Raw genomic sequence first — 72,089 nt, 5'->3', positions numbered from 1 at the left:
GCGTGCAAAATTTATGGGAAAGCATATAGTATAGAATAAAGGAAGTAGATCAAAAGTAAAAGTAAAGCATAACAAAAACAATGCATAAAGAGAAGTTACTCGCAAAACATAATTATACTTTTAACACGTAAATGACTAATAAATTACACGTAATTAAAACACGAGAAAAAAAGTACCGCATAAAATATAAAACCTAAAAGCAAGCGCGTAAGGCAACGCAAAACAAAAATAAAAGTAATACGCAAAATGTATTTAAGCGTTAAAATACGCGTTGCTTAAATGTTACGCATCAAGAAAAATACGGCTTAAAATATATCGTGTAAAAGAAACACATAAAAAAAACACCTTTTAGAAAATTAACGGATATAATATAAAGTAAAAGAAACTGTGAAGAATAGAGCAGAGCAGTACAATAAAAATAAAATGTAAGAAAAGTAAACTTTTAAAAGTAACTCATAAATAAGAGTGATGGGAAAATGTAATGCGCGTAACGATTACAAGTAAATCACAAGAAAAGAAAGCGTGAAAAAGTACATAAGTAAAATACATATAATGCCTAATATTAAAGTAATGCATAAAAAATTATAAACAAGTTAAAGTTACGCATAAAAGATTAAACGCGTAAACACAACGGAACACACATAAAGTAAAATGTAAGTACATTAAAATATAAATGAACCGTAAAAGTGATGCATAAAACTAAACACGCAAAAGAAACTTATAGGAAAAGAAAAAAGTAAAATTATAAAAAGTGACGAGTAAAAATAAATTTTCTATGACGCCTAAAATAAGTTATCTAACACATTAAAGTAAAAATAGCGCTTAAAAGTAACGAATTAAAAAAAATGAACGCATTAAACGGGTAGAAGAAACACATATCGAAAGTATTACGTAAAATTTACTAAGCGCAAAAAAAAAAAATAATAAATGCGTAAAAGTACGTGTTGGATTTTTATCCTTCGTCTTTTCATTTATTTTAATGTATTTTTTTTCTTTCATTGATCTTGTTTTACAGTGTTTAATTTATTATAAGCGTTTTTACTATAGTGTTTTTCTTCTCATTTTCTTCCTATCGTTTGTTTTTGCATGCTTCTATTTTAAATTTAAAACTTAATTTTGCTTTCAATCTCTTACGAAATGAATGTTATTTAACAATCTATGCTATTTTTTTAATACATGTTTTTGTTTTTTAGGATTATTTTGCATTGTACTACGATAAATATAGGCCCGTTTGGATGATTCAAACTAATTGAATGTAGAAATGCCAGACTTATTTGGATGCCGTTCTATGAAACAATTTCTGAGATTTGAAGATTTTGCTGTAAGTAAAGTATATTTTGTTTCTTCTCATTTTTTGATAACTGCAGATATATATAAATCTAACAATGCATTGGGTATATATACAATTAATTTTTAACAAAAAGTGTTGAAAAGTTAGCCCTTCAAAGGAAGAAAAAATCTTAATCGGTTTCAAAGATAAATAAGGTAAACCAACTAGTGAAGGTACATTTCATAGATACTTTTTAAAAATAAGATTTTAAACGTTTTAATTTTGATTGATAGGTAACAGTAGCTTACTACCTAACAATAGGAAGTCATCTAACAATGCATTGGGTTGCCTGGTGATATTGTCTTCTCTGGAAAAAGTTTCGAATTTGTTAGTATCTGTTCAACGCCTCGTTTCTTTGACAAAATTATAAGGTCAGTGTTTGCAGTTAGCCGTTTAAAGTACAATTAATTGCATATAATAATGCTGTTTTCTCATAGTGAAAAAGAGAATTCAAAATATGGTTATTGAAGTTACGTTTTATTTATTTTAAGCATCATAGCATAACCAAATACTGAGATAAGGGGGAGTTTATTAACTGGATTACCAAACGATGAGAAACCAATGAATGAACAAGTGTTCCTTTACTGGGATTTTTTCAAGTTAATGAAAATAAAAGAAATTTTATATATTATACATCAAAATTATGTTAAAAATACAAGAAACTTCTAACCAGTGAATGAACAGTATGTGTGAAATGTGATTTTACATGGATAATTAGTATTTCTGAGAATTCAGTTAAATGTTGTATGAATAGTTCCTATAACAATTTCACTTCAAAATGCTAATTTAATTGCTAAATTCATTTAAAGAATTATAATAATAATTTATTTATTATTTATCTTTATAAATGTAGTGATTAGTTACATCATACGTTAGACACTTTTATAAGCTATTTTTACAGGTCGATAAATTACTAAATATAATAATAAAAGCTTGAATAGAAAATTTCTTTGCTGACTTTTGTGCCAATAACTATCTAAATTATTATCCTATTACGGTTTTTAACGTCATGACGGAAACTGGTACATTTAAAGACAATCATCCGGGTGAAAAATGGGTGAAGTTTTTTTTAAGACCACATCTACCGATAACTCAGAGCAGTGCGAAGATAATTTCGAAAGGCAAAACTTCCCTTACAGAGAATAATATTCGGAAGACTGGTTTGAAGAACTTTAAATGAATCTCTTTAGGAGGGAAGTAGCCCTGGCGTCCTTTTAGAAAGTGATTGCATTTACAATGCGAACGAAACGGCAGTTGAATACTGCCCTTAAACGGGAAATTTCTTTGGCCCAAAAAATTATAAGGATTTATAATCAATTGTTCTTAGGCAAGAAAAAGAAAGAAGTACCTTCATTGGTAGTTTTTCCTTACTGAAGAATTTCTTGAGGTAATACAGAATCAGTTCCTGCTATATATTGCATTGGAAAAAGCTATTCATGAAGTGAAACGATGACAGCAGCAACATTTAACAAATGTTTCTACTTATCGCTAATTGAAAATGCTCTCAAATTCCCTATTTTGCTCCTTCTGAATAGATATAAATCTCATATCATTTTAAAACTGAGCAAGTTTTGTTCATCAAAACATATTCTCTGGTTTAGCTTTCTACCTAAGTCAGGGAAATCGCCCGTTAGATGTTGAAAACAAAAGAATTGTGAAACAATATATCGAGAGAATTTTACATCCATTTTTAAATAGGCTTTTGAGGCATCAACTGAGGAAATTAAGGTGCTTTTATGAAATGTGGTATTTTTTCCATTCGATGTAGAAAACGTTGACTTCAACAAATGCATGCAAAACAGACACCAAGAGTTAATTACCAAGACAGCTTATCAACAAAACACATGCTTCGAGAGTAACGATGCACTATTTCTTCAGAAGCTTGAGAAGGAAATCTCTCAAGTTATGTTGCAAATTTTTAAAGGAACATTGACGACAGAAAAGTTTAATCTCCCAAATATCCAATGGCCTGTGCTTTTCTCAACATCGAAGAATTTATTTCAAAAAGAACATTTGGTTAAGTCAAATTTTGGCACTGAAGCTGATACAACTAACATTGATAATGAAAATATCTTGAAAACTGATTTTGAGATAAGTCCTCTTGAGGCATTGTTAGTTGCAAAAACAATTGGTTCCATAAGTAAATTGCAAGTACTGCTGAAGACCCACTAGATATAAGTCAATGAGAGATGGATTATACTCAAACTTCGAAACTCCTTTTTCTTATTTATTATCCAGTGAGGAATTCTAGAAACGGTACTGGAAAATAAAAAGAAATTTCGAAGATACATTTGCATTGGCCAATAATTTGGAAAAAAGAGTATGGTCAAATCAAAAGAAAAAGAAATAAATTACTTTTTTGCATTAACTTCAGAAAAAGAACGCAAATTTAAAGAGACTGAAAAAGCTGGAAAAAAAAGTTAAAGCAGAAAGTATGACGAAGAGAAAAAAAAATAATTATAAAATTAAAAAAAAAAAAATTCAACATATATGGAGGGAAAGTGTAAACAATAAAGTTATCTGACTATAATAATAATAAAAACATCATCGGATTACACAATGATAAACATTCATGATTAAGAACGGACTATTAAATTGGGAGAAAAAAAAGAAACAAATATCTTAAAATTTTGTATTCAACCATATTTTACTTCTCATTCCATGACTGAAAAAAAAGTAAAATTTTCCACGTTAACTGTGTTTATATGTTGTAATTCCAAGAAAAATCTTGTTTTTAGACATTTGTGTGGCCTATGGATTCCTAACGAGCATCAAGCATTCTCAAAATTAATTGTTCATTCACTGGATAATTTAGTGTTTATTCACTGGTAAGAACTGTTCCTTCACTTGGTTATCTTACTACTTATTATTTGAGCTACCAAAAGCTTAAAACTATATTATGTAAGTTTTACATAATTTGCATTTAATATCAAATATGTCGACACCGTCATTTAGCTAAAATTACAAATTTTGAAATTTTTATGACTTTTTTAAAGGCAAGCTAAGCTTAAGCGTTCCTTCACTGGTTAGTTTACCCTACTATATTCCAAAAATGTTTACAAACATAGATGTGTTTTTTTCGCTGTTTTTTTATGTTGAGAAAGTGAGCAATAAAGTAGTTAGAACGTAGAACTTCTGATTTATTTTTCAAGGTAACGTGATTCCGAAAAATACAGAACAGCTTAAAATATTAACTATGAGATCGTACAATAAGCAAATCCCATCCTCTGTTAACGTAAGAAAGTAACGACGCAAACATATCAAGTAAAACGTAAAATAAGAAATTAGAGAAGTAAAAAAGAAATGTAAAGCATAAAATACGAAGTGAAGCATGAAGTGAAAAGTGGTAAAATGCAAAATATAAAAAAGTATTAAGTAAAGTCGAAAGTATAATCAAATGTAAAATGCAGTAAAAAAGAAAAGTGTGTAGTAAAAAAATATCTAAATATATCAGTTGTTTGAAATAAAGTAGAATATTAAGTATAAACTAAAGGGTAAAATGTTAATTAAACAAAAAGCACCTAAAATAAAACGTAACGTAAGAAATGTAAACTAAGAAACTAAAGAATATAGTAAAATATGAAGTAAAAGCGTAAAAAAGGCGCAAAATATAAAGTAATATGCATATAAAGTGGAAAGTATAAAGTGAAACATATTAGAGAACAATTTTTAGAGAACATTAATGAACAATTTTTAATATTAGAGAACAATCATTAAGAGAACAATTTTAATTTAAGTAAATTCGTGAACTAAGCTTTAAAGAAATGCGTAAAATATAAAGTGCCAAGTAAAGTATAAAACATAAAGTAAAGAAAATAAAGCAAAAAGTAAGTAGTTAAAGTAAAACTTATAATAATTTAATTGCAGCGTAAGATAAAATGTGTAACGTACAAAAATGTAAAACAAGAAGTATAAAATTTAAAATAAAGCGGAAAATGAAAAGTAAAGAGTAAAATATAAGAATACGGTAAAATAGTAATGTGTAAAGTTAAAAGGGTAAAATACAAGGTCCGGCTATTAATTTCCAGGACTGACGTAACTGTAGGAGAAAGAAAAGCCGGAAGATGGCGCTAATGATTGCATATTGAAGAGTGTTCTCTTGCGCATGTGCAGTGCAATCGGCGCCATTCTGAAGTGAATGGTTCTCGTGGAAAAGCGCATTAAAACGGAGCTCTTAAATTCCTGTTGTCGAAGTGAAATGGAGCAAAGAATTAACATTAAATTTTGCTTCAAATTGGGCAAGACAGCTGCAGAAACCTACAAATTGTTAAAACAAGTTTACGGCAAGGAAGCATTATCTCGCTCAAGAACTTTTGAATGGTTTAAACGCTTTCGAACGCGAAAGCGTGGAAGATGATCCGCACACAGTTCGTACGCAAGCCGAAAGCAATTGAAAAAGTTCGCGTCCATGCATTGCGTTTGCCTGTGAGGCGATTCTTAGCTCAGCAAGGTGTCGTTGAGTCGCAGCATCCACCATACTCGCCAGAACTAGCACATACTTTTTCCTGTTTCTTAAGCAGAAAAATTCACTGTAACGTTACAGTTACAGAAAACTGTAACGTTACAGTTTTCGTGAAGGCTTTGACATCCTGAAATCTTGTTCCCTTCAGTGAATTTTTCTGCTTAAGAAACAGGAAAAAGTATGTGCTAGGTCTGGCGAGTATGGTGGATGCTGCGACTCAACGACACCTTGCTGAGCTAAGAATCGCCTCATAGGCAAACGCAATGCATGGACGCGAACTTTTTCAATTGCTTTCGGCTTGCGTACGAACTGTGTGCGGATCATCTTCCACGCTTTCGCGTTCGAAAGCGTTTAAACCATTCAAAAGTTCTTGAGCGAGATAATGCTTCCTTGCCGTAAACTTGTTTTAACAATTTGTAGGTTTCTGCAGCTGTCTTGCCCAATTTGAAGCAAAATTTAATGTTAATTCTTTGCTCCATTTCACTTCGACAACAGGAATTTAAGAGCTCCGTTTTAATGCGCTTTTCCACGAGAATCATTCACTTCAGAATGGCGCCGATTGCACTGCACATGCGCAAGAGAACACTCTTCAATATGCAATCATTAGCGCCATCTTCCGGCTTTTCTTTCTCCTACAGTTACGTCAGTCCTGGAAATTAATAGCCGGACCTTGTAGTAATGTGTAAAATTAAAAGGGTAAAATAGTAATGTGTAAAGTTATAGTAAAGCGTGAATATCCAGAGTAAAGTCAAATGTGAATAAAATAAGGTAAAAAGTATGATAATTAAAGCCTAAAATAAGAAAAAGAGAGTGAATTATGCAGTAAAATAACAAGTTAAGCTATAAGAGATGCATATAAAAATGAATAAATTTAAGATTAAAGTAAAGTTTAAAATAAAGCCTAAATTAAATGTCAAATTTTAATGTCATTTGAAGAGTGAAGTATAAAGAAAACTAAAGCGCGAAATATAAAATAAAAATATAGCTTATAATGTTTAGTAGAAAGAAAAAGTAAATAGCATGTAAAGTAGAAAGCAAAGAAAAGCGGAAAATAAAAATCATGCAATTCAAAGCTTAAGCAGAATTTAAAACGTAATATAAATCGGGGAATATAAGATTAAAGCAGAATAAAAAGTAAAGCATAAAGTAAAGTAAACTGTAGGATAAAGTGAAGCACGGCAAATAAAAAGAAAATTATGGAGCATAAAAATAAAGTAAGGAGGGAAATATAAAGTGAAGTGTAAAACATAATCCCTTAACAAAAGTATAAAAAATGTAAAGTGTGAAACAAAGTACCATAAAAAATTTGTTAATTAAAGCATAACAATAGTACGAAAAAGTAAGAAATAAAAAAAAAATGTGTGAAAGTAACTTTTTGGAAAAGTAACGCATAAAGAAAAACAAAGTATTAAATATAACATTAAGTAAAAAAAAAAAGTGTAAATTAAAGCATTAAGAAAAGTAAGGCGTAACGAGCAGAGCATTACGAGTAAAAGTAAGTAGAAGTAACGCGTAAAAAAGCAAATGTGTAGAAAAAAATTAGATAAAAAAGTAAAAGGTAAAAAAAGTGAGTAAATTAAAGCATAATATAACTAAGTAAATTAAAGCATAATAGTAACTAAGTAAACTAAGGTAAAAGTAACAAGTAAAAGTAACAAGTGAAGTATGGAGTAGAGAAAGTAGAGCAACGCGTAATAGTAACGTTTAACAAGAATTACGCGTAGAAAAAAATAACTCGTAAAATACGATTATATTTAGTAAATGAAACGCATGAGAAAAGTATTGCAAAAAACATAACACCTAAAGTAAATGTTAGGCAAAAAAGATTAAACGCGCAAACGCAGCCCATATTTTAAAAAAAATTGTGTAAATTGAAACAAATGAATCGAAAATAAAACGTCAATGCGACGCTCAAAAGTGAACGCGTCAAAGAAACGCCTAATTGAGGAAAGGGAATTGTTTAATGTGTAAAAAGCTTAAGATAAATAAATAATTTCGCTTAAGATAAATAAATGCGAAAAAGTAATGCATAAAAAAAATGAATTTAAAGCATAAGAATAAAAACACAGAAAAATAAAGCGTAAGGAAAAGTAGAGAATAAAAATAAAAATTAAACGTGTAAAAAAATCGAGTAAATGTAAACTTGTAAAAACGCATAAAGGAAAGCAATACGTTAAAACTGTGTTTCCCAAAGTGTGGTACGCGTACCCCAAGAGGTACTGGAACAGTTTAACGGGGGTACGCGTTTTTATGCGAAATATCTTTTAACAAACGAAAATTTCAAAAACAAAGCTAGCCATGAAAATTTACGATTACGTATTTTCCTATTGGTTATTTTTTGCAGAGTTAACAGTTAATAATTAATGGTGTCAACAGCTAGTTGTGATTTTTTACTTTTGTGCAATTTTTTATAGTAAAAAATACATTCAGTTTTTATTAGTGGTACACAGCGTTACGAAAAATTTAGAAAGGGTACACAAAAGTCATAAGTTTGAGAAACACTGCGTTAAAATATAAAAAAAGAGCAACTCGTAAAAGTATTACACAACAAAAGAAGCGTCTATTGTAAATTGTTAAAGGCAACGCTTTAAGAAAAGTAACGCCTAAAATATGTGTTATAATAATGCCTGCAAAAAAACGCGTAAAAGTAACGCTGAAGAGTAGTAAATAGGTGTAAAACACAAAAGAGTAATTCATAAGAAAAGTAATGTAAAATGAACATTAAAACAAATATAATCCAGAAAAGTAAATTATAAAGGAAAAAACTCGAAAGAAAAAAAAAATAACGTTTATACAAAAATTGAGATGTTTAAAATGGTAAGGGCTCTATAAAGGTAAAATGTTTAAAGTAAGATGTGTATAAAATAAAGCATCGAAAGAGTAACACGCATACGTAAAATTGAGGCTTAAAATTAGAAATTGCACTTGAAATGTAAACGTTTTATTGCATGAAGAAAAGTATCACGTAAAATATAATTAACTGTAAATCTAATGCATAAAGTAAGGTGTCGTATAAAATCTAAAGTTAAATGTAGATAAATCAAATAAGAAAAGGAAGTTAATATTAAAAATGAGGCATAGACACATTCGCATAAAACTAACTCGAAGAATACACACAGAAAAATAATACATAAATTAAAAATACGCGTTAAAAATTTAAGGGAAGTTTGATGGGAAGAATTAAATTGCTGCATAAAAAAAGTAATACAAGAGAAAATTGAATTCTGAATGGTAACGTTTTAAGAAAAGTAAAGCATAAAGTATAATAACGCTTTAAAGTAACAGTAAAGAAAGAAAAATAATTAAGAAAATCAATTAAGTGAAAGTAAAGCATAAAATATATTGTTCAAGTCTAAAAAATAACGCATATAGTAAGTAAGAGAAAAAAGGAATGCGTACAAAAAAAACGTGTAAAAATAGAAAAAGGAAAGCAACGCGTAAATACATACAAATACTCAAAACTAATGTATATAATTCGTGATAGTTAAAAGAAAAACGCAGAAGAAAAGTAAAATTAACGCATAAAGTGTAACTCGCAAGAAATAAAGTACCGAAAAGTAACGAGGTAAAAAGTTAAGTCTGGAAAGTAATGTAAAAATTGTGCAATTCAAAACATAAGAAATCATAATGTGATCCGAAAAAACATAATGCGAAAAATAAAGAATAAAAAGTAAAACGTAATGTATGTTAAAGCTTAAAAAGTAACGAGTAAATTGAGCTAATACGTGAAAGTAACAAGTAAAAATAAAGAGCATATAAGCAAAATAAATGCTTAAAATTGCTACATGGCAAAAGTAACAAATTAGAAAACTAAACAAGAAAATGTAACGCATAAAAAATATAACTCTTATTGCACAATGACAGGTAAAAAGAGCTCCCTCCAAATGTGATTCATAAAAAAAGGAATAAAATACAATTACAAAGTACTTTTTCCTTCATAAAACAAATTTTTGTTCTTAAATGTGTAAAATGTAATATCACATGGAAGAAAAAAAACCGTACGAAAAAACTTGTAAAAGCAATACATAAGAAAATAAATGAATAAAATATAGTAATACATTAAATTAAAAATATCGCAAAAGAAAAATAAACTTGTAAAAGTAAAGAATAAAAACATTAAAAAGTAAAATATAAATTTTAAAATTCATAAAGAAAAGCAACAAGAAAAATTAACACACAAGAAAAGCGTACGCCTTAAAGTAACGTATAACAAAAGTAAGCCGTTTGTATAATAACGCGTAAATGTAACGATAAATAGGACTAATCCGTGAATGTAACAAGTAAAGGAAAAAACTCTTAGACAACACTTATACACTACACCTATGCCTAATTCGCGAACGCGTACGTCTGAAATGAAAGCGTATGCCGCGCTAATGTAAATAGTAGGAGTAAAGCGTAAATTTAATATCGCAGGGGGAAAAGTTAGAGGTGAGAAAACTTGTGAAAATAATGCATACGAAAAGTTAAAGAATATAAAAGTGATAACTCATTAAAGTAAAAATATAGCTTAAAAAAAGTAACGTATAAAGAAAAATAGATTTTTTAAAGTTATCCATAAGTAAAAGAAACACAGAAATAAAAATTTCAGATAAAATGTCATAACTTTCAAAAATGGCTTAAAACCTGTTTAAATAATGTCTGTAAGTTAAAGAACACATAAAATAAGTAAAAAAAGAAAAGAAATGACGCAATAAAATAAAGCGCAAAAGTACCGCACCCAGAAAATTAAAGTGTTAGAAATAAAGTAAATTAATGTATGTAAATTAAAGCAGAAAAAAAGTAACGCTTAAAAAACTGACATAAGGTATGTAAAGCAAATATAAAATTTGTAAATTACCAGAAAGAGAACACATAAGAAAAGGGTACGCGTAAAAGTAACGCATAAGGAAAGTAAAGCGAATGTTTAATAACGCGTAAATAGGACTAATGTGTGAAAGCGACAAGTAAAATAAATATTTTATAAATAAATGCTTAAAATTACTGCATAACAAAAAAAAAAAACGTAAAAGTGACAAATAACAAGACTAAACGCGAAAATATAACGCATAAAGAAATTGTACTCGTAATTTACTAAAACCGGTAAAATTAGCGCGTATGCAATGCAAATGTAAGCAATAATAAGGGTTAAGCGTAAACTAATATCGCGTGGAAGAAAAAGTTGCTTAACTATAAAAAACTTGTTAACTATAATAGCATATTAAATTAAAAATATCAAAAGAATTGTAAACGTGTGACACATAATAACTCTTTAAAATAAAATATCGCAAAAAAAAGTATTAAATTAAAAGTAACGCAAAAACTATTGTAGAGTGTAAAATTAGCAAATTAGCCATAAGGAAAAATAACGTGTAAAAGTAATGGATAAAAAATGTACGAGTAAGCGAAACGCGTTAAAATAAAGCATAAATGGTCATCGCGGATATTGTTAAGAATAGAAAAATAATAATGCATAAATAGAACTAACGCGTAAAATAATAACGTAAAATTATTAAGAGAAGAGAAAAAACATGATAAAAATAAATACATAAAATGACCCATTATAGAAAAATCGTGTAAAGGTTACGTAAAAAGAATGTAACGTATAAGAACTAGTAATTCATAAATATTTAGCAACTTGAATAACGCTTGAAATAAAATACAACGCGTAAAAGCTATATTCGCGCATATGGAAAGTAAAACTACGTGATAAGAAAAGAAAGGGGAAAAGATAGCAACTTGGAGAACAAGAGTAACACGAAAAAGTAAGTAATAAAGAAATTGTGTTAACTAAAGTTAAAGTAACGCATAAAAATTTAACCGTGTAAAAGAAACATATAAAGAAATGTGTAAAATATAAAATATACTTAAAACATAAAGAAAAGTAACGCTTAAATGTAGAAGTAACACGTATGAAAAGAAAACGCGTAAAATATACCAAAGACTAAAGTAAAGGTGTACAGCAACAGTAAAAATACGACAAAGTAAATGTAAGATATAACGAAAAGCTACGTGTATAAAGAGCAAAAGCCCAAGGTCAAGAAAACTGAGATAGACACAGTAGGCCTTGGCCCTCCATGGGCTGTCGCGCCACTGAATTTGGTATAAAGCGCAAAAGTACCTCGTAATTAAAAAGTAAAACATAAGAAGAATAAGATGTATAATTTAAGAAAATAACGCACAAACGTAAAGCATAAGGAAAAAAACATTTAAAAGTAACGCGTAAAAGTAGAATAAGAAAAGTAACTCATAAGAAAAGTAAAAGATAAAGTAACGCATACAAAAGTGATTGCTTAAAAGTAATGAAAAAGAAAAGTTAATCATAAAGGAAAATAACGCATAACATATATTAACGCGTAGAAGTAACCCATGAATAGAACGGACGCGTAAAATTTAACAAGCGTAAAAGTAACAGAAAAAAGATAAAGTAATTAATCATAAAAATAACCGCAAAATAAAAGTAAATACGTAAAAGTAACGAATAACGAAATTCGTGAGGAAAAGAAAGGCATGAAAATCCTGAACTCTTTAAAGTTACGAATAAGAAAAGTAGAGAATGAAAAAAAATAGCGTTTAATATGTGAAAACACGTAAAAGCAATGAGTGAAAAGTCAATCGTAATATATAATAACGAAAACATTAAGGTATTAATAGAAATTATGCTCAAAAGCAACAAATAATGCCTGGCCCTGGTCAATAAATATAAGCAAATTAAAAAAAACCATCCCCTTTATGTCTGTACCGTATCTACCACTACAAAATTACAACTACAATTCACTAGTACATATGTAAGGCATGTTAACTCGTCTTTATGCATCACCTCCTAGAAGAAGGAAGGCCTCAGCACGGATCAATTTAGTAGTCCGATCTAACGAAGTTAACTGCGCAGTAGATGAAAAATAAGAAAGATGTCATTTCATTAAGGATACTAAGCTGCGCAGTGGTTGAAAATACGAAATATGTCATTACGTTTGGACTACTAAAGGATATATACGGTAACCCGTGCTGAGGCCTGCTCTTATTTAGGAGGTGTTGCTCTATGTCGGGGTACCTTTTCATAGATGATAGTTGACATGAACGATAACAGCTCCTTTCCCCACATTGCTGACCCGGACATGATGAGAACGCGCCTACCTGAGCAGCAACGACCACTTCGATTGATGGTCCACATTGAACAGCTGACTTGCTACTTGTGACTGCAACATTATACACTTCCTCGTACTGTTGCTACTGAGTTTCGTCTCGATCACACGCAACGTCAACCTGCAATCACCCGACTGCTAAAAGCAGCACAGGAGCGACTACGACCATAATCTTAATACAGCTCTCATGACTAATGTTCGAAACCCGGTGACCTTAATCCAGCTCTCCCGGTCTGTCACAAATACAGCAACTAGTGGTATCCATGTATCGAATTCTATCACAGCTATAATTCTGGTGGGGGAGTACTGTAGCGTATCTACTACTACAAAATTACAACTACAATTCACTAGTATATATGACATGTTAACTCGACTCTATGTCGGGGTACCTTTTCATAGATGACAGTTGACATGGACTATAATAACTCCTTTCCCCACATGTCCTTAAGTAATGTTTGGATGCACCCTAGTATCTTGTTGCAAAGATATTTATGTAATTTTAATCAATCTGTGGGGTTTTTTTTTTCAGCTTTCGAAATCTTTAGGAAACATAAGTCTAACCAAGTGACATCATAGTTTTTTTAAAGGTAAGTCATATAAACACTCAAAGGATTTAATAATCTTCGTGTTCACTATATTAATAGCATGTATCACTTAAATGAAAATTTATTCAGAAATTAGCCTCAACATTATATTTGTCACAAACTCAAACAATAAAGCAATAATTTTCGTTCAGAACGGTTAGACACCTTCTAATTACGTTAAAACCTCTTTTTTGAAAGGTTTTTATTTCGGTCAAAGGTTCTTTTTTGAAAGATTTTTATTTCGGAGTTAAGCATAAAATAAAGGTAAAATTAAAATTTTATTTAAAATTAAAATTAAATATAAAATTAAATTTTAAAAAAATTATGTAGTGTAAAGCTCAAAATATATAAAGTAAAAAGTAGAAATTATATTAGAGAATAAGAGTTGCTCAAACTTAAGTATCAGTTAAAGTAAAAGCGTAAAGTAATATAAGCATAAATATAAAGTGTTACGTAAAGAATAAGATATTAAGTAAATTTAAAAATGAAGTAAACTATAGCATCAAATATAAAGTGAAGCGTGAAACACAAAGTAAAATTGTGTGTAAAGGCAAAAGTGTAAGGAAAAAAAAACAATTAATCTAAATATAGCTGAAAATTATCATTAAAATAAAGGATATATTGTAACGGAAAGAAAAACGTTTGATATGAAGACAAGTTTAAAGAAAAAATATAAAATATTATGTGAACTAAAACGTTAATTATTGTATAAGGTAAAGTGAAACGTGAAGTAAAGAGTGAAATATGAAGTAAAATATAAATTACGCAGTATATCACCAAATTTATTGATAAGTATGAAGTAAAGAGTAATATATAAAGTCAAAAGCATTGTATAGTAAAAAGTAAAATATGAAATAAAAAGCAAAGTATTTTATAGAATAATTTAAAGCGTAACATATCAAGTAAAACAAGAAATTAGCGAAGTAAAAAAGAAAAGTAAAGCATAAAATACGAAGTGAAGCATAAAGTAAAAATGTGGTAAAATGCCAAAATATAAAAAAAAGAAATAGGTAAAGCGGAAAGTCGAAAATATAGCAGAAAGTACAATCAAATGTAAAATATAGTAAATAGAAAAGTGTATAGTAACGAAGATATCTAAATATATCAGTAAACTATAAAGTGAAATCGTCAAGAAAACTAAGTCTAAAAAAATGTTTGTCAGTAGAATATAAAGTATAAACTAAAGGGTAAAGTGCGGAAAAAGCGCATAAAATAAAACGTAGCGTAAAAAATGTAAACTAAAGAGCATGGTAAAATATAAAGTAAAAGCGTAAAAAAGGCGAAAAATATAAAATAAAGTAATATGCTTATAAAGTTGAAAGTATTAAGTAAAACATATTAAAGAACAAATTTAAATGTGAAGTAAATTCGTAAACTAAGCTTAAAAAAATAAGTAAAATATAAATTGTCAAGTAAAAAATTAAAGTAAAGGAAAATAAAACAAAAAGTAAGTAGTTAAAAATAAAACATGAAATATAAATTGCAGCGTCAGATAAAATGTGAAACGTAAAACAATAATGTAAAGCGATAAGTATAAAATTAAAATAAAGCGGAAAATGCTAAGTAAAGGGTAAAATATAAAGTTGTTGTTGTTAATTTACGTCGCACTAGAGCTGCACAATGGGCTATTGGCGACTGTCTGGGAAACATCCCGGAGGATGATCCGAAGACATGCCATCACAATTTTGATCCTCTGCGGACGGGATGGCACCCCCGCTTCGGTAGCCCGACGACCTGCGTGCGAAGTCGAGCACTTTACGGTAGCACAGTTTAACGAGGACCAATACCGCACACCCTCGGTCCCTACGCAGACTGATCCAAGTGGTCACCCACCCGCACACTGACCGTAGCCAATGATGCTTGACTTCGGTAATCTGCTGGAAACCGTTTCTTAACGATCGAGTAAAATATAAAAGTGTTGACAGTAAAATATAAAGTAATGTGTAAAGCTACAGTAAAGCGTGAAATTAAACTATAAAAAGTGTAGCAAAATGCGTTTTAAGAAAAATCCAATATATATATATATATATATATATATATATATATATATATATATATATATATATATATATATATATATATATATATATATATATATATATATATATATAACGTCTTTGCCGAGTGGAAGGATTAAAACAGGTCATAGGTCGGGAAGGAGGGTACAAATTTATTTATTAATTATTAGACAAGAGCAGTCATGAGAGTGAGTGAAAGTGCACATGAAAAGTTGCGCTCCTTGGTTATATGTTAGGGAAAATCTTGCAAAGTAAAATCCGTAAAATGCCTTAATTTTGGGAAAGAGGGAAATCTTAGTAGTTGCTATTGGTTTATGAAATAGATCGAATGTTTCCCACACAGAGCAAAGGGAAATATGTCCTGCTTTTAATTAAATGCATACTTGAGCCAAAAATAGATTTAAAAACAGGATGTGGCTTTTAAAAGTGTGAGAAAGTATTTTGATTAGAATAATTAATTAGGATGAAGTTTTATAGCAAAGAAACTAACAAAAAAAGATTAATTGAAGCTTTTTATGTTACATCCCCCTTCGCCAAAATTGTCTAATTAGAATCCAAAAATTTTGAAATTATCTATTTGCAAAATCTTCCCTATGGTAGAAGTACAAATAAAATAACCAAATTTGTAATGTTGACAATATATAAAAGTAATATATGAATTATCAAAAATACACATTTGTACTCATGGTAAAAATTTTAACACAAACAAAAATCTGCAGTAGCATCATCAGCAATTTTAAGATTTTCATTTTCAACAGTTTTTTTGACTTAACAATTTTTTCAGTTTCAAAAGTATTTTGTTTAAAGATCACATTACAGTTATTCTGCAAGAAGTATTCCTCATAATACCAATTTATGTTATCTCTTCAGTCATGATGACAAAAATTTATAAACATTTGTCAGAAATGTGTAATTTAAAATGTAAAACACAAAATACAAAAAACATTTTTAATGAAAAAATTTCAATCTGAAATTAGATTTGAGTGTTGTTTACCTTTTTTGAAAACAACATAAAATAAAAATGACACAGTGGTTGTTATTATAAAGACCAAGACTTCAGTATTGTCTTTATTTCACTTTATTTATTATTTACCTTTCATAATTATCAGTTTAATAGCAAAATATCCGTAATTTTTTTTTTTTTTTATGTCCAAAAATTTACTTTCTATACCAATTTTGCTTTTCCTCTCTTATTTTTCTTTCTACTTTTCTTTTCTTTTCTCTTTTATTTTTCTTTTCTTTCTATTTCCTCTATATTTATTTATACTTTTTCTTTATTGGTATTTTTATTGCAATCATTAACCAGAATTTCAGGAAAAGTGTGTAGGGACAAATTGCTTTTATAATCAGAAAAGGTGATCAGTCTTCTCAGATTTTACATTACAACCCGTTTAACACAATTTATCGCTAATTGAAATCCAAAACTAGCTTTCAAATTTAATATGGTATTAAGGTAAATCAGTTTTTAGTTTTTGACTGATCTAGCTATTTTCCTTATTTTTAATCTGAAGTCTTATCTGATCTTTGGTTTATTTGCAAATTACCTTTTTTTTTTCCATTTATATCTTTCATTTTGGACATAATTTTTTTATTTTTTTTCAAAAATTTTAGTTCGGACATTTTTTAAAGTAATTTTTGTGCAGAGATCTTAATTGATAATTCAATTTGTCACAATTGTTAAGGAATTCAAATATTTTCATTTCTATTTCTTACGTGTTTTTGAAGTGAATTTGGTTACTAATACTTTTCAATTTTTGTTTGATCATTTTCCTATCTTTATGTTGTTTGTCTATGGAAATGTCTGAGCTAGAACTGAGCTATGAACTATTTACCAACGTTGAACTAAACATTTCAATTCAAATTCTAAAAGCAAATATTTTATTCATTTCTCCAAATTATTTGTGTGAGTTTTAACATTTCTTAATTTAATTTTTGCCACACCGTAATTGCATTCATGTATTAAAATTGAATTTCAATAATTATTGTAGTTGCAGTACGAAGAGAAAAATATTTAAATAGCATTTTCATCTTAACCCTACACCCTAAAGTAAACCAAAAATATAAATTCTACTAACCAAAAAATCATAGAAGCTGTAACACATAAAACAATAAATTTGAAAATAATTTCTCGAAACATTTCTTATGACAATCAATTCACTGAAAATTAAAATTTCAAGAAAAAAAATTTCAACAGTAAATACGATCACTGTATAAAAAATAATTTTTCTATTGAAACATCAAGAAAGATAAAAAAAATTTAAAATAATAATCAATAAAAATTCAAGAAATTGTTTTATGAGAATTGTAAAAAAAAAATTAACTCAAAGGATACGTGAAAAAGTTCGAATTAGTCCAAGATATTTTGAAAACCACAACATCAGAGATGAGAGTGCGTTGAAATTCCGTGAACACAATTCCAAAACCAAAGACGTGAGCTGCTAGGGAAAAAATTTGTTTCTTCGTTAAGATGAATCGTAAATTAACACTGAATGGAGAAATTGAAGCTTATTTTTCTTTGAGTTCTACGAGTGGGAGGGAATGTCGAACATCTAAGGAGACCATCGTAAACCATTCCGGGGTGTGAAAACAATTCATCGACGATAAAATCCAGCTCAGCACTTAAGAGTGGCAAAATCAACGCTTTCTCAAAGGAATAGGGTTTCAATAAAACATTTTAATTATCAGGAGTTCGATGGTGTTTTTCTTTTTAGTCCAAGGAAAGAAATTGAAGCTCAGCTTTCTAGTAGTCTCAGGAACGTAGACAAAATATGCAGCATAGACATAGAAAACGGATGATCGTTTAGTTCCACTGTGCGTAGGTATCATTTAATAAACTAAAAGTTTGATGATTGAAGACTTTATTTTTTGTTGAAGCTACTGGATGTTGCCATTAGTTGAAGAAGAATTTGACTGCTTATTTACTAACTGTTCATTTGAATAAATGATTTGAAGTTATTCCATATTTTTGATGTACCCTCTTCCGAAGTTGATTTATTTAATTTCAAATGAGATATTTAATATCTTTAATGTATCGTACGTACTGTACCCCTTCCCGACCGTTCAATCCTGGCGACTTATAACGTCGTTGCCGAGTGGAAGGATTAAAACAGGTCATAGGTCTGGAAAGAGGGTACAAATTTATTTATTAAGTATTAGACAAGAGCAGTCATGAGAGTGAGTGAAAGTGCACATGAAAAGTTGCGCTCCTTGGTTATATGTTAGGGAAAATCTTGCAAAGTAAAATCCGTAAAATGCCTTAATTTAGGGAAAGAGGGAAATCTTAGTAGTTGCTATTGGTTTATGAAATAGATCGAATGTTTCCCACACAGAGCAAAGGGAAATATGTCCTGCTTTTAATTAAATGCATACTTGAGCCAAAAATAGATTTAAGAACAGGATGTGGCTTTTAAAAGTGTGAGAAAGTATTTCGATTAGAATAATTAATTAGGATGAAGTTTTATAGCAAAGAAACTAACATAAAAAGATTAATTGAAGCTTTTTATGTTATATATATATATATATATATATATATATATATATATATATATATATATATATATATATATATATATATATATATATATATATATATATATATATATAATTCGTAACATAAATGCAATGTATACGAAATTATATTTGCAAATTTACGTAGAAAAGAAAAGTAACACGTAAGATTGACGTGTTCGAAAATTAATGAGTAAAAGTAATACATAAGTAAAGTAACGCATGAGGAAAATTAATGTAATGCAATGGAATAGAGAAAAACGCTTAAGGAAGAGCCTCACGTAAAGAACGCTTAAAAATAGTGTGTAACCTGTTAAAGTATTTAAATTAAACATAGAGATGAGTAGTGCGTAAAGTAAAAGCAAATTTACGTAGAAAGGGGGAAAAAAGCTTGTAATATAATTAATTACACGTAAGATTAACGAAAATTAAATCATAAAGTAATTCGTTAAATTAGTTCGAAAATTACGGCGTAAATGTAATGCATAAGAATCGAAAGTAACGCTTAAAGATAATTATCACGTAAAATATTATAACACGTAAACGTAAATAAAGTTTCATCCAAATTAATAGTAAATAAAGTAAAGTAAATCATAAAATAAAGAGTAAAATAAAAATTGAAGTAATGCATTAAATATAAAGTTAAATGAAATGCATAAAAAAAATATGTACTATTGTCAAACTTATAAGATATAAAAAGTAAAATATTTAGTTAAGTAAAAAATGTGTGTAATTTAAAAAGGAACAACATAAAATAAAAAGTAGAAATTATAGCAGAGAATAAAGTGTAGTAAAAAGTAAAACATCAGCTACTAAATATTTAAAGTAAAACGCTCTCAAAGCAAAATAGAAAGTAAAGTCACGCGTATAGTAAACAGCCATATGTATAAAAAATGATTTGTAGTAGAAAGTATAGAGCGTAAAATAAAGTAAAACGTGAAGTATGCATAAAAGTAAAGCGTTGCATACAAAGCTAAACATAGATTAATGTAAAGCATAAGATATAAAATAAAGTAAGTTATAAAATATAAGCGTAACATAAAAAAGCGTTGAGACATTTTTCAAGTAAAAAGTAAAGAAAAGCGTAAAATAAGCGAAGCATGGAGTAAAAAGTATGTAAAGCGTAAATAAAATTTAAAATATATTTATATAAAAGAATATACTATGCAAAGCATAAAATAAAGCATCGAGTAAAAAGTAATGCGTAAAATAGAATGTATAATAAAATGTAAAATATATTTAAAAGACTAAGTAAAGCGAAGGCTCTAAAATGTAATTGAAAGTAAAGCATTGTATAAAATAGAGTATAAAGTGAAACATTGAGTGAACTAAAAATAAAGTGTGAAGCTTAAAGTTAGAAGTATAGTGCTAAATATGATCAAATGTTAAAGATAGTAAAAAGTAGTTAGGTGAATACAATATAGCAGAATAATGAAGTATAAGGTAAATGCGTCAAGTAAACTAAGCATAAAGCAAAGTTTGAAGTAATATAGAAAGCTAAGAATAAATTAACGTGTTAATGCATAGTGAAGGAAAAAAGCGAATAAAATGAAATTTAAGTAAAAAGTGCATAGTAGAATGTAAAGTCCAGTAAAAGTGTAAAGAAAGGCGTAAAATAATATATGTGTGTTAACTTGAAAGCGAAGTGAAACATAATGTAGAGGTAATTTTAATTAAACTGTAAAGTTAAGTATAAAGTAAATATTTAAACTAAGCTTAATGTACAATTTAAAATATAAAGAGAAAAGTAAAGAAAAAATAAATCGGAAAGTAAATTAGAAGGTAAAAGTAAACATGAAAAATAATATGCACCATAAAATATAATTTATAAGTAAAGCGTAAAAAGTTAAGTAAAGAGTAAAATATACAGAAATGTGTAAAGCATAAAATATTAAGAAAGTATTATAGAATACTTAATATAAAGTATAATATAAAAATAAAAATGTTAAAGTATCAAAAAAAATGTAAAAAGTGTATTAATAAAAGCGTAAAAAAATTGTGAAGTATAAAGTGAAATAAGTATAAACAAATGAGTAAAGTAAAGTATAAAATAAATTAAAACTTCGTAAAAAAACATAAAATATAATTTAATATTAAGTGAAGTATAAAGTAAACGAAAGCGTAAAATAAAAATATAGCTTATAATGTTTAGTAGACAGAAAAGTAAAATAAGCATGTAAAGCAAAGCGTAAAATAAAAAGTTTGTAATGTAAAGCAAATCTAATGCGTAATATAGATTAAAAAGTAGGACAAAAGTTAAAGTAAAAAATAAACTCTAGTAAAGAGTTATTTAAAGTGTGAAATAAATATAAATTACAGACAAAAAGACGTTAATTAAAGCATAAAGAAAAGTAACGCTTATAATGTAATAATAGCGTGTAAAGTAACGGATTAAAAAAAGTAAACGAATAAAAGTAACGCATAAAAAACTATAAAATAAGGTGAAAAAGTAGCGTACAAAGGTAAGGGCCACAGCAAGAAAAAGTTTAAAGTATGGAAAGGAGTAAAAAAAAAAAAAGATGGAATAAATAAGGAAGTGAAAAATGAAAACGTATAAGTTAGGGATAAACAAAAGTAACGCATAAAATGCGTACAGCATAAAGAAAAGTAAAGAATAAATTTTAAAATAAATGTGTCTAAATCTAAAGCAAAGAAACGTGCAAAAACGGGAGTAAGGTGTGAAAAGTAAACGCGTTAAAGCAATGATTAGAAAAAAAGGAGCGCATAAAAGTAACGGATGGGAAAAGAAGACGCGTAAAAGTAATGCATAAGAAAAAAAAAAGCATGAAGTAAAAAACTGCGTAAAATACGCAAAAATAAAGCATTAAAATAGTTAAATCTAAAAGTAACACTTTATAAAAGTAAAGTATAAAAGAGTAAAGTCGTGTAAATGTACGCATAAAATAAAATAAATGGAATAAGAAAAGTTAACTCATAAAAATAACCCTGAAGAATAATAAAAGAAATGAAAATATACTCGTGTAAGTAAAGCATAAAGAAAGGTAAAAAATAGTTACTCATAATAAAGTTAACGCGTAAAGAAAAACTATTGCGTAAAAGAAACTCATAAAAATAGTGACTGCGTCAAAGTGAAAATAAAATAAAAATAAAACATAAAAAAAGGCAACAGGAAAATAACGCGTAAAAGTAACATATATATTGAACTGCACGAAAAATTTTCAAGTAAAACAAAAAGTAACTCATGAGAAAAATAAATGACTTCATTATGAGTTACTATTACTTAGATACTTTTATAATGCAAAGTAACTCGTAATTTACAATAATGCTTAAATTGAGCTCGTATGCTGCGCAAATATAATGCATGAGAAAGATATATCGTAAAATATAATATCGTGTAGAAGAATTAGCAACACAAAAAAACATGTGAAATTAATACAAAAGAATCGTTAACACTTAAAATATTATAACGCGTAACAAGTCTAAATATAACGCATAAAGAAAGCACGTAAGAATAGTGAAGTATAAAAGAGGCAAATAAAGCATTAAGAAAAATCAAATATAATGTTAGTTAACGCTTAAAATTAATGCATAAGAAAATAACGCATAAAAAAGAGTGACGCTTTATAAAAAGTTTAAAAGTGAAGTAAGCTTCACTTTTTAGAAAAAGTAAAATATAGAAAGAATTAAGGTGCAAAATATAAAAATGAGGAAATATAATGCATAAAAGGAAATGTAAAGAATAAGTAAAGTGAAGGCATCAAAGTAGCGCATAAAATTAAATGATCACGTTTAAAAGTAATGCACAAGAATTAATAGTAAACGTGTAAAATTGATGCAAAAGTAAAAACCCTTTGAAGAAACGCTTAAAAATAGTTACGCGTCAAACATGCAAATGTTTACAAATTAAGTCTATAACGCGTAAATGGGACGCATAAAGTGTAAAAGTATTAGCGCTTTCTTCTTCTCCTCATTGGCACGACAGCCCAAGATGGGCCTTGGCCTTCTCAACAAGCCTATGCCTTCCCTTAGTCAAGGTTCTCCAGTTTACAATCCTTAAAACTTGTAGGTAGCGCTTAAGGAAAGAAAAAGTAAGTGATTGAAAGAGTAAAAGCGTAAAATATAACAACGAAATAAATCATGTAAATGCAATACAAAAAAGGAAATAAATGGAATTAGTAAATTAAAGGCATAATAAGCCATAAGAATCGAAAAGCAATAAAAAAATAAATGCTTAAATTTACGCATTAGAAAAGTGAAAGCGTTGAAGTATCGAATGAGAAAAGTAAAGCATTAAGAAAAGTAACGAATAATTTATAATAATGTGAAACAGTAACAAACAAAAAATGAACACACATGAAAAATAAATGACCACATAGTAGAAGTAAACGCGTAAAATAAACTAATAAGAAAGGTAAACGAAAAAGTAACACGTAATTTACAATAAAGCTTAAAATGAGCTCGTAGGCATTGTGAATGTAACGCATAAAAAGAAAGGTAAAAACACTACATAAAAAAAACTCGTAAAAGTAACACATAAAAAGGCGACGCATTAAAAAACTCGTAAAAGTAACACATAAAAAGGCGACGCATTAAAAAAACTCGTAAAAGGAAAGTAAAAGAATAGTAAACAGTAAAATATAATGAAAATAAGGCAGAAAGAAAAGTAATACAAAAAATGAAAAATAATACTTAGGAAAAGTAAACGCGTAAAAGTTATAACTACACATAAAAGAATAAACGGGAAAGCATAGATAAATAAAAGTAAAGAATAATAAGTAAAATATTAAGGCATAAAAAAGTAAAGCGTAAAAGTCATGCATAAAAGTTAACCCGTAGAGTAAATTTTACGTGTAAAACGTATTAAAAAGTGAAGTATGAGAAAAAACAAAGAAATGTGATGCATAAAAATAACGCTTAAATAAAAAGAAAAGCAGAAGGTTAAGTAAAGTATGAAAGAAAGAGTTTAGAATTAAAAGTTGTATAAATTAAAAATTGTGTATTTTATTATTATTTTGTGATAATATTTAAAGTTTGCCTTTTATTAATCTAGTCTCGTATACGTATGATCTTCCAAAAAATGTATTCCTTATTTATTATTTTTTTTGTGTGTGTATCTTTTATTTTTCATAAATTTCATATGAATTAATCTGACACACTCGTTAATAAAGTTTAGATATTTTTCAATTATGACAGAGGGAAAAAATTAGACGATGGCCCTTGACCACACACTATGGCGTTCTTGTGAGGGTATGATTTCATTTAGAGTTATGAGGATATGTTATGACTAGGTAAAAATAACAGTGCACTTTTTATTGCAGGATCTAAAGACAAATAGATTAGAGCTCGTTACCAACAAGTCGCAAAACTGTTTGTTAGGCATTTTACTGATCTATGTTATACCATCCTCGTCATAATAGTTCCGTCTGCGTAGTTCCTGTATATGTTAGAACAACATGATATACTAGATGAAATTCAAGTAACTGAAAGTGTAATGTCACCCACGTGATCTGAGTAAGGACTGAATGACTGATGAAATAAGCAAGATCATCTTCCATGTACATTAACGACAAAACTGTAAACTGTAAAACTGTCAAAGCTATCTTTCTATTATTTTATATTAGTTATCTATTTTAACAAGAAGTTTTTATTTTACAGATTATCCTCGCGAATGTAATTAAAATGCATTGTGTGTGTGTTTCTTCCTTTATCCCTAACACATAAATTATGAAGTTAAAGCATATGACCGCAAATATTTTATTCTTGAAACTAAAATTGCTAAAGTTTAGATTTATATTTTTAAATTAGTTAATAGTGACAAAAGTACTCCTTTTTTTAACTTATAGTTTTTATGAGAAGATTTAAAAGCTTAGACAACAATTATTAACACTTGCCAACACAAATTTTTCACTAAAAATTTCAGCCTCAATTAAAATGGCACTATTAATTAAAAAACTCGTAAAGGTAATGCATATGTAAGTAAACACATAAGATATATAAACACATAAGAAAGTCAAAAGTTCAAAAAGTAATGGATGAATATAAATCAAACGAAAAATTACTATAAATAGGTATTAGCAACGCATTAATGCTAAGATAAGCATATGTAAAATAAACCCGTAAAAATAACTTATATAAATAGTATAAGTAACACGTAAAAATATAACAAACATATAAAATATTCGTAAATAACTAATGCTTAAAAGCTACGTAGAAATAATGATAAATGTGTGTAAAAACTAATATAAAATTCTAGTAAAAGTAAAGTGACTGTTAAAGTACTATAAGGATAAAAATGTGTAAAAACATTAAGTAAACTATTATAAGCAATGATTAACGAACGCACTGCGTAAATATTAGTTAACTTGAAAAATATATATACGCGGAAAAAGCAACAAACAAAAATTCTTAATGCATTAATACTTCATTTTATTAATATGATCAATTCTCTAGCCAAATGAATTACATTCAGTAAACGTATAGACTATATCGATTGATTCTATATATTTTGATCATTGCTCGAATCTACTCTCTTTTAATCAGTACTCGATACGTATATTTTGATCAATAACCTAAGCCACTTCTCGAAACGTTCCCTTATTGAGACCGGAGTAGCTTTTCCCTCTAAGCTAATAATTCAGTGGTTGTCAAATGTATTATTCATCGGTATGCGAGCTCGAATTTAATAATTTATCGATCACACTTTCATTGATTACACTTTTATAGACAACTCTTTGTTAGATGCTCGAACATATTTTATTATTAACAGTACCAACCTATTTGTTCGCAAATCCGCTATGATTTAATCAAAATTGTAGCCTATATTTTAAATACTTTTCTAACGTATGTACTTGAACTCCCCATCTTTTTATTGGGAATAGAATCCGCTACCATTTAATCGGTACTAAACAGTGAAGGAACACTTAAGCTTCGCTTGCCTTTTAAAAAATCATATTAATTTCAAAATTCGTAATTTTAGTTAAATGACAGTGTCAACATATTTGTTACTAATTGCAAATTATGTAAAAAAATTGTAGAGAACTTACATAATATTGTTTTAAAGTTTTGGAGGTTCAAATAACAAGTAGTAAGAAGACCCAGTGAAGGAACAGCTTTTACCAGTGAATGAACACCCAGTAAAGGAACACTTAACTTTGGTTATTTTTTAATGCTCTTTATGAATTTATAAGCCATACAAATATTTAAAAACAAGCCTATTCTTGAAATTATAACATATAAATACTTGGAAAATGTTAACTTTTTTTTTGTAATCATAAATTGAAAATTAAAGTGTCAACATATTAATATATACTGCTCATTCACTGGGAAATCTATGCCCAGTAAAGGAACATGCCTGTTCCCTCACTGGTTAAAAGTTGTTTTTCGTATTTTTAATATACTTTTGATGCGGAACATCACTAAAGGTACAAGAAAGTTAAAATTTATCTTTTACTTTCATTAACTTAGAAAAATACCCAGTAAAGGAACATTTGTTCCTTCACTGGTTTTTCATCGTTTGGTGATCCAGTGAATAAACACCCCCTTATCTCAGTACCTTATTATGCTATGATGCTTTAAAAAAAATAAAACGTAACTTCAATAACTATATTTTGAATTCTCTTTTTCACAGTGAGAAAAATAAAACTATTACATGCAAACACTCACCTTATAATTTTTTCAAAAAAACAAGGTGTTGCAGAGATAATAACAAATTCAAAAATTTTTCCAGAGAAGTCTATTTGACCAGGTAATCCAAAACATTGCTAGGTGACTTCCTATTGTTTGGCAGTAAGCTATTGTTACCAATCAATCTAAAGAAAAACTTTTAAATTCTTATTTTTAATCAATATATATGAAATGTTCCTTCACTGGGTAGTGTTCCTTCACTGGTTGGTATACCCTACATAGGGCTGGTTTCATTCCTGTCTTAGAGCAGAAGCGTCCTCGTGACGTCATGCCGTACATAAATCTCGGAGATAGCGAAAGCAAAGATATTATGAAAACATCGCATCATACTCTCTGTAAAAATAAGTTCGTCTTTTTCTTGATATTAGCTTACAAACTACGCAATTAACGCATTATTTTCGTTCAAAATTTTTTCTTGTTCATAATATTAAAAAAAAAATACCATTTGAGACTAATAAAAATATAATACTAGTTGTCATAAAGGACATTTTAAATATTTGAAATGAGACAGTTCAGTTAAAACTTTCATTATTAAAAAACAGTGAAGCAAATATCGACACTTTTTTAGCTACATATTATTTGATAATAATTAGTTGGGAATCCTGATTTTAAAATATGCTGATAGAGGCAATTTGTTCATACTTAATAATTAGGAAACATCAGCCTTTAAGAGCTAATTACTGAAACAAAATAATAATATAGGTTCATAATAGTATTAGAAATTTTACAATTTTTTGTTGTTCATTTACAATTTTTTGTAAATATTTAAATTTTAGAGAATATTATTAAAAGCAATCTTACATATCTAGAATAAGAACATTAAAAAATTTGTTACGAAATTTGGAGAATTTCAACTATTAATTATATATACTATTCCTTTAATTTTCTTGGACTTAAATCCATTTCTCTTTGCCTGCCATTCTTTTTGAAGTAACGAGTCGGTTTCTATTTAGATGACAAATTCTTATAAAAATTCTTAAACATATTGCAGATTTATATTAGCTAGGTCATTCCGTTTGCTACGTTGAATTCGTTTTACATAGTTGTTTATTTACTTTAGGGAATACGGGGAAAATTATATTTTTCCTTTTTTGTTTCTATTAGAATTTTTGCAAGTTGCAATCGCGCAAACTAGCATTTCGTTAATAATTTCACAATTTTATTAATTCACTTCATAAAAACTGGTGAAAATCACTATAGAAAACAGCGAATGTCTTCAATTACGTCACTGGAAGGAATGCTCCAATGTTGAAGTAAAAGTACAATCAATGCTCCGCCGTTCCGTCACAGGAGATAATTGTAGGTTTGGAGCAGCGAAAGTTTCCTCCAAAGAGTGAATCTTTCTTTCTTTAACCCTGACTCCAACCTACATTATTTTAATATTGGTGTCCATACCCTTATTATTAATGGTTATTTATTATTAGTACTAAAATTCACTTAGTTATGGTCAATACTCAAACTCGCCGTATTATTATAGATTCTCGATTTGACTCTCAGTTTTTGGGTGCTTGAACCTATTATCACTTGATCTAAAATTGAATATACTATTTTCATGTCAGTTCTCATATACTCAGTTTTTTTTTTTTTTTATTGGTGATCGAACTTACAATCGTTGATTAGTCATCGCGTGAACACACTAAATTTTTCTCGGTACGCGACAACCTTATTTTTCCAATAGTACTCGCTAGTATCGTTTGATCAACATTTAAGCCCACTATCATTTTATCTCTATCATTTCAGTTTTAGTTCTCGAACCCACCAACAATGCTTGGTATTTAAACTTGCTATCATTTGATCAGCATGCAAAAATGATCAAAGCCCTACCAGATCATTACGTTGAATATCTTACAAAGATATATAATGCATGTTTATCGCAAAACTACTTTCCATCTGTGTGGAAAACTGCCAATATCATTCTCTTTCCAAAGCCAAACAAAGACTTACTATCTCCTACCAGCTATAGACCTATAAGTTTGCTATGCACTCTTGGGAAAATACTGGAAAGAATAGTATACACAAGACTCAAACCATTTCTCGGTTGTTTGCCAGACGAGCAGTACGGGTTCAGGGCGAAACTCGATACTACAAAGCAACTGCTAAGGATTGTAGATTATATTGGCAGGGGACTGCACTTAAAGCAGACTTCAGCTTTATTAATGCTTGACATCAGCAAAGCGTTTGACAGAGTATGGCACAAGGGAATTATATACAAACTTATAGAACTGGCATTCCCTGCAGGACTTGTGAAATTTGTACACAGCTACCTGACTGAAAGGAACTTTCAAATCAAAATGAGAAATGTTTGTTCAACTCTAAGGAGTATAAAAGCAGGAGTACCGCAAGGTAGCATCCTCGGACCAATCCTATATATCCTTTTTACACACGACTTTCCAATAGATAGGGGCGATTGGAATAGTTTAACTGCATTTTATGCTGATGACACTGGGGTCATAGTAAGATCTAGAGATCCAAACTTAGCTATAGAAAAACTGCAGGATAAGATATACGACTACGAAGAGTGGTGTTTAGACTGGAGATTTGAAGTAAATGCTCAAAAGTCCCAACTGTTGATTATCCAAAAGACAAGGAAATCAATCAGAGAGCATAATGAACTTGTACTATTTAACCAAGTTATACCAAGAGTTAAAAAGGCAACTTATTTAGGTCTAGTTATTAACAGCAGACTGACCTGGTCGGACCATGTTAAAAATGTTAAGAACAAGGCAAACGCTGCAACTATAAAACTGCAAAGCTTGATGTACAGTGGGAAGATGAGCCTGAAACTTAAGAGGTTACTGTACACCTCCATGATAAGACCGATCATGACCTATGCCTCGCCAGCATGGTGTAATGTTTCAGGGAGTGAGCTTGGGAAACTCACAGCCACGCAGAACAAGATCCTGCGAAAACTAACAGGCGCAGAGTGGTACGAGAGGAATGTTGACATTCACTCAGACTTAGAGTTAGATAGTTTCGAACATCACTTTACCAAACTCAATCGAAACTTTTTCAAGAAAGCGTTGACGTGTACTGCAGCAAATTTCGACTCAGTTTTTGAGTTCGAAAACTTAGCTGAAGACGCCTCCCTGAGGCCAGTGGCTCACTTTTTTACAAGTGATGTCATACTGACCATGTGAGTTTAACTCAATGGCAGCAAAATATAATGGCAAATAACCTTAAAATGGCACTATAATTTTATATAATGGCACTGAATATTGACAACTAACTCGGACATGACTAAATCACGGACAAATATAAATCAATATGAATCATACGACTCATAATGGACCATACCTCATTATTATAAATCGGACCATACCCTATAATGGGTCATTATAATCTTGACTTTTGCTTTATTGGCGAGCAATCTAACAGACTCCTAATCAGGAGTCAATAATAATCTCCACTTTTCTTTACAGGACTTTCTTATCTCTAATTGCATACTTATGTATTATCATGTATATTTCTACTTTATTAATATGTACTAATATCTCATAATATTACTATTAAATCATCTTTATGATTATACCTGAGCAATGGCTCATACTTATTCTCTAATTTCAATTATAGGAACAAAGACCTCAAGGTTACACCAGAAGGATCTGCAACACATGATGAAGAGGTAAAGGGCCCTATGGCCTCAGGCACCTCGGCCAAACAACAGGATTAGGATTAGGATCAGCATGCAAACCTACTATCCTTTGAACCTATTTCTGATTCCGTTTTCCAACTTAGTTAAACTCCATATCACTATCCTTTTATTCCGTATTATCATTTAATCAATAATCGATCCTTCTACTTTCCATCAGTACTCGGAACCAATATCCCCATCGGCAATTGTTTATACTATCATTTGAATTTGACTTGATCCTACTATCAATTATTACTCTAATAATCGTACCAATTTGGTTACAGCAGTAAATTCCAGATTCTGCGTGATTTACTCCTCAGCGGACACTTCTGTTTAGCAGTTTTTACCAAGGGTTTCAACTTGACCCAGATTCCTCAAAATTAAAATTTTTCTACGCTATAGGATGTGTCTAACTTTACCAATTATTTCCCTTCCAAGTTAAAAATGTATTTTATGGTTTTGAAAGATGACACCTACACCAAATAACATTTTACTGACTTCATTAGTATCTTTTAAGAAAAAAATTTTACTTTTGAATAATTTTTTTTATATTAAGAGTGCAAAGCAATGATACATTTCTATAAATAATACATTATTTGCAGGGGAAAAAATTTCCATTTTGCCGAATAAATTTACTATTTTGACCGAATCATAAATTAGCGACAGCAATTATTCTTACACATTATAATCAAAGGCGTCTCTAAAAAGTCATATTGGTGATGAAATAACATAGTTGTCAACTTTTCCTATTTCCCCTGGAAGATTTAACTTTTATATCTTAAGTGTTAGCAACATTTATACTTTGATATTTTATTCAGTGTTTAATATATTTGATTTAAAATTTTTTGCTCGCCATTATACCTTATCAATTTAACCATCTGTATAAACTATCTGACAATCAATATCGTGCTAAAGAAATTTATGATAAGTGTTACGAAATTAAGTATGAGTAGAGTAGTATAAAATCTTCAAATCGAAATATCCTTTGCAATCCGAGGACCACAACATTAATTCAGGAAATCGCGAGGGCCGCGCATGTATTAGAATAAAGAAATTCAATAGCAGGAGGAAATTGTGTAGTAGTTCATTTTAGGTACAGAATATTTTCTGTTTTGGAATTTTTCTCTCGGAACGAATTAAACTAACAGCTGTTTCAACTACAGTGTGCTTGCAAATTTACTTTATGGATGATACAAAAGACTATTACTGTACGCTAATTTGTATCTCTTTATTTCGGATGAAACCGGCTTGCTTACATTCTGAAATAAGACCGCCACAACGAGTGATTGACAATGACAAAATTGTGAAATGGTTACCTTAAAATGTACTTAAGCCTACTTTTTTTTTCCCCAAAACTATTTTTTTTTTAAATTGTCACGTGTTATAATTTCATTTATGTTTCTTGAAAAAAATAAAAAGTAAGAATATTAAATCTTGTAAGTTTGCCGAATGGTCAGACAATATTTGAATAATAGTAAGAATCTGGGAGGTCGTAGAGACTTCCCATCCCGGGGCCCCTGATTATTTACACAGACAGTTTAAGGCAGCCATACTTTATTCGCTTTTTGAGAGTCGAAGTCTTCTATCACATTATTAAAATCAATTTCCTGCAAGATTCAATGCTCGTGATTGACAAAATGACTCATACTTTTTTTTAGTCATACCATTTTGTTTTTTATTAATTTTATTCTGGTTGTTGTAGTTGTAGTTCATTTACGTCGCACTAGAGCTGCACAATGGGATATTGACGACGGTATGGGAAACATCCTTGAGGATGATCCGAAAACATGCCATCACAATTTTGATCCTCTGCAGAGGGGATGGCACCCCCGCTTCGGTAGCCCAACGTAGGTAGCACGCGAAGTCGAGCAGTTGACGGTAGGACAGTTTAACGAGGACCAATACCGCACACCCTCGGTACCTACGCAGACTGATCCAAGTGGTCACCCACCCGCACATTGACCGCAGCCAGCGATGCTTGACTTCGGTGATCTGCTGGTCTTAACGATCAGTCCACTGTGGGACAATTTTATTCTGGAGAATGAACGTGCGCCACTACAAGTTTTAATGAATTATTTGCATAAGAAGTTTAAGGTAGCCATACTTTTTACGCGTTCTGACAGGTGAAGCCATCTAATTAAAATTATTTCTCTTGAAAGGAAAACGTATTGTAGTAGTTGAACTTTTAAATCAGTCTATCGTATTTATGCCATTTGAGCTCGTCAGTTCAACAATAATCAAAAAATATGCGAAATAAATTTATACTCACAATAACTTATTACGTGAAATTGAAATAAAACTGATATAGGTGATACGTTTTTATTCCCACACGAATTAAGCAGCTTAAAATAGGAAGAAACATAAAACATTGCTCCAGTTTTGTTGACTGGCATTCAAAACTCCCCTTTCCCTAAACTGCATAGCACAATCAGTTTTTATCACCTTTTCTGTTCTACAAGAATGTATCATTCGCGATACATTATGGTCGGTGAGACGTATAGCTGAACTAATTTTCTCTTTCAATATATCATCTCTCTCACTAGCTAACCCTTCTTGTCTTAAAACAAATTAGTTAGGATAAGAAAATGTTATTGAGACTTTTGACTTTCCGGGGACCCTGGGTTCGGGCTCATCCATAAGAAAGGCTCTGACTAACATTGATAAAACCATATGATGAAGAAATTTCATTTTTCGCTATATTCACAAAATAATTAATGAAATTAGGTTTGTTGTACATTATCAAAATAATTAATAATCTTCTAATATATTGAATAAACTTATTGAATAAATTGTTTCAATAAGTTTCGGACTCTGTGTTCAGTCGATCATTCAGGTATGACTATGATTGGACCTACGAATATAAATACACCTTAAGCTGTTTTTATCTCCTTCTCAAAACGTAATATAACAATCGTCATCTGTTCCTATGAACAACCAATACTAAAAAAATTAACAAATAAAAAAAAATAATAAAATGTTGACTCAACTTGAATTTGCCGACTGGATGAAATCGCTGGCGGGGAGCACTAGAAAGAAAGAATTAAAAAAAAGAGGTTGAAAGTTATAGAGGCTTTAAATGTGGTCAGTTAAAAAAGTATAGAGAAAAATAAATGAATATATATAATTAAAATACAGAGAAAACATGAAAAACAATAGAAATTAATGAGAAGAAGGAAAATTATTAATATAAAAAAATTTCTAAAAATATTAAAAAAATTATTTATGTATTTAAAAAAACACACACAATTACATCAGCTAAAAAGAGTGCTTTCTCATGTTGTATCAATATAGCCAAAGCAAAATATATCAATACAATAGTGTGAGGAGCGTGCAAGCATTTTTTTGATATAATCTGCTTTGGTTATATTGATACAATATTAGAAAGCACTTCTTATTGCAGATATAATCGGGTCAGCTGATGAAGAGATTATATCTATAAAAAGATGAACGAAAACAAAATGAATAAAATCATTTTGTTTTCCAGCTTTTCAAAAAGCTTTTTTTTAAGTAAATAAATAAAATTTTTGCTTAAATATATTATTTTAATAATTTTGTTCTTCTCTTTTCATTACTTTTTATTATTTTCCATGTTTTGTCAATATTTTAACTTATTTTATCTGTCTGTCTGTCTGTCTGTCTGTCTGTCTGTCTGTCTGTCTGTCTGTCTGTCTGTCTGTCTGTCTGTCTGTCTGTCTGTCTGTCTGTCTGTCTGTCTGTCTGTCTGTCTGTCTGTCTGTCTGTCTGTCTGTCTGTCTGTCTGTCTGTCTGTCTGTCTGTCTGTCTGTCTGTCTGTCTGTCTGTCTGTCTGTCTGTCTGTCTGTCTGTCTGTCTGTCTGTCTGTCTGTCTGTCTGTCTGTCTGTCTGTCTGTCTGTCTGTCTGTCTGTCTGTCTGTCTGTCTGTCTGTCTGTCTGTCTGTCTGTCTGTCTGTCTGTCTGTCTGTCTGTCTGTCTGTCTGTCTGTCTGTCTGTCTGTCTGTCTGTCTGTCTGTCTGTCTGTCTGTCTGTCTGTCTGTCTGTCTGTCTGTCTGTCTGTCTGTCTGTCTGTCTGTCTGTCTGTCTGTCTGTCTGTCTGTCTGTCTGTCTGTCTGTCTGTCTGTCTGTCTGTCTGTCTGTCTGTCTGTCTGTCTGTCTGTCTGTCTGTCTGTCTGTCTGTCTGTCTGTCTGTCTGTCTGTCTGTCTGTCTGTCTGTCTGTCTGTCTGTCTGTCTGTCTGTCTGTCTGTCTGTCTGTCTGTCTGTCTGTCTGTCTGTCTGTCTGTCTGTCTGTCTGTCTGTCTGTCTGTCTGTCTGTCTGTCTGTCTGTCTGTCTGTCTGTCTGTCTGTCTGTCTGTCTGTCTGTCTGTCTGTCTGTCTGTCTGTCTGTCTGTCTGTCTGTCTGTCTGTCTGTCTGTCTGTCTGTCTGTCTGTCTGTCTGTCTGTCTGTCTGTCTGTCTGTCTATCTATCTATCTATCTATCTATCTATCTATCTATCTATCTATCTATCTATCTATCTATCTATCTATCTATCTATCTATCTATCTATCTATCTATCTATCTATCTATCTATCTATCTATCTATCTATCTATCTATCTATCTATCTATCTATCTATCTATCTATCTATCTATCTATCTATCTATCTATCTATCTATCTATCTATCTATCTATCTATCTATCTATCTATCTATCTATCTATCTATCTATCTATCTATCTATCTATCTATCTATCTATCTATCTATCTATCTATCTATCTATCTATCTATCTATCTATCTATCTATCTATCTATCTATCTATCTATCTATCTATCTATCTATCTATCTATCTATCTATCTATCTATCTATCTATCTATCTATCTATATATATATATATATGTATATATATATATATATATATATATATATGTAACATTGTAACATGCGAGAATACAGCCTCTTTGTCAATACGCCAGATGTCGCTCTCTTTAACAAAAAGCAACGAACTTTCTCGATGTAAATCAAGAGTGAGTCAGTTGATGTGTAGTTTCTAAGTGAAACTGGTTGTTTTTAGGTAAAACCTGAAACCTGTGTGGTTTGAACCTAAGTGGTTAGAGTCTATGTGACTCATGTTATTATTGAGGAATAAATATTATTGTTATTGTTATTGATCATATGGTTGATTGAATTAGTTGATGATAACCAACATCATCGCATTATGGTGTAATTTGAAGTAACTCGGCATAGATACCTGACATAATGGTGTCAGAAGTGGGGTTTAAGAGGAATATACCCTAACTTTTGAAAGAGTGAAGGGCTACACATACTAATTTCTGAACCAGTGTCACAAACTGCTGAAATTTCATAATTAAAAATGAATATTTGTTTCAAAATTCTTGTATTTTGAACACTGTGATGAAGTACTTTCTTTTCTGAGCATTCATTGCTTTTATGGCCAGTTTTATTACAATGTCTACATTTAACCACATTTTTATCACAATTTATACTTATATGGCCATACTTATTACAAGAATAACATTTCGTATTCAACAATTTATTTTTGGTAGGGTAAAAACATGATGCATTGATATTGAAAGCTGGAGCTTGAGAGGAGGCTGAGAGATCTTTGTTTTGTTTTGGTGGGAGGTAGTTTTTAAATTTTGAAGAAGTTATTAAACAAAATTATTATATTCCTGGGCTAAAAGCGAAAATACAATCTGTCCTAACAAACTGTGTTGACTGTATTCTATGCAACCGAAAGCGAGGAAAGAAAGAAGGTTTCTTAAACCCGATTCCTAAAGAAGATGTACCTTTAAGTACATACCATGTTGACTTTATAGGTCCATTGCCTTCAACAAAAAAGAAATATCAGCACATTTTTTCTGTGATTGATGGTTTTTCGAAATTTGTATGGCTTTACCCCGTAAAAAATGTAAGTGCTCAAGCAGCTTTAGAGAAATTGAGGTTACAACAGACAACTTTTGGTAATCCTTCCAGAATTATATCAGACCGTGGTGGTGCATATGTGTCTAAAGAATTTGAGGACTATTGTCAAGAAGAAGATATTCAACATATTCTTATTACTGCCGGAGTACCTCGTGGAAATGGCCAAGTAGAGAGATTGCACGAAACTCTTATCCCTATTCTCACTAAGTTATCCATCGAAAATCCAATGGACTGGTATAAGCACGTAAACGATGTACAAAGATTTATTAATAGTACAATTTCCACCAGTACAAACAAAACTCCTTTTCAACTTATGTTAGGAATACCCATGAAAAACAAAGAAGATTTACGGATTAAAGAAATTCTAACAGACGAATATGAAAACTACTTTATGAAACAACGAGAAGATCTTAGAAGTGATGCACAGCAACGAATTATGGAAATTCAACAGCAGAATAAATCAACCCACAACAGAAAGTGTAAACAACCCCACAAGTACAGAAAAGATGACTTAGTGGCGATTCAAAGAACACAATTTGGAACTGGTTTAAAGTTACGTCCAAAGTTCCATGGTCCTTACAAGATTGTTAAAGTGAAATCCAATGACCGATACGAAGTTGAAAAAGTTGGGCAACATGAAGGTCCTAACTTAACAACCACTGCTGTAGACTATATGAAGCCATGGACAAATTAGTGCATATTTACTGATGGAACGATGCAGCTTTGATTTTTTTCCTTCAAAAAATTGCTATGTATTTGTTATGTTTGTTTTGTATACTGCTTTGTTTTTTTTTCTTCTCTTTTCAGATTTTTTTTAGTCATTCTGTTTCGAGGACGAAACCCGTAGGATGCCCGAGTGTAACATTGTAACATGCGAGAATACAGCCTCTTTGTCAATACGCCAGATGTCGCTCTCTTTAACAAAAAGCAACGAACTTTCTCGATGTAAATCAAGAGTGAGTCAGTTGATGTGTAGTTTCTAAGTGAAACTGGTTGTTTTTAGGTAAAACCTGAAACCTGTGTGGTTTGAACCTAAGTGGTTAGAGTCTATGTGACTCATGTTATTATTGAGGAATAAATATTATTGTTATTGTTATTGATCATATGGTTGATTGAATTAGTTGATGATAACCAACATCATCGCATTATGGTGTAATTTGAAGTAACTCGGCATAGATACCTGACATATATATATATATATATATATATATATAATAAATAATTAAATACAAGAAAACACGAAGAAAGTTAAGAAAAACAATAAGTTTCATTTAATGCGCTTAAGCTGCAAGTAAACAGAACTCATTAGATATGTTTTGTTATTTTTTTACTTATTATCCCCCCCCCTTTTTTTTTCATTTGTGTATTATTTTTCTTTGTTTTATTCTTCATTTTGAACATATATATATATATATATACATATATGATCTATCTATATTCTTTATACAGGGTTCCCACTCTTTCAACAAAGCAAACATTAAGCACTTTTAAGTACTTTTTTTTTCAAAATTAAGGACTTAAAAATAGTATGATTGTTTATCATCGAATGCCACCAGAGACAGTGGAAATTGTTCACTTTCCTAAAAAAATCAATCAATAAAAAAAAAATAATAAACAATTTTATTATAATATAACCACTGATATAATTGTATTAATTAACAGGGTTTGCCAAAGAAGTACCACACAATTTTTGCAAACCCAGGTCGGGGTTTTTTTTGAAAAAAAAACAAAAACATTTTCAGATTGTTAAAAGTTAACATCATTCATATTGTAAAAGTTAACGTATGAAACTAATCTGTATTCCATTTTTAATGATTTCATTGAAATTGATTTGTAAAATTAAGAGCAGAAATTAGGATTTGCAATTTTTTACATGCATATTAAAAAAAAGAAGAGTAAATATAGAAATTTGGTAAAAACATTGAAAAAATTATTTTTAACAAGTTTTTATATTTCACTACTAGACTAGCAAATGTGTTATATTTACTTTTATGATGAATGGCACAAAATTATTTCCAGCCAAACCTGTTATTAGGAATTGACTTCACATAATGTAACTAAACATTCTGGTAAAAACATGAACTAATTTTAAAGCAACCAAAAATTTAACAAAAATTAAAAACAGTACATTAAGTAGTAATGTTAACTGAATAAAATTATGAATAAAATCTAAAGATCTTTTAGTTGAGTAGATTTAAATTTTTCTGCAACAATCTGCTTCTCCTTAAGAAATAAAAATTATAGAGTAACAATCTAAAACTTTAAAAAAAATTTACATTGTAATATAACAAATTATAAATAGTTACCAAATATTTAACTTTCTTGTTAGAAGTTAATCATGCTTTCTTATTTAGTAATCAGGAAAAAAAATTTTAAGTATTTTTGGAAAAAAAAAACGAAACAAAAACACATGAGGTTTACATCAAAAATCCAATAACTGATGTATTTGATTAACTGAATTTGATGAAAAACCAAGATGGGCTGGGATTTTTCAAACCCTGTTTCTTACAAATCTGTTTAATTTTTAGTGCAATCGTGAATTTTAAAAAATTTTATGCTTTCCCTAAATTTACAGTTACTTAATACATATTGAAATATTATACAAAAATTTATTTAATTCTACAAGATTTTAAGAAATAGATTTTGTTATGGATTCCAGTTCAAAATTTTTTTCTGATATTTCTTTTTTTAGCATTTTACTTAATCCCTATAAGCAGATGCGTTACTAGTAGAACTAAATTTCTTGAATTCTGTTAATTTCGAAGGTTAGCGTGGGTCTTCCCTTTAGGTACCTTAAAATCGCCCCCTCCCATAGCACTATTTCTTCTATGTGCAGTATCCTCCTTGACATACTATTTTTTTTCTTTTAGAATGGTTCACTCTCCTCATAGAGTATCATTCTAGGTAAAAGGCAGAATATATTAATGATAGGACAGGCTTTCTTCCCCTTACTAGCACCTCCCACACATTAATTTTTGTCTCTCTAAAATGCATGATCTAATTTGATGCATGGTCTAATTCTAAGTGATAAGAGAGCGACACTTTGTTTTAAAAAATTGAAATGAAAAATTGTTCCCATCAACAATAGTGATGCTAAAAAATTAAGGATTTTTAAAAACCTTGAACCAAAATTAAGTACTTTTAAGGGCCCTTTATTTTCCAAAATAAAAATTAAGCAGTTTTTAAGGACTTTTAAGGACCGTGGGAACCCTGTTATATTGTTGCAGTTTATGCACAGTTAATAAAACTTAATTATTTTCTTCATTTTTTTTATTGTGCTATATATATATGAATTTTACAAATGTTTTTTTTTAAATCAGAAACTTTATAGATATATGATAGAAACATTCAGGTAAAGTTCTTTTTATAACTGAACATTTTATTTTCTCAGACAACTCTCAATTAGAAGTCATTTAAATAAAAGCTTAGCAAAACTGAATGAGTACTGATAGCAAAGATTAAAAAAAAATCTAACTACAAACTTTAAATTTAATAAATAACTAAAAATATTTACAAAGATATGTACAAGACGATGACACCAAATGCAGAATTGGTGGTGCATCTTCAATTGTCGTCCCCTACATCTGAGATTTCAGAAGAATCAATCCAAAGATACGCATCTGCTTCAGCCGCAGTCAGCATAATAGGTTTTGAGGGATGAAACGATATTGAATGAACCACTTTATGCCTTTCATGTTTGAGAGTTTCTTTAATGGAACCCTAAAAAAATGACATAAATATTTGATGCAAATGAACAAGATTTTGCTAGAATGAAATTATGATAAAAATACTTTCTCAATCTATCAGAGGGTAATGAATTAACAATTGAAGGGTTAAAATTATTAATATTTATATAGTTTTATAGCTTAATTAAATAGTTTTAGTAAAATTATGTTTTTCAGTATACTTCATATCCTATAAAAATACAGTATAGACTTTTTAGTATGTTCCCTACTATAGTGTACCGCTCATTATAACAAATGATGCATAAAGTTCGTCTCCTATTTCATAGATACTGTTTTATTTTCATATCCCTCAGTAGGTACACACTTAACTGTTAAATTCCAATATTAATTATTGGAATTGTTTGAAATTATGATAAAAAAATACTTTATAGGTCACAATCTATCAGATTGGATTATAAATCAACAATTGGAGGATCATATTAACGTGGTCAGAAGAACAAGCATACAACACACAGAACTTATGTAAAATTATGTTTTTCAGTATACTTCATACCCTATACAAACACAGTATACGCTTTTTAGTATGTTTCATATTATAGTGTACCTCTCATTATAATAATGATGCCTAAAGTTCCATCTCCTATTCCATAGATCCAATTTCCTTTTCACGTTCCTTAGAAGGTACACACTTAACTGTTAAATTCCAATATTAATTATTGGAATTCTTTGAAATTATGATTAAAAAATCTATATAGCTCACAATTTACCAGAGTGTAATGAATCAACAATTGGAGGGTCATAGTAAAGTGGTTACAAGAACAAGCATACAACACAAAGAACTTATTTAAATAGTTTTCAATAAATTAAGTTTTTCAGTATACTTCACATCCTATTCAAATAGTTTACGCTTTTTAGTATGTTGTCTATTATCGAACAGTATGCCTCTCATTATAATGAATGATGCCTAAAGTTCTGCCTCTTATTCCATAGGTCCCTTAGAAGGTACACATTTAAATGTATAATTCCAATATAGAGACCAAAATTCAATCATTTGATCTAGAAAAAGTTCAATTATGCGATAAATCTTCTTAATTCTTACCTACCAACATTGGAGAAATAAAATAAGGGAGATTTCACTAGTGAAATTTTTTTAGGCTGCAAGTAAAGTTTTGATACATCATGCATAATTATGTAAGTCAAAATTGGAAATAATATACAATAATTACATATAGCAAAGTAAAAAATATTTTTATATATCTCAATCTAAAGAAGAGTTTTTAAACCATTATTTATAACTACTTAAACTATAAACTTAGCATTATTTACTTAGACTATAAACTTTATATTATTTACTTATAATTTACTTACTTAAACAAAAACTATATTAAATTTAGCAAAGTAAAAAATACGTATACAAATCTTAATCAAAAGAAAATTTTTTAAGCCATTATTTATAATTACTATAACACTCACTATATTTATATTACTTTACTTAAACTATAAACACTCAACATGCTGCGGTACTTGCAGTAGCACTATCTATTGAGGAATAAGAGAAGTATTTTTGCTATCAGCGGATATTTTATCACCAAATATTTTTTTCAAAAATTCCTTCAACAAATATGGAGAAATTTCAGAATTTACAGGTAAATGGGAGATAGTCTTAAAATACAGGAGTCTTCGTTAAAAAACAGGAGACTTGGCAGGTATGTATTGTTTAGGAGCTTCCTGGAGGCAGCAGTTGGTTGAAAGATTTTCAATGTTCTCAGACGAGGGGGTCTTTAGGATCTGGTGTAAGCTTTCCTACACCAGGGGGATGAGTAACAACAACAGAAGAAGTTATTAATAAATTATTTAAACCATTATTTTCTTTGATTTTAACACATAATAAATGTAAAACTCCTTGAATCCTCTTTGAATGAATGACAAGTGACAGGAATGACAGTGTAATTTATGACCACTCCTAATCTATGTAACTCTCATTATACAATAAATGTATCAATCACTCTGTCGATTTTTCAAACAATAATAAAGAAAGAGTTGGGCTATCACCATCTTTTTGTTAGTCAATTCTGTATCAAACTGTTGTTGTATCAAATTCTTTTTGGCACAAACCATGAGGCTCATTATATCAAATGTCTACTGTAATTCATAAATTTGTAGAGCAAAGGAAGTTCTTTCAAAAAAAATTACATTTACTTTTCTTTTTTTTAAACTACAGTACAGAACCCGTTATCCGGAATTCAGAAAACCGGAAAACCAAAAAACCGGAACGAAATTCGATAAATTTTCCCGCAGTTTAAAAAAAAAAAAATTTTTCCTCATAAGATTTTAGGATTTTTCTTTCTTTTTTGAAAGATGTTTACCTTACCATCATTTCAGAAATAATCATTAGTGTATTACCTCATCGTTTTTTCTTATTTTTAAGATTATTTCCAAATATTTTTTTTTAGTTGGGTTTAACACTAAAAAAACGGCTTTTTGTAGCGATTCAGAAAACCGGAAAAATCAGTTATCCGGAATAGCGATAGTCCCGATCGTTCCGGATAATCGGTTCTCTACTGTACTTTTATTTATTTAAATCTTTAGGCAGAAAATTAAAAGCTGCAGAGTTTCAATTATAATAATTTATTTTTAATAAGGATTTATGTTATTTCCCTTCTAAATAAATAAATACAAATTCAGATATACTATGTAGAAATATATGTAGTGCCAGTTCCAATCTATAGTACCAGTTCCTGTGCTATAAGCTGATCTAGCTAGAGATCTAACCAGATTATGACAGATTAAGTAAGCTGCAAGTTAGACCCCGTGCGAATTTCCAAAAGACACGAGAGACACGGGAGCGCGTAATGGAACTAACAAAAAAGGAGACGCTGATGAATTGCAAAAGAGGAGGAGCGATCATGATTTTCTTTTAACTTCACGATGACGAACTCATTTATTTTGTGTTGTTCCTGTGTTTGTTTATCGTCCATCTTTATGTAAATTTAGCGTTTAATATATGTTTTGTTAAAGTACAGTGCCTCTTATTTTCAAAGACGACCACTCATGCCGTCCCCACATAATCAGAAGTGGTTTCAAGAACAAATTGATGGTGAAGAAATTAGATTGAGAAAAAATTGCTAGTAAAAAGAAAATTATTGGCGAAGAAAATTGGATGCCGAATGGTTTCATTCTTGTGAGAGTTAGTAACGGAATGGCGTTGTGATGAAACTTTCATTTTTTTTATTTCATCTCTGCAACTACAATTGGGGTACGTATCGTACATTTGTGACATCTACATTTATTATTAGACTTTTATTCATTAATCAAAAATGATTCTTAACGATATTAAGCAAGTAAGCAAAGCATTGAAAAATTTTAAAAAAGACAAAATAAGACTTTTACATAAATTTATTTTCGATGTGGAAGGCGATCGTTCAAACAGAAAACGATTAAGAAATTTTACTGGTTTCAATTTTACTTTAGACAGCGAAGAATTTCAAAATAAATTAAAAAATATTGAAAAAGAATTCACTCTTAACCAACTTATAACTCTTTCCAATATTCTAAATATTTCGTATGAAGGCAATGAAACCGAAATTGCAATAAACATGTTGACGTTATTAATGGATTTGAATAAACTGGCAGAGTTCGCCAACAGCGCCAACGCGTCTAGTTCAGAGTCGGACGACGACATAAGCAATCCTCAAAGTGAAACTGAACCTTTGATTAAAGAGAAGGAACACAATTTTCCAGTGCAGAGAAATGATGAAAATAAAAACAGTAATTCGTGTTTAAAAGATAAAAATAATTCCTGTAGAAATTTCGAATTTCAAAATGTTGCTATTAATTATTCTGATATCGAAAGTACTATTTCTAAGTATAATGCAGGATCGCATGAAAATATTGTTCATTGGATCGAACATTTCGAAAATATTTCAAAATTGTTTAATTTGTCAGATTTACAAAAATTTATTTTTGCCAAAAGATCTCTTGGTGGTAACGCCTCTTTATTTGTCAGAACTGTACCGGAAATAAATTCATGGCGAAAATTAAAGGAAGCTTTGATTGACGAATTTTCTTTTGAAATTAATTCTGCCAATTTGCATGATCTTTTAAGTAGACGAAAAATGAAGGATTGTGAATCGGCTCAAGAATATTATTTAAAGATGAAAGAGATCTGTAATTTCGGAAAAATAGACGATGCTGCTTTTATGCATTATGTAATTAAGGGGATTAACGATAAGCATGAAAACAAAATTGTTTTGTACGGCTGCAAAAATTTGTCCGAATTTAAAGAGAAACTTAAAGTTTATGAAATAATAAAAAGTGATTCCGCAAAGAGTAAAAATGCTTTCGATAAAATCAGAACAAAACATGACTTTGATAGTAAATATAATTATTATGATAGAACAAAAGCAAAATATGATGATAGGTATAATGTAAGAAAAGATGTTTCAAATAGGAATAAAAATAAATATGAAAATAATAATGAAAAGATAAGGTATAATACTGATGTTGAAACTTTTAATAATAAATTGTGTTACAATTGTGGTTCAAGAAATCATATTTCAAAATATTGCGTACATAAAGATAAGGGTTTAAAGTGTTTTAAATGTGAAGCGTTTGGACACAAAGCTTCGCAATGTCCAAAATCAAATGCAAAAACGGAAGTTGCTACTTTAAATGTTAGTGTAGAGCCAAAGTTGTTTAAAATGGTAACGGTTGATAACTTAACTGTGAAGTCTTTGATTGATACAGGAAGTCAAGCCACTTTAATCAAAAGATCAATTTTTAATAATTTAAACTCCAAAGAACTATTTCCATTTAATTGTACTCTAAACGGATTTGGTAAATCAAAAGTGACTCCGTTAGGTTATTTTAAAGAAAGTATTAAAATTGACGATTTCAAATGTTTGGCTGAAATATGTGTCGTAGAAAATGATATGATGCCGTATGACGCTATTATAGGCCTTAATGTCTTAATGCACGGTGAAACAATAATCAATGAAAAGGGTATCACAATTAAAAATAAAATTCCGTGTTTTGATGAAGTAAACTATTTGTCTATGTTACCAATCGATCTTACTATATCTGATGAAGTTGAAATTAACATAGATCCTTGTGTTCCTAATGTTTTAAAAAAAAAGTTACAACAATTAGTTTTAGATTATGCGCCAGATAAACTTAAGACAACTAATGTGGAAATGAACATTTTGGTTAAAAGTCAGGAACCGATATTTCACCAGCCACGTAGATTGCCGTTTTCTGAAAAGAAGACTGTTGAAGCTCAAGTCGTTGAATGGTTAAAACAAGGAATAGTGGAGCCTAGTTCTTCCGAATATTGTAGTCCCGTTGTAATAGTTAAGAAAAAAGACGGATCTCCTCGTGTTTGCATAGATTATAGAAAATTAAATAAGATAATTGTCAAAGATAGATTTCCCCTCCCATTAATTGAAGACATTTTAGATAGACTACAAGACTCGAAAATTTTCAGTACAATTGATCTTAAGAACGGATTCCTACATGTCGATGTAAATAAAGATTGTAGAAAATACACTTCATTTGTGACACATGAAGGACAATATCAATTTCTTAAAGTTCCTTTTGGACTATGCAACTCTCCCGCTGTATTTCAAAGATACATAAACACCATTTTCCGAACTTTGATTAATGAGGGTATAGTTTTACCATATTTAGACGACATTATAATTCTGTCCTCCTCCCTTGAAGAAGGTATTGAACGACTTAATCGGGTTTTAAATATTGCTAGTGAATATGGACTTAATATTAATTTTAAGAAGTCCCATTTCTTAAAGAAGCGCATAGAATTTTTAGGTCATGTGATAGAGGATGGAAAAATATTCCCATCTACCTTGAAAACCAAAGCAGTTCTTAACTTTCCAGAGCCAACAAATTTGAAAAAAATTCATAGTTTTTTGGGATTGACCGGATACTTCAGAAAATTTATTCCGAACTATTCTATAATAGCTAGACCGCTGAGTGACCTGCTAAAAAAAGATCATAAGTTTAAGTTTAGCATTGAAGAAAAGAAAGCGTTTAATCAATTAAAATCTTTGTTAGCCCAAAATCCTGTTCTTTCAATATATAACCCTAAATACGAAACCGAGTTACACACAGACGCCAGCTTAGAAGGATATGCTGCCATTTTAATGCAAAAACCCCCTGATGAAAAACATTTTCACCCCACTTACTATATGAGCAGAAAAACGACTGATGCTGAAAAAAAGTATTCCAGCTACGAACTTGAAGCTCTTGCTATCGTAGAAGCCCTCAAAAAATTTCGCATCTATCTGTTAGGTATTCCATTCAAAATAATTACTGACTGTGCTGCTTTTGAAAAGACTATGTCAAAACGAGATTTGTCGACTCGTGTAGCTCGTTGGGCACTTTTGCTGCAAGAATTCAACTACATAATTGAGCATCGTTCTGGAAATAAGATGGCTCACGTAGACGCCCTTAGCCGATCTCCAATTAATGTATTTTGTGTTACCGTCGATAATATTTTACCAAGACTCAGATCAGCCCAAGATAAAGATACTGGAATTAAGACTATAAAAGAACTACTTAAAATTTCGAATTATGAAGATTATTGCAATAGAAACGGAATTTTGTATAAATTTGTTGATGGCAAAGAATTGGTGGTTGTGCCAGAAAATATGCAAAACGAAATTATAAGAACAACTCATGAGAAAGGACACTCTGGAATTAAATATACGGAAAAAGAAATCGAGGAATATTATTTCATACCCAAACTTAGACAGAAAATAGAAAACATCATAACAAATTGTGTTCATTGCATACTGATGAATCATAAAAGAGGAAAGAAAGAGGGACTATTACATCCATTGCATAAAGAAGATATGCCTTTGAAAACTTTTCATATTGATCATCTCGGACCTTTGGAGAGCACCCATAAAAATTATAAATATGTGTTAGCGATAATAGATGCTTTTACCAAGTTTGTATGGATTTATCCCACGAAGACTACTACGTCAGCTGAAACTTTAGCCAAATTAGAAATCCAAAAAGCTGTATTTGGAAATCCTTCCCAGATAATTTCAGATAGGGGTACAACATTTACCTCCAGTGAATTTGCTGATTATTGCTCGAAAGAAAATATTAAACATCATTTAATAACAACAGGTTTACCAAGAGCTAACGGACAAGTAGAGCGTATTAATCAAACCATCATATCGATTCTTTCAAAATTATCCATAGAAAATCCAGCTGAATGGTACAAGCATACAAATAAAGTTCAACAAGCGATAAATTCAACCTATCAAAGAAGCATAGACACTACTCCATTTGAATTGCTTTTTGGGACAAAAATGAACACTAATGGACTGGGAAAACTAAAGGAAATGATCGAAATTGAATTTCAGTCTCAGTTTGACACCCAAAGAGAGGAACTAAGAGAAAACGCAAAGCAACAAATTTTTAAAATTCAACAAGAAAATAAAAAGACCTATAATTTAAGAAGAAAGGAACCAAAATCCTACGAAATTGGAAATTTGGTCGCCATCAAAAGAACCCAATTTGGACCTCATTTGAAGCTAAAACCTAAGTACCTTGGCCCTTACAAAATAACAAGAGTAAAAGGAGGAAATACCTATGATGTAGTAAAAGAAGGGAATCACGAAGGACCCAACTGCTCGACAACGTGTGCGGAGTATCTTAAATCATGGAGCGGTTGCCAAGAAGAATTTTAGCGGTTGCCAAGAAGAATTTTAGTACTTGCCAAGACAAAAAAAATAAAGACTGTAATTTTTGAAGATGAAAAATTAGTTGCTAAAGAATTTGATTTTTGAAGAAGACGTAAAGAAAGACGAAAGAATTTAAAGACGAAAGACGTAATAGATGACGAAAGAATTTAAAGACGTAAAAGAAGACGAAAGAATTTAAAGACGAAAGACTTGAAAGAAGACGAAAGAATTTAAAGACGAAGGACGTAAAAGAAGACGAAAGAATTTAAAGACGTAAAAGAAGACGAAAGAATTTAAAGACGTAAAAGAAGATGAAAGAATTTAAAGACGAAAGACGTAAAAGAAGACGAAAGACGTGAAAGAAGACAAAAGAATTTAAAGACGAAGAAGTTCAAGACGAAAGACGTTAAAAAAAAAGACGAAAGACGCTAAGGAAAAAAGACCAAAGACGTTGAAAAGAAAAGAAGACGAAGCCTTTGAAGAAGAGAAAAGACGTGCAAAGATGGAAGAGTGAACGTGCCTGAACTGATACACTCTTACCTGAAAGATTTTTTTTTTCATGAAAGACACTAACCTAAAACATTTATTTTTCAGTTATCAATTTTATTTGTCAGTCTGTTCTGCTTTTTCTTTTTTTATTCTTTTTAGAGTCGCTGGAGGACCAGCCGAAATGCAGGACGGCCGAATCTGTAGTGCCAGTTCCAATCTATAGTACCAGTTCCTGTGCTATAAGCTGATCTAGCTAGAGATCTAACCAGATTATGACAGATTAAGTAAGCTGCAAGTTAGACCCCGTGCGAATTTCCAAAAGACACGAGAGACACGGGAGCGCGTAATGGAACTAACAAAAAAGGAGACGCTGATGAATTGCAAAAGAGGAGGAGCGATCATGATTTTCTTTTAACTTCACGATGACGAACTCATTTATTTTGTGTTGTTCCTGTGTTTGTTTATCGTCCATCTTTATGTAAATTTAGCGTTTAATATATGTTTTGTTAAAGTACAGTGCCTCTTATTTTCAAAGACGACCACTCATGCCGTCCCCACATATATATATATATATATATATATTTTTTGGTTTACAGCATATCTGTTAACAAGTTTTTTAAAATAAGTTTTGTTAATAGTTTATTCGAAAACATTACTTAAGATTTTCTTTCAACCAGTCAAATTTTCATTGCAATTTGTTTTTTAACATTAATGTACATTTTAGTGATTTTTAACATAATTTTTTTTTTTTGGAAATTAATAGTACAATATTTCAGTTATGTATCGTTTAAATGATAGTTTTAAAATTTATGGTGTTTTTCTTCTTCTTTTTCTTGGATTGATATAAACCTACTTCTTCTGTGTTAGTTTTTAAATTACCTTTTCAACCATGACAGAAAATTTTACATGTTTGAAAGTTAAGAAAATCCTGAACTAGAACAGGAGAAATTTGTTTAAATTAAAATTTTAACTTATACTATATATTTTAAATAGGATAAATTATATATTTTTAAATTTATTATACACTGACCTGCAATAATGGAAGAGACACTATCAGTTTTTGACATTCTTTTAAAAAATTTTCAAGAAATATATAAAGGATTATTTTGAAACTTTAGATGTGTTTAGTTCATGATCATTTTTCATACTTCACATTAAGATTTAAAGTTTTCAATGGTTTAGGAGATCTACAATAAATTATGAAACAAAACAAGTTTTTTTGAACATCCTATGTCAGAAAATCAAGCAATGGGCTTGTAAACTTAGAGTAAATATTAACAGAAGCATAGACATTTTTATAAAAAATTTAATTTTTTGAAATTCATTTTTTTTCTATAAGTCTATAAATATTTAAAGCAATTAAATAAAATTTTTGGAGCAATTTAAAATTAATTACAAAAGGTTTGATTTAAATTTTTTTAAAAACTTGTTATAACTGGGCATAAAAAGAGTATTTAAGGTAGTTTTTTATACTGAACAAGTACAGAAAAAATTCAAAAAGTTTCCAGCAAATTTCTGAGTAGTTTCTGTACTTCTTAAAAGAAAACTCAAAATAATAAGAGGTTTTCCACAAATTTCATTTTGCACTATTAAACAAGATTTATTAAAAATGAGACTAGCATTGTGGGGGATTAGCCACCATAAGAATATATTTTCTTTCCCTATACCATCAGATTTTCGTTTCCGAATGATTATTATAAGGATTATTATAATTTGTCTTATGATATAAAATATAATTTGTGCAAAACCCCTGATAATTTCAGGCTTTCTTTTGAACGTACAAAAACTAGTTTTTAAATTTTTAAGATATTCAAATCAAACTTTTTTCATTAATTGCCAAATAAGATTTACTACAAAATTATGAAAAAACTTCTTAAAATTTTTTCTGTGCATGCGCAGTATAATAAAACTGCCTTAAATACTTAGATCTATGGCAGTTTTTAATGAATTCTTTTAAAATTTTAAACCAACAATTTTATAATTAATTTTAAATTGCTTCAAAATTTTTGATTTATATTGACGATTCATTGACGATTTATAAAGTAACAGCAAATTTTTTTTTATAAAAATGTCCATATTTCCATAAAAATTTACTCCAGTTTTAGGGAACTTCATGTAGTTATTAAAAATAACAACTGAAGTAAATGATAAAAGTTACGAGCATATTGCTTGATTTTCTGGTATAGGGTGTTCAAAAATACTTGTTTTCTTTTATAGATTTCCCAAACCTTTGTAAACTTTAAATCTTAGTGCCAAGTATAAAAAATCACATGAACTAAAAAACACTTCCAAAATAATCCTTTACTTATTTCCGGTAAAATTTAAAGAAATTTCATGCATTACTGTATTTCTTGTAAAATTTAAAAGGCTTTGAAAATGGAGTCTTATTGGACGTTAAAAAACAATTGATATACAGCAAAAAGACTAACTGAATAGATCATTTATATGAAAATATAAGGATTACACAAATATCCTGCATACAAAAACTATAAATACGGTAGAGAGTTTGATGATTCAAAATAAATTATTTACAAATCATACCATAAATCATGTGAAAAGCTTATTAAATTCAAGAATCAGAGATACCCAGTAAAAAGCATTTGATCCTTACTGGTTTGTGTAGAGTAGGGGTATTAGTAACACATTTATGAAAACAAAAACAAATTTCAAGTAATAAGTTAAATTCAATGGAAGCAGCCCAATCATTAAAAAATTTTCTCGGTATAATGGACAATTACAGCATCTCTTATTTTTTAAAAATTTCAATCAAAACATATTGAAAATTCTTTCCTGAATCCGAAAATCTGATTGATTTTTTCCTTCAAATGTGTATTTATTTAATTATTAAACATTTAAATTGCCCAAAAAGATCTCTGTAGGTGATACAATCAAAAAAGATTTTTGAGTGATTATAACGTCGTATTTGCTGAATGGAAACATACCTCATCCAGTGTTTTCATTATAGAAAAAAAATGAGAGAGAATTTCTCACCCTTCTTCAAAAAACAGGGTGAGATTTCTAAAAATTAAAAAAACACAAATAGATTACAATACAAACAGAAAAACACAAATAGATAAAAATTATTTCTTTAATTATAATATTTAACATCTTCTATTTTTTAAAAAATTGAATATTTTTGCTGCATCATCATATGGAAAATGTCCCATATCTACTTCTTCATCAGCTATTCTCATTAGGTTGCTCAAATGCTTATCAGTCAATCTGTTACGATATTTTGTCTTAATTCGGTTTTGGGTGCCAAAAGACCTTCAACAGATGCTGAACTATTCGGAATCACTAAGTTAATTTGCCGCATTGTGCACACACTTTCCCATCCTCTACATCTGCCAGCAAACAAATGTTGAAAATAATGAAAGATCAAGATAGAAAAGTGAAACGGATTTTATTCAAAATGGCATGTGACAAAACTTTTTCCAAAATGCACTAGATTTGCGCACTGTAGTTAAAACACTGCCTCATCCATCCACTAAGGCTATTTTAATGCTCTTTTGTTTATGATATGACTTACATTGTATGAACATTCTTTGTATAATATTATATTAGTAAAATTTTTGGAAGATATAACGAAACAGAGATGACGTAATTTTGAAAAAGGCTACATCACATGTGAGATAAATAAAAAGTTAAAGTAGCAAAAAAAAAAAAAAAAAATATTAGTAACGACTAAAAAATTAATGATTTCCACCTATTTAAAAAATATTTGTACAGCAGTAAAATATTATAATTTTCAATTATATCTGTTTTATGATTTAAAAAAAATTTAAAGTATAATCTCACAAATATGCACTGTGTTAATACTGAGGGGCTCAAAGAAGATTGTGAACTTTTAAAAAGAAAAAAAAAATCAAAAGAGATAATAAATGTACATTTTGCATGAAAAAACAGTTTTTTCAAAAAGTGACAGGATTTTTTTTCCAAATGATATTGTGATTGAGAAAAATTATAAGACTATGTTCTTCAAATAACCCCTATTTGCAGTTACAATCTGAGGACATGACATGTAGTAGAAATCATTATATTACAGTTTTAACAATCATCAACACCATCAGCTGACTAATTTTGACTGATTCTGACTTAAACTAATTTTGAATTTGTTGAGAACAAACACAGTGTTTTTTTAAAAGTGGACTGCAGCAATTCTACATGCCTATTATATCAATTCACTTTTCAAATTGTTGGTCATTTTTGGAACTCTTGATGGATATAATTTTAGTCATGTTTTTTAATAAAAAGTTGTCTTTAAAGAAAACAAAATAATACTGACTTCAATTAGGTCCCACATGTAAACACAACCATCTTCAGATCCAGAAACTACGAGGGAATCTGTGTCATTGAGGCAGCTTTCTATCCTATACCTCTCATTCTTATGGCCTATGTACCTAATTAAAAATCATGTTAATTTATAATAATGGAAAAGAACTTTAATTAAAACCTAAGTAAAAAAGCAATTGTTGAAAAAACAATAATTTGTACTATTATTAATCACAGTTGTTCAAGTCATCAAGTTAAAAGTTCCTATACCTATCATCGTCCGTAAGTTACCCTGTGGCAGAATTTTTTCGGGCTTTGTGCGACAACCCTCTCTAGCATATATATCTTTCTGCAAGATACTTATAATAAAAACAAATATACTTGTTATTAATTTAAAGTAACAGAAGTGTCAACTTCAAAAATAATAAATAACAATAATAAAAATAATAGTAATGTAATTTTTTAAATTGAATTTGGAATATTTTTTTTATTCTAATATTATGAGCGTTTTCTCGAATTTTGTAGGGGAAAAACATAGTAATTTTTTTTTGTAAATCATAATCAAACTTAAAAATAGTGAAGTCCGTAGCAGTAACTACCGAAAAAAATGATCGATGACGAAATCACGCAAATAGACCACCTCAAAAAAGGTTTCCTAAATGCGTGCTTCAATTTTGAAGTTCAGTTGCTGTAATAAAAAATTTCGAATTTTAAAAACTGAGTGGAAATTATTAGTAATAGCTGCAAAGAAAAAAAATAGAACAAAAATTTCTGCAGAAAAGAAAACCATGTTTTCATTATTATTATTATTTTTTGTGGTTTTCAAATGAGAATAGAAAAATAACAAGCATTTTTTCCCCCTCTTCAATGCACGACAAAGGCATCCTTTGAATATAATTAGGAAAAGGAAAGATAAAATCTTCCGAAAATTTCTGCAGAGAAAAGAATTTCTCACTTCCCAAATGAGAAATCTTTCTGCAAGAACTTAGTAACATTCTGCAATAATGTCGCCACGATTCTGCCAAGGGGGTTAGTTACAATAAGCAGCTTTAAAATTAGACAAAATTGAGAATGATAACAATGACAGAAACAATACTTGAAAAAGTCCCCCCCAGATCTTGCTTTTCTCCTAAGTGATGGAAGATTTTCAGTTGCAGTCTAACTTTGCATTGTTATTTCAATTTTATTAGGGATGTGTGACATTTAATTTTATCTTTATATACATGATTACAAATTGGCCCATTTAATTAAGAATCGAAAGTTTATAAACATTATCTGTTGAAGGAGTTTCATTGTTGAAATGGCAGCAATATGGCTCCAATTTAATAGATTATTTAATACATTTAACCCTCTCCCCAACCAAGAGACACAACTATGCCAAAGTTGCACAAATTATTTATCAGCTAGCTTAGATCTTTTAATGAAATGCCTAGTATAGTTATCATACTTTTTTGAGATTCCACTAGATGAAGTAATCTTGTTGATGAGTTTGCGTTAAGTCTATGAGGTAAATATTAGTTTAGTTTCTTTTTAGTAAACTTTAGCTCTCAATCAATCAGGCACAGAGAATGTTATTCATGTGTTGTAACTGTCTATTAATGTTACTATAGCTCAAGTCTGCTAAATAAATGGATTTAGGATAAAATAATTTTAATTTTGCTTAAGTTGAGTTTGAAACTTTAATTGTGAATTTGCATTTAAAATGAAGAACTTTGAATAACAGCGCATTAAGTGACAATTGTTTATAACAAGTCATCTCTTTCGAGAGGATGTCTTTTAAAGCAATAATTAGAAGATATTGATTTTTTTTAAAAACTTTTTACAGAAATATAAGCTGACAATTAGTGCACTCAAGTGTTTTACTATTGTGTCGGAAATCAATTTAAATGTGGAAGGGAGAAAACAAAACACAGTTTCTCAATTTTTACAAAAATATAAGCTGAAAATTAATGTACGGACGGGCTTTACTATAGAGTTAGTTCTGAAAAGAAAAAAAAAATACACTATATCTAATTCTGTTTTTTTATTTTTACAGAAATATAAGGTGACAATTAATCAGATTAATTGAAAACTTTTGCTAAGTTCAAAAATAAACAGAAAGAAAAAATTAGAAGATGTATACAGTAAACAAAATATATAAAATCTTGCTGATTCTTTACTGCAAATTTACTTGTTTGTATTTATGCTAAAAATTCCGCTACCATAATTGTTATTTTCCCTTCAGTAACACATTTTTGTTAAGGTAAAAACACTTCTGCTAAAGCCAGTAAATTGGCCAAGAAGTCATGCAAGTTAAGGTTTAATAATAGTATAATTATATTAATGTAACCACTTTGTTTTTATTTTTTAAAATAGCTATTTTAAAAGCCGTATATTCCAACCATATTTAATTTGTTTTGCTAGTATAGTTTTCATTTCTCTTTTTAGATGCATTAAAACCAAATAACAAATACAATCCTTTTACTTACTATAAGTCAATAAAGGTTAAAATGATGGATAAAAACAGATTTGATTTATATTCCAACCATATTTAATTTGTTTTGCTAGTATAGTTTTCATTTCTCTTTTTAGATGCATTAAAACCAAATAACAAATACAATCCTTTTATTTACTATAAGTTAATAAAGGTTAAAATGATGGATAAAAACAGATTTGATTTTTTACTTAAGGAGGGTTTGGTCTTTGACATGTCAAGTATCATAAACATATTTTAACTGTCAAAATCTGCTTAAAATTCTCAAACACTAATGATGGGAGTTACGATGCAAGTTTTAATAATGTATTCAAAATATTTATTAAAATACAGGTACACACTAATATAGAAACATATGCTAATATATAAATATTAATATACAACTAAATACAAGTATATTATGAATAATTATGTCAATAGAGAAATTGTAGTTTTGAGCACAAACAAAATTTAATCTTATCTTCATTTTCTCTTGAATATCTTATAAGAAAATTCTTCTCTTCCTAAAGAATTTAAATCTTTACGTTGAGTTATTATTATTTTAGTGTTCATACTATTGAAATCAAAATAAATTGTACAATAATAATAAAAGTGGATTAAATCCAAATTATAACAATGGATCTCAACAGAATTGACAAAATCAGAAAAAAAAGTTAATAAAAGTATAAATTTTTTATATTTTGTAATCAGTAATTTAACTTTTAAACTTAAAAGTTTCAAATCACCCTATTTTATTCTATGTAAAGAAATAATGGCATATATAATTGTTTGGATGTTTAAAGTACTTTAGAATCATTAAAATGTATTTTTAAAAGTAACTTGACAACTATAGAGTTTCCAGCAAGCAAATCTTTTGTTAGCATGTCAAGTACATTTAAGCATATAATAACATATAAAGTATATTTATATATCAAAAGGATATTCTTTTTCTGAGAAAAGAAAAGTCGCAAATGAATATTTAAATACTTAAAATTACTGTCAATGTGGTAATTTTAAGTGAAAATAACAAACTTTATACTAATAAAGATATGCCGTTTATTAAATTTAAGACAGTATTTTGATGTGAGGATTAAATGGTAAAATCTACAAAAACTTGTCAAGAAGTGAAATATAAGTAAACTTACTCAATATCTAAAGTAGTTTTCAAATCAAATGTTAACAAAGTTAAAATAAATGATGATAATTACTCAGAAAGCACTTCACCCCCTTCTTTATCTGTAAGTCGCAAAGTATTGTCTAAACAGCTAGCAAGAACACACTGGCCATCTTTCGTGAAGTTAACACAGTTGACTGAACCTAAAAAATATGATAACACAATTTCAAATCAGGTAAAAATTATTTAATGGAAATATACACCTTTAAAGATCATAATATTTAATGGCCAATGGTATGTGTAAAAGATATCCACAATTATTAAAATTTCTCTTTACATACATACACACAAATATATATAAATATATAAAAGTTCAAAATATAGAGTAAACATTATGGAATGAATGAAAACATGGAAAAAATTACAGAATGGTGAAAAGAGAAGAAGAAAATTATTTAAATAAAATGAAATTAAAAATTTTTATTAATAAAAATCCTGGGAATAACAAAGATATAATCTCTTCATCAGCTCACACGATTATATCCGCAAAAAGGAGTGCTTTCCAATATTGTATCAATATAGCCAAAGCAAAATATATCAATAGAATAGTGTGAGGAACACTCAAAAAAAAAAATTTTGAAACGAAATAAAACACATTAAGTAATAAATTTCAAGTAAAAAACAGAAAATTTAATGTAAAGAAAAGACAGCACAAAAGGAAATCTATAAAGCGAGTAGCGAATTCAAATGAACTTACAAGTAAGGGAATATTTTCAAGAATGATTTAAAATATTTTTGTAATAAGATTGCCAAATTACAAAATCTGAAAACGGAAGTGCAAATTGAGGTAAAAGCGTAAATACAGGGTTTTCATTTTATAGAATGTTCTTACTGCAGTACTGAAGCGCTTTTGATTTATTTATTACCAAGGATAGGCCTGAAAATTGATGAGCACAAGTTAATATTATACTGGATAATTTAAAGAAGTTTATAATTAATAAGGTTAATATTTAATAAAACAATTTTAATGATTTTAGAAAATTAACATTTATTTATGGGAAATGGATTTGCACATGGCAAAAATATATAAATTAACAAAGAAGTTTCTAGTAAATTTATTTATATTAACATAAAATTAACTCAATTATTTTATATAGAATTTAATTACTTTAGTTGGGTATCCATTGCTTTTTTTACCAAATTTTGAAAGAGTTTTTCTATTAGTTTTTCGGATAAATAAAAATTACTACATATTCCTTTAATTCTATTCGTTTGATTAAAAATGGTATTTAAATAGATGTTTTTAGAGGCATTAGAATTCCAAGTAATTAGTTTATTTATATTAAAATTAAAATAATTTCTTTTATCGTATAAATCAATAAAGCAATATCGTATAAATCATCTTATAATATCGTATAAATCAATCTTCTTCTTTTATAATACTGAAATCCAAAAAATTAAAATTATTATTATCATCATGATTACGAAGCAAGACTAATTCCTAGAGGTAAATATTCTTTAATAAAATAGTATAATCTTGAAAATTAACGATAATTAAGTCATAAACAAATCTAATATTAAGAGTATAATTTTTTTCATAATAGAGCAAAAATAAGTTAGCTAAGAGAGATGAAAAATTAGATCCTTGTTTTATTCCATCAATTTGGATAAAAATATTTTTTCCATTGTAAAGATAATTCTTAAAAAAGACAAAAATTAATTAGAATTTCCCAATAATCAAAATCCATATTAAGGAAATTTTTAAAATCATAGAAATAATTCAAAAGGACATCTTTTAGTTTAGAAAGGGAACTGCCATTGAAAAGATCCTGGAAATCAAAAGTTGCAAAAGAATTAAATTTATTGTGTTTAATAAATTTTAAAATTGGTTGATTATTAGTGATAATTCAAGAAAAACCTTCTTTAAAAATATTGTTAATAATTTTATTTAAATAGTAAGAGAAAATGGTGCAAGGTTTAATTAGGAAAGTATTAGACCCAGATGTGATTGTTCTAAATTTTATAGGAATTTTATGAAATTAAGAACAGATAATTAAGTAAGGAAACTATATTGCTAATTTTAATTTTTGACCTTTAGTATAAAGCTAAATTTTTTTTAATCATAATATTATTATTTAAATTACTAAGTTTAAAATTTTCACTATTTTTTTAACTCTTTATTTAAAAGTTCAACATAGAATTTTTTACAGAAGATTGCATAATTATTGTTAGCTTTGTCTATAATTTTTTTTTTTGTAGTTTTATACAAAACTTTTCTGTAGATGCTTAATTGATTGAACAATTTTAGAAAAATTTGTTGAATTGTTACTGTTATCTAAATTTTCATTATTATTGAAAAAAAAAGCTTTTAAAGTAATAATAAATAACCGATTTCCAATCTGTTAACACACCTAAAGGTAAAGAGAATCTATTTGACATCTTTAAACAAAAACTATTGAGATCATTAAGAAAGTATTTTAGAATTTTATTAATTGTCTTATAATCATATCGTAAATGTAACCATATCGTAAATTAATTGTATTATAATCATATCGTAATTATATTGTAAATGGTTCTAAATTTTGTGACTTTTATCATTAAATTTCTAAGTTTTCAATAATATTTAAATTACCAGTAATAATATGTTTATGATGTTTATCAATAATCAAAATATTTCTCTTCTTTACAGTGATATTCATTATCGGATGTACTAATTTTTCCAAAATTTTTGCTAATATCATTATAATTTAATATAGTTCTAACAAGAGATTTATTATATTCAAAGTTTTTAATTATGTTAAAACCTTTTAACAGAATTTTTTTTTTAAAAACATTATGAAATTTGATCTTATCAAAAATAAGGTTTTTAAAGTTAATAACGAAATATAAATTATCTAAATTTTTCTTTTTATTTAAAATTTTTTACAACAAGATTGAAAGACTTTAACAAGATCAAACCAAAGAATTTTGAAGTGTAAATTAATAAAAGAAAAGTTAATATAAAGATCTTGAAGCTTATATACATAATAAATCTTAAGGGAGAAAATAAAATCTTTCATAGGGTTAATATTATAATGTTTATTAAAATCTTTTCCATATTAGAAATAAAATTTACATTTAATTTCTCACTGTTAAAAGAGTTTTTAATCCTTCCTGATCCCCGTTTACCTAGATTTGTACGCTTATCTTTAATATGAAAAAGTAAGTAAGTTGAGGAATCATTAAAGTTAATCTGTGTATGTTGGAAGGCATCGTTTAGCTCATTCAGCAAAAACTTTTTGTAGAAAAGCATGTAGTAATTTTCTTCTTGTGGTCTTCAAAATCATCTATATCTAAACAAAATCATCTACTACTACTAAAACAATTTTGGCACTATTAAAATCATGTTTTCTAAAATAATTCAATTCCAGGTTATTGATAATTTTATTACTGTTTATATCTGATCAGTGTTGATTATTTTGAATATTACAAGAGTTACTGGTTTGTTCAATATATTTCATATTACAAAAACAGCAGGTCAATATACAAATAGCATATATAATTTTACAAACAGATTTGGAGCTATCGTTATTATGAATTATATGTATTTTTGTAAATAATAGGGAAAGTTTTACATGGTTTACAACCACACGTTTGATAAGATGGAAACATTTCAGGTATTGAATGCAATACAAAAAATCTTTTGCTTTCAGAGTAGCAGGATGCTGGGGCTGAAGGTCAACTCTGAATTAGGCTCTTGGTATCGAGTTTCCCACACAGAATAATTTAAATATTTAACATATTTTTTACCAGGCACTAAATTGTCCTTACTTTTTAAATCCATGAAAATAGGCTCATAGAGCAACATCCCAAACACACGAAATATGAAAAACAAATTAAAAAAGGAAACAAAATAAAAACAAAAGTAAAGTAATAGTGGATAATATTAGGCACTAAAGCTGCAATAAATATAAAGAGAAAAATGAAGAAAATTATTAAGTTTTATTTACGGTGTATAAGCTGCAAGTAAATAATGTTAGATTTTGCACATCCATTTTCTGGACAATCCTTGGTAACTAACAAATCAAACGCACTTTAGTACTGCAGTAAGTTAAAAAACTTATATATTATTTACAATAAAAATTATTTCCTTAATTTTCTTCATTTTTCTCTTTATCCTTTTTGTCTTTATTGTGCTATATATATACTATATTTAATATAAAATATTTAAAGTTTCAGGTAAAATAATTACACCAAAAAAATCATGAAATATTATTTTGCTAATTATTTAAATGTTTTATAAATACACAGTTACCATTATTAAATGCCATAAAGTTTAATTAAAAACTTACTACTCAAATTATCTTGACATAATAGTCCTTTCCGCATGTCATAACGTCTAATACAGCAATCTAATGATCCTGTGAGTATTTCATAGTCAGATACAGACAAGGATGTCACAGAATCTTTAGCATCACGCAATACCTAAAATTTGAAATTAGAACTCATAAATTAAATTTTATTTTAGATATTTGAAAGTATTACTGATAACATTTTAATATCAAGAGCACAAAAAAAATCAATAAAAATAATATCTTTTAAGATTTGATAGAGACAATGGGTTCCTAAAATACTTTGCGTCATGTGAAATTTTAAATTTAAAATGTTAGAAAAAAATTTAAACAATTTAAAAGTTTTACTCATTTACCAATACCATGAAAAGTAAATATACATTGAAATGTAAAGAGTAAATAGTTTTACAGAAGAAAGATTTTAAAAAGTAATATTTCACTCTCTGATACAGACTTAGGAATCATAGAATATTTTGTATCATGCTAAACCTAAAATTAAAAATCATACTCAGTTAAAAAAACTTATTTCAAAATTAATTTTTTTTAAAAAACCTCTTAGACTTCTTTAATATAGTGCATAAAACTATGTTATAATATAAAAACTTTCTTTTTCTTTCTAAAAGAAATACGTAAATTAAAGTGTTTTTAGCTTTGAAACTAACAAAGATGTCATACAACCTTTTGTATCATATGAAACTTAAAATTTAAAACCAGACTTAATTAAACAAAATTCACATAAAAAAAGCTCAACAAATTACAGTTTAATATATTAAATAAAATTATGTTAAAATGCAAGAAACAATTACTTTTACAAAATAAAGAAAGATGTTGTAAATTAAAATATTTGATGCTCTGATACAGACAATGACATACTAGAATCTTTCACATCATGTGAAATTTAAAATAATTGAAAAACAAAATTAATTTAAAAAGTTTTACTCATTTCATTATAACATGAAAAGTAAGTATATATCCAAACGTAATGAATAATTATTTTTACAAAACAAAAATTTAAAAAAAAAAAAAACGTATTTCATGCTCTGATACAGACTGAAATTTAAAATTATACTCAATCAAATAAAATTTATTTAAACAATGGGAAACTTTTGCTCATTTCCTTCTAATATTCAAAGAGAGATAAATTAAAATATAATAGGTAATTATTTTTACAACAGGAAGATGTAGGTAGGTATTTATTTACGTCGCACTAAAGCTGCACAATGGGCTATTGGCGGTCTGGGAAACATCCTTGAGGATGATCCGAAGACAAGCCATCACAATTTCATTTCTCTGAAGAAGGGATGGCTCCTTTGCTTTGGTAGCTTGGCGATCTGAGCACAAAGATGAGCATTTTACGGAAGAACGAAGACCGACACCACACACACTTGGTTTCTATGCAGGCTGATCAAAGTGGTCACACACATGTTCACTGACCGCAGCCAGTGATGCTTGACTTCCGTGTTCTACTTGGAACCATATGTTTACGATCAGTCCACTGCGGGACCAACAGAAATATGTAAAGATAATAAAGTTTTTCATACTCTAATACAAAGATGTCCCAGAATCTTTTGTATCACCAGGGTTTTGTCTAGATTTCTCTGAGAGGTATCTATTTTGTGAAAATGTAGACATAATTTGTGAAAATTAAAAATTACATTGAAAAATCAATACAAAAATATGGTAAAGTAAGAAAATACTTTCAAAACCTGTTACTACATATAAATCATTTATGACTTCGAAATTTTTATATATTTTTCCCCATATATTCAAAAATAATTTCACTATTGTAAACTTTTGGGGTTAAAATTGTATCCAAATTGAAAAATCCATAAAAATCATTGTCAATATGTTCGAATTTTGACTTCCTGTAAAGTTTACAGAAGCTTGCTTTTTAGAAGCAGCTTGTGAAACTACCGTTTTTTCTAAAGTTGAATTTGTGAAGGTACCACTAAGCGGTAGTAAATCTGCACTGGGCAGACCCCTGGTCACACAAACTTAAATATGACATTCTAACAGAAATTTCATATTAAAAACAAAAAAGTCTAACTCATTTCATTTTAATGTGTTTCAAAAGAAACATTTAAAACTTTATTTTTGTTCCTAGGTCAAATACAGCTATACATATCAATTAATCTTTTACAATTCACTTCATATTGATTATATAAAATATATTTTACATACCTGCTAACATTGGCGAAATGAAATAACGGAGATTTTAATAACCGACCCAGTTTTGGGTTTACGACTACTGATATTCAACTTCGTAGCTTTGCAATTTTGACCCCAATCCAGAAAACAAGGGTACCCCATGCATCAAGTATTGGGAGAAATTTGCCTTCATGGAGGACTAACCCGCATTTGAGTTACAAGGAGAGGAAAAACATGAAAACCTCACACGGTTAGCCTGACGACGAGGGGACTCTAACCCGTTATTCATCTGCCACAGAGGATATTTCATGCCAGCACTGTGGTTCGTTACGACCAGTCATTGCTGGGATTCGAAGCTGGGTTCAGCTCATTGGAGGGCGAACATGCCATCCCCTGAGCCTTCATGGCTCAACTTAAAACAATTCTGATAACACTCAACATACTGCAGTTCTGGCAATAGCATCATCTGCTGAGGAATAAGAGAAGTATTTTCACCATTTTCTTTTATTTTTAAAAACAAAATTTTTTCTTCAACAAATACAAAGAAATTTAAGAATATACAGGTAAACAGGAGATAATCGTAAAATACAGGAGTCTTCGTTAAAAAGTAGGAGACTTGGCAGGTATGATTTTAGTTAGGCTTGGTGAATACCTAGTATTCAAAATATGACCACCAACAGATTTTTAATAAAAAGTTTATTAGGAATAAATCAAAAGAAATTAAAATAACCTTGAATCATATTTTGAAATAATTCCTTATGAGTAAAACCATACACAAATATCCAACAAAGAAAAGGGTAATACTTTGTGCAATATAAAACTAAAGCAAAAAACGTTAATCAAGCACAATGTATTTTCATTTGCGCTTTATTTGTTCACATTGTATTTTCGCCATTCCCAAATAATTTATTTAAATTAGCATACAAAGAAAATATGCTTAAAAATAAAATTTCTGTCTAAAACTCTTAACTTTAAATTTCAAAGTACTTCCCTAGTGGTGGTTTCACATAAATTTCGGTCTTTCAAGTCCTACCTTCCTCATTAGAGATTCATTACATTTAGATATCACATTTGTTTTATTCTCATTTAAATTTTAATTTTTCACCACTAATGTTTATACCTTTTTGAAAAAGGTTAAAAAAATACATCCTAAAGGCGATTGTAATATCGCACTGTCCAAACAATAATTTCTCAGAGTCCCAGACTCCTGCAAAATAACGTCTTTACTTTACAGCCACTTCGTGCTAACTTTTACATATCTTTATTCACTACATCTACACTTGATCATTGTGCCATCACAAAATGGAGGCATGACAGTGATCATTATCAGATACTCCATATAAACATTCACATAATTAAATATAGAAAGTATTTCCTTTGAAGCCAAGTTTAAAAGGTTACAAAGCATCACATTGTTTTCAATTCTTTGTTTTTTAAAAAATTAATTTAATGGATTTAAGAAAATGTAATAAAAATAATAAAGAAAAGGAAACTGAAAGCAAGATAAATAGCATTTAAATTCATTATCTTATTAATTTGCTCATTTAAAGATCAACAATAAAAATAAGATAAATCACCTGAATAGGCTCGCGAGACTTGCTACGGCAATCCCAACCACAAACAGTATTATCAACTGAAGCAGATAGTATAACTGTAGATTCTTCATTGAACTTAATAGCATTGACATAACCTAAACTGATGAATTATAGTAAGTTTATGAAAAGTATAAATGTCTGTCAACATTTAGATCAAATTCACTTGCATACGAAGAGAACTTTCAAAATGCTAACATTAGTCTAACTAATAAACAGTAAAGTTTATTTTTCCAGGCATTATAATCTTTCTTTCTCTCTCTCTCTCTCTTTTTAAGAATTGTTTTCTAAAATTACGAATTCTAATGGTGTTTTTCTGCCTAACATTTTTATCTTAAAAATGACTAGTTGAAAATATACTTTGTTTGAAGTTTTTCTCTAAGGATTTAATTAACTTTAATAATTTAAAATAAACCACATTATTACATTTATGATAATTTAAGAAACACATCTTGCTAAAAATTTATCAAAGACAAATGCTATTTAATTGTACTTAATTAATTTATAAAAAATGGTGGAAAAATCACATATTTGTGTTCGATATAATAAAATAATTTAAAATTGTAAGTAGAACTCAGACAATTGACAGTAAACATGACATCCAGATTTTTTTATTTTTTTAACAAACAAAAAGACATTTATGAATAATAATAAAAGGAAGAGTTTGTGTGTGAACATATAACTCCAGAATCATATGTACAAGCATCCTGAAATTCGAACAGGGGCAGCAAGGAACAATTTTTGCCCCAATTTTAAAAATCATTAGATATTTTCAATTAGCAGATGAAAAAATGGTAGTTTATTTCATATTATTCTTGTTATTTGAAAAGCACTAACTTTTCATCTGCTTCCCTTAAACAATTTTATAAGAAATTCTTACACATATTTCAGGATAAACTTTGTACAAAATGAGCATAATATTCTGAAAATTTAGTGAGACTACATCAACTTGATTCTTATATGTTGCACAAAATATTTATTTTCTACTTTTTTTGCAAAAAAACAGAAAAAAAAGTTGTTCTTTTTTACTTTTAAACATTTTAAAATTCTTTTATCTCAAGTTATCCTTCATATAGGATAGAACGCGAAACACACAACCGATTTCTCTTTATTCCGATACCTATCTAATCACCAAAATTTTTTTTAGACATGGTCATAAGACCACTGAACTTTCTTTTCTTGTATTAGCAACAAACAAGTGCCATGTATAAATGAAACAACTTAAACTATAAACTAGACAGAAATGAAAAGTTAATAAAACTGTTAAAATAGATAAAGAAAATATGCAATATATACATATATAAATTTTTTTGTTCACGTATGTTAATTCCTTTACACATCATTTGAAGCGATATTTTAGTTTTGATGATTTAATTAGCTATTATATTATTCATTTTAATTTATTGACTCATTTATTTTTAAAATATTTTTATTTTAACAAAGTACCAACTGCTGTGCACACTATTGTTTGCCTAGTCTTGGAGCATCTTTCATAAAAATATCTCTTTAAACTCCTAATATCAAATATATAAGTTTCAAAATAAATATTGCATGTGATAAAAATGTGGAATTTGAAAAAAAAAAATAAATAAATGCACTTTTGCTTTAAAATAATATCATGTCATACTACTTGTAACTTGTAAGCTTCACATTTTTATATTTTTAATCAATTATTTTATATTTTTCTAATGTACAAATTAGAAAACAGTACATTGCAAAGTGAGGTAAGGAAAAAAATATTTGCTATAGAAACTTAAAAAAATAGTTCCCTTGTACAAAATTCAATATATTGTTTTTTGAACATCAATTAGAACCTTCAAATTGAAAACTTAGAATTGCGTTACTTTTTCAACCAAAGTATTACAGTTTCCGTAATTTTCAAAAGAAAACATTGTTAAACATTTTAAGACAAAATTTATATAAAGTGAAAATAATATCTGGGACATTAATTTAGACTACATTAACTGGATTCTTATAAGTTAAACTCAAAATTTATTTTGTAAGTTTTCCTTCAAAACCAAAGAAAAGTTTTTTTTTTCTTAAAAATTATTTTATTTATTATTGATTATTAAAGATTAAATTAATAGCAATTTTGTTTGCATTTTAAACTCATTCATTTCACAAAACCAAAAAACAAATATTTTAGTTAAAAGACATAGTGTTTTAGTTACGGGAGCCCCTTCAGTTATTTGAGCTTCAAGCCGCTGCCTATCAGGTAAATTTGGTCTCACTATTTGATAATTATAGTCAATAATAATGATTGTGATATTATCGTATCCTATAAGTATTATTATCATTAATAAACATATTTCTTATTTTCAACACCTATGCATTTGGTTGTTGGGCAATGAGCTTCATAAACCAAAAACTGACATTGTTTGTACTAGGGTTGGCTGGTTTAAACCAAATGTTTTTGTTTTTTTAAGTAATTCTTTTTAAAATTTATTTTTTATTATTTATATTAATAGTTGTAGTTTGAATAGAAAATGTGGAAAAAATAATAAATTTTCTCATAAAAATTGTACACTTAAAAGTGTAAAATTTTACACTTAATGGGAATCTGCATTTCTTTAAATAGAAACATAGATAATATTTTTTAAATGTTTAAAAAATAACTAAGATGAATTTATTTTTACAAGCTTAATTTGTAGCTTAGCTTCGGATTTTCAAAAAAAAATTAGAATATTGTTAAAGTGATTTGAAATAGCTTTTAGTGTTAACACCAGTTTAATATGTGAAGAACGTTAGAAAATTAAAACATTATAAAAATGTTGAAAATTAAAAAAAGAAAGCCTATTGTTTGAAATGTGTATCTATTGATACTGACAATTTAGAAACTGCCAATTAAGATTGTAATATGCAACATTAACAGGACAAGACGACCCTTACAACACCCTAGTAGCTAGGCCCCTGGAGTTTTTTTCATCTAAATAATAAAAACAAAATGTTTAAAACTTCTCTTAGAATTTTATTTGAGATAGTAGACATTTTTAGGCAAATTTAATCCCACAATGGTTTCAAAACCAGTTTTGCAGGAATTAATTATTTAAATATATTTTATTTTTTAATGATTAAAGTTTTGGTTTGAGAAATTTGGAAATACTCTTGTTTCACAAAACTGAGTGTAGATTTAAAAAAGACCTTTGTATTAGTACTATCCTAAAGTAATTGCTAAGCCTTTGAGATTTTCAGGCAGTGAAAAGTGGGAAACTATAAAAAGAAAAAAAAATGCACAAAAGAGGACCAACTTAATGGGTATAACCCTAAGCCACCTCAGATGAACTTCTACATATTTTTATTTACTTTTTTTAAAATTTTGAAGTTCAATATTTTTTAGCTTAACAATAGATGGCTTGAACAGTTTCACTAATGTATTGCGGAAAAAAATGCTATATATTAAAACAATTAAGATCTCCAATAATTACATATGAAATCAACATTGAGAAAATTGCCCAACTCTCAAATAAAAGAACATACCAGCATGACCTCGAAACTTTCTCACTATTTGGGCGGTACTAACGTCCCAATAAAAAATGCTTTTGTCCATTCCACCAGATGCTATATGTGAACTATCAGCTGAAGACTGAACGTCTAACACTTCATATCCGTGTCCCATATAAGTCTTCAAGAGCGATGATTTAAAAGGATTCCATAGTTTTATTGATTTATCAGATCCACCAGTCATGCAATAGTTTCCATCAACTAAAAATAAAATAAAAGGGTTCAGCAAGAAAAACAAAGAGCATTGTATTTTAAATGGTTAACAAAACATACAATTAAAGCGGATTGTGCGAACAGCGCCTTGTTTACAAGTTAATTGATTTTTTAAAATATTAGGATAACCCATAGCTAAAGAAATATACAAATTAAAAAATAGTTTTTTTTGCTCTACCCAACTTTCAAACTTTCTGCAGTTGATTGTTTGCAATTATATAATGACTTGATGGAGTCTCAGAGGATCAACTTATAGCTTACATAGTACTATCGCAAAAATCTCTATGAAGTATAATAAAGCCACAAGCTCATAATTTTGCAACATATTTTCACTCCAAAATCGGTTTGGGGCACGGTAAAGTGAAGTTTTGAATTCCACCAAAACAAAGTCAGTATGCTTGACCATAGCGGAAAAGCGATATTTTAAAACTTCTTTCATTGTGATTCTAAGACTCCACTTTATTATGGTCTCTAAAGGGACTTCACTAAAGCGCAGCAAACACAAAGATTTGTTTCAGGGCGGGAATGATAATTCTGAACATTACATGGGTCGAGGAATTTTCACCGACTAATGTTGTAAGACTAAATATTGTACAACTCATCTGCTCCCTTTTCTCAGGAATGGGTAGACTATATTTGAGGGTTGATCTATTTGTTTGTTTCTTACTGATTGACTTTTTACCAATCCTTTGTTCGATTAGTTATTTTTCTAAGTACAATACAGAAACTCTTATCCGGAAATCAGAAAACCAAGAAATCGGAACGAAATTTGATAAATTTCCCCCACTATTTAAAAAATTTCTTTTTCCTCATAAGATTTTTCGGTCTTTTTTAAAAGGAGTTTACTTTACCATCATTTTAGAAATAAGCATTAGTTTCCTACACTGTCAAGAGAGGTAAGAGTCTTGTTTTAAATAACATCAATCATTCCCTTCTACACAGGTGTTTCAAACCAGTTTCCAACCCGGTGTTCCCAGTTAGTCAACAAAACTTATTTTGGCCCATTGTGGGCCCACTAACTAGTCTATAAAAAATTCCTTTGGTTCAATTGTTTGTTACCTTAAATTCTAATTTCAGGCCGAGTTTTAAATATATAGGTTAATATTAAAGGGAGTTACGGGGTGTGATGTGTGGGGGCCCCCTGATACGACTTTTGTCCCTTTTTTCAGCCATTATTCGCTATTTAACAAAGAAAAATAATTCTTTTCATATATAGAACACTTTATTCACTTTGAAATATTGAAAAAGAAGTTAAAAAAATAACATAAAATAAAATAAATAATTAAATAAAAATTATCCAAAACTTATTCGTTTATTAGCTATTATTCGCTATTTCCCAAAGGAAAAATAGTTATTTTTATATACAGAACACTTTATTTAAGTTAAAATATCGAAAAGTATATTAAAAAACATAATATAAAATAAATATAAAAAAAAGTCGACCCTACTAGGATTACGAACCCAGGACCACCGGGACTACATATAAACCTTGTCCATAGCGCTGCCGGTAAAGAATATTCTTGACCCGGTGAGCAGGGGTTCGGTGCTGGTCACGGATTAATTTTTAATTGTTTTTCTATTTATTTTATTTATTTTTTTTAAACTTATTCTTCGACATTTTAGCATGAATAAAGTGTTCTATATATAAAAATAACTATTCCTTTTTGGGAAAGAGAGAATAATAGCTACAAACGGAAAAATTTCTTCTCCGGAACTGCAGACACGACTCATGCGTAACTCCCTTTAATATTAACTTATAATTTTCAAACTCTGCCAGATATTAGACTTTTATATACCAAACAATCGTTCTAAAGGAAATTTTTACACATTAATTAGGGGGCACATAATGAGCCAAAATAGATTTTGTTAATTAACCGGAAGGAAGTTCTTTAAGCTATATACTCGTGAAAGCAACGTGTGAGTCGTGGTGTGCTTGTTAGCGCCATGGGAAAAGAAGTTTGTAGACTCGGTGGTCAGGGGTTCGGTCCTGGGCACTGGTTAAGTTTTAATTTTTTTTCTATTTATTTTATTTAATTTTTTTAAATTTATTTATCGACATTTTAACATGAATATAGTCTTCAAAAATAAAAATAACTATTCTTCTTTTGGTAAAGAGCGAATAATAGCCAAAAAAACGGATAAATTTCGACTCCGGAGCTACACACAACACTCACTCCGTTACTACTTATAGCTCCGTTAACTTATAATTTTCAAACTCTGCCAGAAATTAGAGTTTTATGTACCAAACAATCGTCCCAAAGGGAATCTTTATACACTAGTTAGGGGGCACATAATGAGCCAAAATAGATTTTGTTAATAAACCGGAAGGAAGTTCTTTAGGCTATATATTCGTGGAAGCAACGAGTGAGCCGTGGTGTGGTTGTTACCGCCGCCGGTAAAGAAGATTTTTGACCCGGTGGTCAGGGGTTCGGTGCTGGTCACGGATTAATATTTAATTGTTTTTCTATTAATTTTATTTTATTTTTTTGAAACTTATTTTTCGACATTTTAGCATGAATAAAGTGTTCTATATATAAAAATAACTATTCCTTTTTGGGAAAGAGAGAATAATAGCTACAAACGGAAAAATTTCGTCTCCGGAACTGCGCACACGACTCATTCCGTAACTCCCTTTAATATTAACTTATAATTCTCAAACTCTGCCAGAAATTAAAATTTTATACACCAAATAATCGTACCAAAGGGAATTTTTATACACTAATTAGGGGGAACATAATGGGCCTAAATAGCCTTTTTTAATTAACCGGAAAAAAGTTCTTCTATTTATTCGTGAAAGCAACGTGTGAGTCGTGGGGTGGTTGTTAGCGCCATAGGTAAAAAAGTTTGTTGACTCGGTGGTCAGGGTTTTGGTCCTGGACTCAGATTAATTTTTAATTTTTTTTTTCCATTTCTTTGGTTTATTTTTTTAAATTTATTTTTCGATATTTCAACGTGAATAAAGTGTTAGATATATAAACTGAGCGAAAGATAGATTTGAAGGCACGGAGGACAGGGTTCGACACCCTGCAAGGGTCGACTTTGAATTTTTGTTATTTATTTTATATTATATTTTTTAATATACTTTTTTACAATTTAACGTGAATCAAGTGTTCTGTATATAGAAATAACTATTTTTCGTTTCTGAAATAGCGAATAATAGCTAATAAACGGTTAACTTTTGATAATTTTTATTTATTTATTTATTTTATTTTATGTTATTTTTAAACTTCATTTTCAATATTTTTAAGTGAATAAAGTGTTCTGTATAAGAAAAAAATTATTATTTTTTTTAAAGAGCGAATAAAGACTGAAAAAGGGCCAAAAGTCGTAGCAGGAGGCACGCACACATCACACCCCGTAACTCCCTATAATATTAACCTATAAAATTCAAACTGGGGCAGACATTAGAGTTTAATGTGACAAACAACTGTACCCGAGGACATATTTATAGACCCATTAGTGGGCCGAAAATGGGCCAAAATATGTTTTGTTGACTACCCGGGAGGAGGTGTTTTAAGCTGTATATTCGCGGACCTGGCATGTGAAGAATGGGTCAGTTGGTAGCTCTGTGAGAAAGTTAGATTTGAAGACACGGAGGTCCCGGGATCGACACCCTGCTAGGGTCGACTTTGAATTTTTGTTATTTATTTTATATTATATTTTTTAATATACTTTTCTACAATTTAACGTGAATCAAGTGTTCTGTATATAGAAATAATTATTTTTCGTTTCTGAAATAGCGAATAATAGCTAATAAACGGTAAAATTTTGATAATTTTTATTTATTTATTTATTTTATGTTATTTTTTAACTTCTTTTTCAATATTTTTAAGTGAATAAAGTGTTCTGTATAAGAAAAAAATTATTACTTTTCTTTAAACAGCGAATAATGACTGAAAAAGGGGCAAAAGTCGTATCAGGAGGCACACACACATCACACCCCGTAACTCCCTATAATATAAACCTATAAATTTCAAACTGGGGCAGACATTAGAGTTTAATGTGACAAACAACTGTACCCGAGGACATATTTATAGACCCATTAGTGGGCCGAAAATGGGCCAAAGTATGTTTTGTTGACTACCCGGGAGGAGGAGTTTTAAGCTGTACATTCGCGGTCCTGGCATGTGAAGAATGGGTCAGTTGGTAGCTCTGCGGGGAACTTAGATTTGAAGGCACGGAGGTCCCGGGTTCGACACCCTGCAAGGGTCGACTTTGAATTTTTGTTATTTATTTTATATTACATTTTTTAATATACTTTTCTACAATTTAACGTGAATCAAGTGTTCTGTATATAGAAATAACTATTTTTCGTTTCTGAAATAGCGAATAATAGCTAATAAACGGTAAAATTTTGATAATTTTTATTTATTTATTTATTTTATGT

The 72,089-nt window shown here is 29.1% G+C and overlaps 1 protein-coding gene across 2 annotated transcripts; it reads right to left on the bottom strand.

Annotated features, from left to right (window-relative positions):
* Window positions 1-39,663: 39,663 nt before the first annotated feature.
* Window positions 39,664-67,921, bottom strand: LOC122273553 (WD repeat domain-containing protein 83). Of its 2 annotated transcripts, XR_015430002.1 has the most exons (8): window positions 67,763-67,921; window positions 67,466-67,690; window positions 63,974-64,086; window positions 60,249-60,381; window positions 56,012-56,120; window positions 54,311-54,332; window positions 52,365-52,479; window positions 39,771-39,912 (listed from the first exon to the last, which is right to left on the bottom strand). XR_015430002.1 is itself a non-coding variant. In XM_087154164.1 (7 exons), exons 1-7 carry the CDS (start codon window positions 67,833-67,835, stop codon window positions 39,757-39,759), a joined length of 924 nt encoding a protein of 307 aa, XP_087010290.1. In that variant the 5' UTR covers window positions 67,836-67,921; the 3' UTR covers window positions 39,664-39,756. The 2 variants fall into 2 exon arrangements, 1 of the variants encoding a protein (XP_087010290.1); XM_087154164.1 differs by lacking the exon at window positions 54,311-54,332 and having other exon boundaries at window positions 39,664-39,912.
* Between the last annotated feature and the right edge of the window lie 4,168 nt (window positions 67,922-72,089).

Source organism: Parasteatoda tepidariorum, chromosome 10 (genome assembly GCF_982258835.1).
Source record: "Parasteatoda tepidariorum strain Cologne lab strain chromosome 10, Ptep-v5.0, whole genome shotgun sequence".
In the NCBI taxonomy this organism is placed as follows: domain Eukaryota; kingdom Metazoa; phylum Arthropoda; class Arachnida; order Araneae; family Theridiidae; genus Parasteatoda; species Parasteatoda tepidariorum.
The sequence above is the reverse complement of the archived record's forward strand: the minus strand, read 5'-3'. Positions and strand labels throughout refer to the sequence as shown.

Bases quoted from the DNA above. Each gene is read 5' to 3' on its own strand.
- LOC122273553 (XM_087154164.1), bottom strand. From the start codon at position 67,835: ATGGGTTATCCTAATATTTTAAAAAATCAATTAACTTGTAAACAAGGC. The intron at 67,691-67,762 runs GTATGTTTTGTT...TTTTATTTTTAG, and splicing joins TCGCACAATCCGCTTTAATT to TTGATGGAAACTATTGCATG. The intron at 60,382-63,973 runs GTGATTTATCTT...TTCAAATTTTAG, and splicing joins AGTCTCGCGAGCCTATTCAG to GTATTGCGTGATGCTAAAGA.